At 31.3% G+C, this 70,364-nt stretch overlaps 4 protein-coding genes and 2 pseudogenes across 4 annotated transcripts; 1 reads left to right on the top strand and 5 right to left on the bottom strand.

The window, feature by feature from the left end:
• Positions 1-629: 629 nt before the first annotated feature.
• On the bottom strand, positions 630-1,860 carry LOC114711055 (ethylene-responsive transcription factor 1-like). The gene is made up of 2 exons (XM_028895407.1): positions 1,788-1,860; positions 630-907 (listed from the first exon to the last, which is right to left on the bottom strand). The coding sequence occupies exons 1-2, from the start codon at positions 1,858-1,860 to the stop codon at positions 630-632; spliced, it is 351 nt and encodes a 116-aa protein (XP_028751240.1).
• Positions 1,861-9,639: 7,779 nt separating this feature from the next.
• On the bottom strand, positions 9,640-19,172 carry LOC114711054 (ethylene-responsive transcription factor 1-like). Its single transcript, XM_028895406.1, has 3 exons — positions 18,649-19,172; positions 15,500-15,502; positions 9,640-9,778 (listed from the first exon to the last, which is right to left on the bottom strand). Exons 1-3 carry the CDS (start codon positions 19,170-19,172, stop codon positions 9,640-9,642), a joined length of 666 nt encoding a protein of 221 aa, XP_028751239.1.
• Positions 19,173-24,783: 5,611 nt separating this feature from the next.
• Positions 24,784-26,766, bottom strand: LOC114711053 (ethylene-responsive transcription factor 5-like; annotated as a pseudogene).
• Positions 26,767-37,461: 10,695 nt separating this feature from the next.
• On the bottom strand, positions 37,462-38,119 carry LOC114711052 (ethylene-responsive transcription factor 1-like). The gene is made up of 2 exons (XM_028895405.1): positions 37,951-38,119; positions 37,462-37,862 (listed from the first exon to the last, which is right to left on the bottom strand). The coding sequence occupies exons 1-2, from the start codon at positions 38,117-38,119 to the stop codon at positions 37,462-37,464; spliced, it is 570 nt and encodes a 189-aa protein (XP_028751238.1).
• A 559-nt stretch (positions 38,120-38,678) lies between these two features.
• On the top strand, positions 38,679-39,176 carry LOC114711051 (50S ribosomal protein L18, chloroplastic-like). The gene is made up of 2 exons (XM_028895404.1): positions 38,679-38,694; positions 38,878-39,176. Exons 1-2 carry the CDS (start codon positions 38,679-38,681, stop codon positions 39,174-39,176), a joined length of 315 nt encoding a protein of 104 aa, XP_028751237.1.
• A 16,187-nt stretch (positions 39,177-55,363) lies between these two features.
• Positions 55,364-56,028, bottom strand: LOC114711050 (ethylene-responsive transcription factor 1-like; annotated as a pseudogene).
• Positions 56,029-70,364: the final 14,336 nt, after the last annotated feature.

The raw sequence follows: 70,364 nt of genomic DNA, 5'->3' as shown, positions 1-70,364 counted from the left end.
AAATCCATTTATTACAAATAACCAACTTAACTAATTTCTTTAATGTACTCAATTAGTAAACTTAGTTCTTATATTAAGAACCGGGGTAGTATTTATTAGTGAACAATGGTAATTAGCTCGAATAAGAGAAAATGATTATTAACAGATTAGAATAATTTGATGATCAATGATTTGTTTGGGTAAAATCTTAGTAGTTAGTGCACCCCAAATTATTTTTATGGCAATTTCAAAACTGCAGCTAGACTTTTGAAAACCAAACAAAAATCCATAATTAGACACCAACATACAAAATTGAAATTACATGAAAATTATGTTTTGGAGAAAAAGCGCGTAGGAGAAGAGAAATAATAGATCATGATCAGCATTAATGCATAATTATTTCAAGCTTCTGATTTGGCTTCTATTTGTGCTAATTTATTCAATAGAGTAGTCAGCCTCTTCTTCTTCTACTTGACCCTTGAGATCCACCGTTATCTCAGATGCACACCCTGACGGCGATGAAGATTCCGGCCAGTGGCACTGCAGCTTCGTCTCGCTGACTACTCTTTCCGGCAGCTCTGGCGGCGATTTCCGACCCAATGAGATGTGGAAAATTGAGCTTGGCTTTTCTACCCCTCATCTTAAAGCAGCTATATATAAGCCAATGCTCCATCCTCTTCCTTCTTATATGTCCCTAACCACGTTCTTGCTCCGTTCCTCTTCGGGTCCTGGATCTCAGCCGCAAACTTCCCCCACGGCCTACGCCTCACACCCCTATAATTCCTCCATCTAGGCGGCGCGTTCCTTTCACGCGCCACAGAATCTGCATTACTACTAACATTATTATCGGCTCTATCACCACCTGCTGATGGTTTCACGGTGTCTTCGTGCTCACCGGAAAACACCGCGCCATGGAGTTGCTCAGAGACTGCTCAAGCGAAGCAGTACTGTCGCAGTTAGGGTTTGAAGTAGTAGAGCTGACGTGAAGGAGAAAAATTATCGTCATGAGAGAAGTGAAAGATGAAGGATCACGATGATCGTTTTGCTGAACTGATTCGAAAGAAGAAAGATTGTTAGGGATCATTTTTAGAAGCTAAGTTTATGCTGTGAGAAACAGAAGCACAGATGTGACCAATACTGAAACAGGACTTATTATATGTATAAATAATGACGTTCGTTTGAAGGGATTGGTGATATATTATTTTATTCTTGAGTTTTTGTGTTTTGACCGTAATATTCTTGAATTTGCTGTTTCCATGAAAACTTCAAGTATAAGTGGTTGTCCTCGTGCGTGTGATTAGTTTGCATACAAAGAATTATATATATAATAGGTAATACTATATATGTGTATATGATATGATATGATAGTTTCTTTTCTATAACATTTATTTAAGAGCTCTTTGATCATTTGCTTTCATTTTCTTTTCTTTTCTTCTATCTCTCTCTCTCTCTCTTTTTTTTTTTTTTTGCCTTGTTTTCTGCGAACTATTTTTGCTTTTGTTTAAGTATGGTTTATTTTGCTTCGTTTAAACTATGGTATATATGCAAAGGCAAATCCAGAGTCAAAATGTTAAATATTTTAACAAAAGTAATTGATAAAAACTTTATTATTATTCAAACTGGAAAATTAATCTTTTAAACCTTCAATTTTTAACTCACTTATAATTCAATCTTTAACTATGATTAGCACAACTTAATTCCCGAATTTTTAACTTGTCTGTGACTCAACTCTTTATTTTTTTCTCATTTTTATATGATTATCCTTATCATCTATAACTCATCTTATGTGGCAAAGATTTGTTTCCAACCCAGCTCCACGTGGCGTTGCTGTGTCATCTTTCTTGGAAACGCATCCAGTTCACCTCTTCTGATGCCCCCCATTTGGCGTTTTTCCGTTCAACTTTTCTTCAACTTTGCCGCCCAACCGACACCGTCTTCCAGTCAGCAATAGTCATCGAATTTGTTGATATAGTGTTATTTTGTAGCTTCTTCACTATTTGGGTGACCCTGATAGTGTAACTCACACGGATTCCCTTTAACTTGAAACCATCATAAAACGCCAAAGGAGAACAGGAAAACGATGAAGAAGCTATCACTTTTGTTTTTTTTGTTGTTTTTCTTTTCCCATTAGATTTCCCAATAGAAGCAGTTAGGCTCTTTTTCTTACTCGATCCTTGGGTTCCATTAGTGTTTGACTGCAATGAAGGTTCCGGCGAGCGGTGCTGCTTCTGTCCAGCCAGCACTCTCGCCGGCTCCGGTAATGGTTCCGATCCGATGAGGTGTGGAAATTTGAGCTTGGCTTTTCTACCCCTCGACTTGCTTGAAAGCAGCTCTATCATAAGCCAAAGCCGCATCTTCTTCCTTCTCATAAGTTCCCAACCATGTCCTCGCACCGTTTCTCTTCGGGCGCCGGATCTCAGCAGCAAACTTCCCCCACGGCCGCCGCCTCATGCCTCAGTAATTCCTCCATCTTGGCTGCACGTTGCCCTCACGCGCCACAGATCCTGCGTCGTTATTACCTATTTACTCTGTCATCACCACCACCGGTTTCACAGCGTTGTCATTCTCGCTGTGCCAGTGGGCTAATAACACCCCGCTCCGGCGAAGCCATGTCACAGTTAAGATTCAAAGTAGGGTCATTGCCGGTGAAGAAGCCATTCGTGAGAGCTTGTTGAACTGATTGAAAAGGAGAATGATTTGGGATCATTTTGGGAAGCTAAGTCTGGTGATAGTGCAGAAGCACAGGATCTGTGAAAAACATGGCTTATCTATATATATATATATATATATATATATATAGATGTATGTATGTACGCATGCATGCGTGCATGTATGTAGGTATGTACGTACGTACGTACGTATGTATGTATAATGACTTTTGTTTAAAGTGATGATATTATTTAATTGTGTTTGTTGTCTCCATGAAACTTCACTTGTTATTTTGAGTTGTTGTCGTCGCGTGTGATTGGCTAATTCAAACAAATATATTTATTTTTGAATATAAAAGGCTTAATTATGAGGATGCTATAAATGGCTTCTTTATGTAAATGATGTTAAATATATTAATAATTAAACTGCTGGCTGATAAGTTGTTTTGCTGTGTAAGCGGTATGACAGAAGCAACACTAGTCAAAGGTTGAAAACCTCGTTAGATAAACTATTGATGTCTTTTTTTTTTTCTAAGCCAAAAAATTAGATAAATTTGACTTCGAGGACAGCACAAACCTCAAAGTTAATCTTTGAAAAATAAAATTAGCAACGCATTTTAATATACATCTCAAATTTTAGTCTTTTTATATTGCTCTCATCGATCTAGCAATTTTTTTTTTTACTAATCACCATTTTTCTGTCGGTTTGGATGCATCGGTGAGCAAAACTGATATACTCCTCCGGTCCTTAATATATAACCTAATTGTTGAGTTAGTTTTGATCCTAAATATAAGACTCATTTCTCATATTTATCAATTTTCCCTAAATTACCCATATGGATACTCTCTCAATTATAATCAAATAGAAGAGGAAGAGGGGTATTAAGAAAGATGATTATGGTATTTTAGAAAAAACGTGTCATATTTCTTATAATTAAATAACTTACCTAACTTTCTTAATTTAATTAAATTAGTTAAATGGATCTTATATTAAGGACCGGAGGAGTAGTATAAAATCATCTGAAAAAAGGAAAGAGAAAAGTTAAAGAGAACATTCAATAAAATTATTAAACAAAATCTTTTGATTAAAATTATATCATTAGATTTCGTAGTTGATAGACCTTAATAATATCATGTGATTCCTATCTCGCGGGATAAGGTTTTGTTATTATTTGTTTAATGTCCGTTTAAGAGTTTTGAATAAAGTAACGTGTTGACAATGTTTTTATAGCCAAGTAGTACAAGAACTCTCCAATAAGGACGAAGAAATTGTGAATTCGCTCTCAAATTGTGAATTCACTCTCATATGTAACCTCAAGCTTGCATATCCCTCTAATTAAAAGCAATGAAGCCGCAACTTTTTAATATATATTCCTCTTGTCATTAATATAAGACATAATTAACTAATTTAAGTAGATTAAAGATCTTAATTAAATTAGTTAATATGATTTTTTTAAATACTCTAATCATCTTTTTTTAATTTTCTCTCTCCCTCTCTTACTTGATTATTGTTAAAAGAATATCAATAAGATTAGTTTGAAAAAAAATTGATAAATATACGAAATAAGTCTTACACTAACATGAACTTTCAAATTAACTCTCACATTAAGAACATGATGAGTAGTATATTTTGACAATGAATATACTATATTTTAATCCCTAACATAACAAGATAGAGTTGGGCCAAAAAAAAAAAGATAAAGACATGAACATATTAACTTTAAAATATAGGATATTTATAAGAAATATTAATAACAACATGCCTGAGACAAAAATAGTATATGACCTCCAATACTGAATTAATAATATAGACGATGACGCTCTAATTTTAATGAATATCAGCATGTGGTCAAAATCTTCAGCTTAACTTCTGGGAACCTAGGGGTCAGCAAAAAGTACTGTTTCTAATTTTAAATTTATGATTTTTTTAATTGATTACACTAAAACATGTTGTAAGGTTTTTAAATCTATTATAGAATGTTATGTTTAAGGGGAAAATATCATCAGAATTAGTTTATATATATAACATTTTATCTAAAGTACTACCTTTAGTTTTTAATATAAGATCTAGTTGACTAATTTAGAAAGACTAAAGATGTTAGTTGGGTTGTTTATTTATAATAAATAAATATTATTTTTTCTAAAATACCCTTATTAATTATGTGTGTTTGAGTTACCTATTGATCGTAACTCCTCAATATATATAACTACTATAATGATTTCTTGGGGATAAAATAGATAAATATTACAGACAAAATAAATTAGGTTCTTATATTAAATGTCAAACTAGCTTTTATATTAAGAACAAAATGTAGTATTAGTTTTTTATGTCTTTTTTTGTATTTTTTAATCAACTGAACAACCTTCCAGGTTCCAACCAATTAAAAAACATCCTCTAATTATAATAAATTTTATGGAGAATAATTTCGAAGTCTTGAAAGTATTAATTAATTTTAACTAATTTAAGTAAAGTTGATCATGAATCTAAGGTAAATATTGCTCTTTGTAAATCAAAGTAGATTGGAATATTATATTTAAACTAAATTGAAAGTCAAATCAGTTCTAATATTAAGGGCAAGAGGTAGTAGTTTCAAGATTTACGAATAATGCAATATAATGATACTCATTATTTTATATTTTTCACTCTTCACTCAGGGCGAGTTAAGCATATATAGAAAAATCCAAATCAACTTATGATATATAATTTAAAACAACAAATTTTATTTTCAAGTCAGTGTAGAGAAATACATCTAAAGATACATAAAACCAGTGAAGAGGAGGAATCCCTTGACTTCAAAGTTGAATAAAGCCTCACTTTGTAGACCAATGTGAACTTAGCTAAAGCTCTCACATACTGTGTAAAAGAAAGCTATTTAATTTTTTCTACAATATTCATTATCTTAAGTTTTATAACAAACTAAATTACCAGAAAATTATAAATAATGCGGCCTATCAAAAAATCTCATGCAACATTAAAATATAAATACAAAATTACTTTTAACATTTATTTTTAGTCACTTTTTTTTTCATTTTCTATGCGAAACACTGATGAGATTATTTTAATAATGAATAAATAACATATGAATTATTTAAAAATGAAGACGTTTTAAATTAATTACATCTTTAACATAAAAACGGAAACTAAAAAAAATTAAGGATTATCAAATTTTCCCACAAACGTACGCAGCGAATCATAATTCGAAATTCAAATTGATAAAACTATTTTATTCCACCCCCAAAAAATAAAAATAAAATGGATTGTCCTCAAAATTTAGGCATTAAATATTCCTTATATTTTAGGATCATTAATCACCTAGCAACATTTTTCTAAATAATTTTCTAATTATTAAACAACTTACATATTCTGGCCCAAAAAAAAACTTATATACAATATCATCCCCTTGTCTTTGATTACGTTTTGTTGACAACAATCATATTTTAATGCAATGTTCACCATATTTTCAAGTACACATACTACACATAAGTAATTAACTTGTATTATAGGGTTATTAATCTTTATTTTTCAATTTTACCCCTATTTAATTTTTGTTGGGAAGAGAGAAAATGAAGAAAGAGGTGAAAATGATTAATAAATTTAAATAAAAAATTAATAAGGACAAATTTAAAAAATTATATCAATTTAATACTTCATTGGTATGTGAGGTAAGTTACATAATATGTCAAACTGGTATAAAAGCAAAACACACGATTTTATTCAGATGTTCGACCAAACATAAAGCATCGATCCCCTTCCATGGCTCGTGATGGGCATTCATGTTATTCCTCTGGTTCTAAATATATGACCGATTTTGTAGTGTAATTTACATTACAAAATGGATTTTATATTTAGGACCAGAAGAGTATATTAATTTGGAAACTGTTTTACTAAACATTATATGGTGCGCTTGTATTGTGTTGAATCTTCAAGAACGAACTTACATAAGATAACAAAGAGAAAAAAAAGTCTAGCTTGGTTCTTTTTTCTGTTTTTAGAACATTTTTATAAAACTGTTTTTTTAAAACAAGTTTTGGGATTAAAATAAATCTGTTTGGATTATTTTTCTAAAAAAAAACTATATTTGTAAAAAAAAAAAACCATAAAATTTGTATGATACAATTGTTTTTAAAATCGACTTGGAGAGTTGAGAGAAGTTGAGAAATAGAGTGGAGAGTACAGCTATCACAGATGGAGAGTTGGAGGAGTGAGAGACAACGTAGGCAAAAACAAACAACCCAAAAGGCAAGCGCGAGAGAGCGTGGCTGTGACGAGGAAGAGAAATTAAGAAAAATAACAAAACCGAAAACAATAAAAAACATATAAACGTTGTTGATTTTTTTTCAATTTTGAAAGATTTCTAGTTTCTGTTTTATAAAACATTTAATTGAAATAATCAACCATCAAATAATTTTTTATTTTTAAAAACAAAAAATTATCTTCAAAACAAGAAATTAAACAAGGCGTGAAATATTAATAGCAAGCTTGGAATCACATTTCTGCTGACTATAGCTGCGATTTGACCGTTGTCGCTTTTAATGGGTAAATACTAAATATAATTTGGGGTGGACATGCTCTTGTAAGAATGTCTAAAGATAGATTTAAATAAAATTAAAAAGTCTCATCGAATAGAACTGAGTTTTATAATAAAATATACAAATGTGAAATAACTTATAAATTATTAAGCCTTGAGATTTTAAATTATAATATGTTGCGGATACCTCTAGCTAATTCTTTATCTATTTATATTATACGTTTCCCTCATTTATTACAGTGTTATTCTTGTTACTACACCAACCAAATCGGTGAAGATAAGTGATCCCGTGCCTTCAAAGTGTTGTTAAACATTACTTCAACTATTAAAAAAAAAAAGTATATGAAACAATGCTTTGAACGTAGACCAATGTGAACTTAATTACTACTTCAAATTTTTAATATAAGAACTAGTTGAGAATTCTATGCAAAAAAAATTTGTCCAAAAACTTTTTTCCGATAACAACCAAAAAAATAAAGATATGGTATAGACTATGGAGGAATTTTTTTTTTATATAAGTATCCTCCTATTAAAAAAAAGGCAGTTAAATGGCCTTTGATCTCTTAATCTTGTAAAGTATTTTTTTTTTTTTAGTTACATAGGTAAATTGAAGCTTGAGAAAAATACAACTAGGATAAAATCCTAGCTTCCAACTTAACAAAGGTTAAAAAAACAAAAAAACTACGAGCAGTTTTGGAGATCCTCCAAAAATATTCCTCACCTAGGCCACCCATGGGATGAAAGTATCAGGAACCTATAGTTCAGCCTATATAAAGTTTAGCCTAGTCTATTTAGTAAATACGTCAAGTTTATAGTCAGATCTATTTACAGGCTTATTTAGGCAAATAGGCTTGGCCTATTTAGTTTTTTTTTAATATAAATTAATTTTATAAATTGTTTATAAAATTATAAACTCTAGTTTGATCATGAGTTTCACATCACAATACTCCTACGTAAGATCATGAGTCTCCCTTCATTTATCAATCATTCCCCTCTACCTCTCATCTTTTCAATTGCTCATAGCTTACTTCCTCTCCCCTTATCTGTGTTTTTCACTGAACTTTTAAGATATAATGTAAGTTTTTACATAGATTTGAAGGCTTATATATGAATTTGTAAACATATATTTTTAAGCCTATCTAAAGGCCCATATTTTAAATGGGCCTTTAAACATGCTTCAAGTCTTGTTAGGCCCTTTGAAGGCTCAAGCTTAAGCCTAAAAAGAGCCCATATGTGGGCTCATGCTCAAGCTTGAGTTCTAGATATTTATTGTAAGCACAGGTCTATTTAGCTAAAGTCTAGCTTAACCTAGCCGATTTTCATTCCTACCCAGTACAGTTTGGGAGGAATCATTGGACCTTTCTCCTTTCTTTTTTCATACTCTCTCTTTTTCTTTTTGGGCCTTCATGATCAAATATGTAAATAAATTAACAAGCATAATGGACATACATTAATAGATTTAATAATCCTTAAATTAAATAAAGGTTTTGAATTTAAATTTTGTCAATAAAAAATTATACCGGTCAATATTTTTCATTTGAAATCAATTCAATTTAAATTTTGATAGTAGATAATATTACCTCCAGTTCTAATTATAAGACCTCATTTATAGAGTCCTAATTATAAGATCATATTTATATTCTATAAATGAAGTCTTGTAATTAGAATCGGAAGTAGTATAATATAGTATAAGAGCTAAAAAAAATTAAGGAGCATGATTAAGATGTTTTTATTTGTCGGCCAAAAAAAATTAAGATGCTTTTATTTGAAAATCGAGACAGAACTATGTCCTGCATCCCAGCCTTGTACAGTTGTCTGTTTTATTTTGTTGAAGAGCTATATTGAATAATTGAAGTCTTTTGTATAGCAACTCGTGGATGTGTATGATCATTTCTGTTTTCTCTGAAGCTAACTTCTAAAAGAGTTTCTTTGCTGATGGAAAAAAAGAAAGAAAGAAAGACTCATGTTTAATGTACAGTTTCTTAAACAGGATTATTTTAATAGGAAGATATTTGTGAGTAGGAAAAAATTGTTTGTTAATTTAATTATATGTGTATGCGCATTAATTCATTTATTCCCAATCATGTGCTTTTTTGGCCTTGCAATATCAACGTTGGATCAATCACATTGAGAGAAGCATTCTCGATTAGACATAATAATGTTAGGGTTTATGGCAATGATACTCATGTGGCTCAATTTACATCAAGAAAAATATCAAATTTTATTAATCCAATTTTTAATGATTTTTTATTTTACCCATATCTTTTTAAAAGAATTTACATTATAAAAATATAATCATACATTCATATGAAAAATTTAATAACGTCCTTTTTCTACCTTATAAGTAATACCATAGAAGGACCATACAAATAAGTTAAAAAAAGAATAATATAAATTATAAATGAATTCATCTTTTGAAGTTTTCTTCAGAACTACATGATGAAAGGGCAAGCACAGAGCAGGATAGCGTTCCTTTAAATGAATCATATCAACCCAATCTGACATGGCTTTCTATTTGCTGCTAACTTGTTCAATAGTTCAGTCAGGCTCTTCTTCTTGCTTGACCCTTGAGATCCATCATCCTCAGATGTCTTGTTTGACGGCGACGAAGGTTCCGGCGAGCTGTGCCGTTTCTGTCCAGCCACCACTCTTGCCGCCGGCTCCGGCGGTGGCTGCGACGCAATGAGGTGAGGAAAATTGAGCTTGGCTTTTCTACCATGCATCTTGAAAGCGCTCTATCATAAGCCAGAGCTGCATCCTCTTCCTTCTCATAAGTTCCCAGCCATATCCTTGCACCGTTTCTATTCGGTCCGGATCTCAGCAGCGAACTTCCCCCAAGGCCGCCGCCTCACACCTCGGTATTTCCTCCATCCTGGTGGCGCGTTCCCTTCACGCGCCACAGATCCCGCGTCACTACCGTTCACTCTGTCATCATCACCTGGTTTCATAGGTAGTCATTCTCGCCGGAAAACACTGTGCCAGTGGAGCTGCTAACACCCTGCTCCGGCGAAGCCATGTCACAGTCCAGATTCGAAGTACTGTTGCTGCCAGTGAAGAAGCCATTCATAATAGCCATGGAGGAGGAAGGATCGTCTTCTTCGATCAGGTATTGTTGAAATGATGATTCGAAGGGAGAATGATTAGAGTTCATTTTTGAGAAGCTGATTAAGTTTTGGTGGTAGTATAGAAACACAGGATTAGTAAAACTTGGCTTGGGTATTTATATACTCCTCTAGTCCTAAATATAAGATTTTTATACTAATATGTATAAGGGTCTTATATTTAGGATACGAGGAATATGTATGTATAATGATTTTTTTTCAAAGTGACTGTGCCATTTAATTATTGTGTTCGTTGTTTCCATGAAACTTCAATTGTTAATTTGGAGTTGTCGTCGTCGCGTTTGATTGGTGAAGGCTCTGTTTGTCAAAGCGTTTACATGCTTCCATCACGTGGTTGAATGACTAAACGTGCTGTGTGAATAAAATGTGATGTTTGGATTCATGATTTGGCAATTTAACTTTTGTATAAATTATGGCTTTTGGCTTTTAAAAAGTAGGGGGAGAAAGTTAAAAAAGAGTTGCATCCCGCCTTTAAAAAATTTACTACTCTCTCTGATTCTTGTTATAAGTTTCAATTAATTAATTGGTAAATAACAAAAAATTAGTTAAAATTAATTAAAAGTAGTAAATGTGTTATAAATATATTTCATCTGGTTCATAATATAAGTCATTTTAACTAATTCGTCAAGTGACTTATATTGTGGATAAGATAGAGTACTTTTGATTTTAAATATGCTTTTATAATAAATAACATATGGGATAAAAGAAAATATGAAGAAATGTAACTAAAGATTATAGCATAAGAGAGAGAATATGATATATATTATTTAATGAAATTTATGTTTTTTTTTGTTATTTTATGACTAAACTTACTTTTTAATAATAATCCAAATAATTTTATTTTTATAAATTGACTTATTTATAAAAATCAACCCAAACACAAATCACATTACCCAATCTAACTTTTACCTAATTTCACTTTTGTAAAAGTCAAATTAAAAATAAGTTAGTTTTTCTTTCACTAATCCAAACAGGCCTTAATTCAAACAATATTTATTTGCGAGCATAAAGGCATCATTTATATGTGATATTAATTATATTAATAATTTCCATCCAAAATACAGGAGCTAGCTAGGAAGAGAATTACTTTTTGTGCTCATCACAAAATCTGGACCGTCTAGATTTAATATGAATGATCCATATTTAATTTTTTTATATTTTTGCTTTTTAAAAACTTTTTTTTCAATGAATATTTGGATGATGTAGATCTCATTGTAGCAGCGAGCACCATAGTGCTCATAACTGCAATAAGCGCTAAAACTAGTTTGTTTAGAAAACTGACTTTAATCTTAAATATAGTATCTTAATTCATTTTATCTCTTATATTTTTTATTTTTAAAAAATTAATTAATTTAATTATAAGATGATATATACAATAATATATTATATAAGAATATTTTAAAGAAATATTTGGTTTGATTGGTTAAGCAGTAGGACAGAAGCATCATCACCAGACAAAGGTTTCAAAAACCTCATTATTCAAACATTGAACACATTAATTTGGATGCCCTGCTTTTAAGCAAACGAAAAAAGGACGTCATATCTTGGAAAAGTGCGGAATGCATCTGACCGTTTGTTATTATTTAATATTTACTCACTCACGCCCTCTGTGTATAAATGGCAATTAAGCAAATTAAGATTATTAAAATCAGTTTAAAATAATAAATATATAAGAGATGTAATTTTTTTTCTCAAATATATTATTAGTTATGAAGATAACGAGCAAAAAAGAAGACGACAAGGAAAAGAAATGAGTAAAACATATATTCTTCTGGTCCTATTTATAAGTCATTTCCAACATATTTCACATAGATTAAGGAAAACCTTAAATTTCATTAATTCTCATTTAAAATTCAACAAGTTTTTAACTTTATCCCTATTTAACATACATGCAAATAAAATCAACACAATAATAAATTAAGGGTAAAATTGTACATCTATACAAAAATTTTTTCTCAATACCCTATAAATGGGATCAAAAAATATCTTCTCTCTCAGTCTTATAAATAGAACTAGAGGAGTAACTAGTAATTAGGTAAAAATGAAAAAAAGGGATTAAATTTTTAGACAAATATAAAATGTTGCTTATATATAAGACCAATCCCATGTGAGAAAATATTACTTACATAAAGAATAGGAGAAAGTAATATTTTTATTTCTATTTTTATCTGAACTCTTTTTATTGGAAGAGAATGAGGTTTGCTGAAATTATTTTAACTTCTAATTATATCATGATTAAAAAAAGAATGTTGAAGGTGATGAAAAATAGTACAATTATTCGGATTTGTGTCCCGAGATCTGGAAAGGTTAAAGAAAAATAATTTATTTCTATTTTTGCTTAATCCCATTTTTTGTGTGTTTTTAATAGTTTTGGATAAAATCATCCGTCATCACGCGTAAAGAGAGAAAATTATTTATGAAGATAAAGATATGAGAATATTTAGTTATCATGAACTTTTGTGTCCCGAGATCTGGAAAGGTTAAAGAATATTTAGTTTTGGATAAAAACATCTCTTAAAATCATGAACTTATTTTGAAATCTTAAGGGACCTTTTTCCAATAAATTTTATTTGTTTAGTTATCAAATTGCCTTTTTTCTTTTGAAATTTGCATTGACAACTGAAAGAACAATGGTTGACAACTTATGATGTAAGGATTGACAATTATCGCAGCAAGTATTGATAACACATTTTCTTAGCACATCACAAAATCTAATGCATGAGTTGTCAATACCTGCTGTGATAATTGTCAATCCTTGCATCTTAAGTTGTTAACTGTTGTTCTTTTAGTTATCAATACAAACTAAAAAAAAAGAAGGTAATTTGATAATTAAACAAATAAAATTTATTGCAATAAGGTACTTTGGGGCTTCAGAATAATTTTATGATTTTAAAAGATCTTTTTGTATTTAATTTTCTTGGGTGAGATCTAATTGTAATTTTCCCAGCATAATTTTCTAACATCACGTGGTCAAAATTTTCACCTAGACAGCGAAACTTCTCGGAACCTTCGGAGTTCGGACCAGCAAAGAGTGTTTTACGTTAAGTTTTATTATTCCTATGGGATATTAGATATAAAATTTAAATAACTAATTTATAAAAGATTAGGAAAATTAATTTAATTATTTTAAAAAAGTGCGTTATTGTTTTTCAAAATACCCTTTAATTATTTATATTTAAATTACTGATGGAAACTCTCCTTAATAAGTGAGATTGATATTTGAGGAAAAAATTATAAATTTGAGAAATAAAGTGAATTGTAATTTTATATTTAGAATCAAAACAAAATTTTTAGTAACTTTAATATTTAGGACCAATGAGAGTATTAATTTTTTTTTTTAAAAATTCCTTCAGCCCTTCTTTTTCCTTTTAAAAAAGCAACTTTTGTTATCAAAATTCAAATTCAAATATGTATTTTTAACATATTACTTTTCAAGCCAAAGAGGACTAATTAGGGATTTCAAAATTTTGTTAAATGACCACATTGCTTCTCAATTTCATCTCATTTTTTTTCCTGAAGCCACCTCTGCCAATAGCAGTCGCAATTGGCGCTCCGGTGACTATCTCACTTGCAGCCGATCATCGATCAATAGCGGTGGTTTTGGGGAAAGAAAAAGAGATTGCTTCAAAAAGACAATGAAAAGTAACGTGGTCATTTAACTAGATTATGAAATCTCTAGTCAATGATCTTATTATGAATTTATTAAAAATATAAGCATCAATTTGAATTTTAGTATTTCTGATAGATTTAATGGCGATTTTCCCAATAAAATTTAATTATGATAAAAATGTACCCTATTAACAGTTCATAAATAGGGTAACTGGATTTTCTTCTATAAATAAAAACTTATTTTTGGATATTTTAATATTTGAATGTCTTAAATGTTATTAATTATTTATTTTGAAACATTTTGAATAATATTTTAAAGTATGAATATAAGGTCTCAATTCATTTCTGAAATGTTTAGTCTATTCAAGAAGAATCATTCGACTTAATCATCTTCATATCATAATCATGGGATAAATTAAACAAAAATGAATTAAGATAAATTTAAAAAACTTGCTATTATATTTAAAATTGTAAGTTATATAATTTAATCAATTATATGTATTAATTCAAGGAATTTGCCAAGATACTTGGTGAAACTTATAGGCTTCAAGCTAAAAATCCTTACCAAAACAAGCTGTAATTTCTTCCACTTTAATAATGTCATTGCATAAAATCTTATGACATTTACTAATTCTTTTTTCTGATTTTCATTTTATGCATTATTTTTAGATAGCATTTCATATATTCTTTTTGAACTTTGATGCTCCTATTTTATAAAACTGGGGTTTATTTTGTTTTTATCTTATTAATTCTAATTTATTACTTGATTTGTATCAGGAAAAATCTGGGTGTCTGTGTTCTTTACTGCTGCTAGTCAGAGGTTCTAGATGGACCCCTGAATGTAGACACGATATACACATGTAGAGAGAGGGGGGACACGGATATATGACTTCATTGTGTTTAGTCTAGCTATGTTGTTGAGGAGATGAACTGTTGTTAGTGAGAGAGAGACCAATAAAATGAGAACTCATGTGAGCTTCTCTCTGTCATCAAAGAGAGGAGAAAATTGGGACACTACGTTGAAATATGTAATGCTCACTTATCTGTGTCCCCGCAGATTCTCTCCATTTATCCTCTATAACATCATAAAATCAACTCAACAAGGGATCCTTTGTCAAGAACATTACTTGAGAATATGGGTTGATATATAAACATTTTGAAGTTCAAAATTTTGGTACTAATAGTTGAATATAGGTTTTTTAGTTCAATGTTTATCAGGTTTAGTTGAACTATGGATTGCTTAAGTTGTTGATTATTAGGTTTAGTTGAATAAGGATTGAAAATTTTAGTTGCTTAAGTTGTTGATTATTAGGTTTAGTTGAATAAGGATTGAAAATTTTAGTTATCTTAGTGTTAAATTTGAGTTTTAGCATTGAATTTATTGAATTTTAATTGGATTTTAGTTTAAAGGAAATTGTGTTTTAACTTTAAATTAGTTTTACATTCTGCCGGTCTGTTTTGCTGGCTGGAATTAGTTTGTTTGGTTTGGTATTACAAAAAAATTGTACACAAATTAAGAAAAGATTTATATAAAAAAAAAAAGAAACATTTCACGGTGGTTAAATATATAACTCCGGTGAATGTGAGCCCATAAACACTGTTTATTGAATACTTTCTGCGGCAATTATTTCATAGAAACTACAATAAAAAGTTAATTTTTTACCGTGGTTAGTAATCACCGTGAAAGTTATTCTTTTTACATTGACAGTATTTACTACACATCTAAAACTATCGTGAAAAGTCATTTTTAACTGCCGTAAAAGATTTTTTGTAGTAGTGGCAGAAAATTGTCATTAGTTCAGCATTTTTTCATACATTTGTTAAAGTTGTGTCTTTATCTTCTTCTTTTTTAAGGATTTTTAACAATCCTATTTGTACTTTAACTTGTTGCTGTGTAAAACTTTTGACTTCTTAATCGAGTATCATTTTGTCTTATTTCCCAAAAAAAAAAAAAGTGATGCGCACATTTAGAGAGTAACAAATTAATGTGCGGATTACATGGCGAAATATGCTCAACATGTTGGATATATCGCCTCTTCATAATTAATTATGCTCCTCTACTTGCACACACATATATAGTTTTCCCGATCTCATATATAAGATACAAGTAATGAAATTATCTATATATAAGATCAGAGGGAGTATATTTTAACAGTGGGAGGAAAAGTTGCAAGGAAAGCAAACATGGGGAGAAATTATAACATGGAGAATTAGAGTTTTTTTCTTATTTAAATGAGAGAAAAAAAGTTTTAGTAGAAAACTGAGTAGCGTGACCCACTACATTCCCTCCAACAATTTTCTCTCCAAATATGAAGAGATTTTGAAAATAAGAAAATTCTCCTTCCTAAAATCCGAACTCGTGCAATTACACTACTCATAGAAGGGAATCAGTTCCAAATTATATTTGAATGGTCATGATTTGATTTTTTTTTATTTGTTCAAAATAATTATTTTAATATGGATGAAATTTAAAATAAAGATAATCTCTTAATTATCATTTTTTTTAAAAATAATTTTTTTCTATTTAAAAAAATTAATTAAAGATTTTAAATTTGAACCATTCAAATCAGATAGAAACAGTTCAGATTTGATGAGTTTAAAGTGTTTATCAAAATGATAAGCACCGAAACTGATTCCCTCATAGAGGGGGAAACATGAAAGAAATTAGAACGGGGAGAATTAGTCTTTTCAAAGTAACACTAATATAATCATGCAAAATAAAAAACCGTATTATCATCACTAAGGACCCCAGCTTCGTGATGATGACAATGAAAGGAGTAAAAAGATCGTGCTTGGCTATCAGTGAAAAAAAATAAAGTTTCGCTTTTAGCAATAATTATCCAGGGTCACTGTTAAAAGTTAGATTTTTAACAGTAGCTGTTGCCGTTCAAAGTCTCTTTTAGTTGCGACTTTCAATGTCACTGATCGAAGTATCACTTTTGGTAATAACTTTCAAAAATTACTGCTAAAAATCTAATTAAAAGTTTGATTTCGTCGAGCTTTATTTCTATGGCAATTGAAAGTCACTACTGTAAGATTGAGTATGGTTTGCAACATGACTATCTAGTGAGTTGCTGCTACACTACACAAAATTTGACTTTTTATCATTGTTAAAAGTTAAAAAGTTGCCGTTAAAGGTTTTTAGCGGCGACAAGTAACAATTATTGCTGATACTAATAGGCGGCGATATTAAAGGGTGCCTTCAGCTAATTAATATTATATCTTATATTTTAATATATATATATATTGATAAAATATTTATAATATTCTTCTTAAATGAATTAAAGTATTTATATAGTGAATGAAATATAACACATTCAATAAATTTTTTATTTATATTCAGTTTATAATATTATTAAATATATTAATTAAAAATAAAAATTATTGTATAAAAATAAAAAAAGTCATTACAGATTACGCATGTATTTTTTCATTGCTTGAAAAATTTATTTTTCATCTAAATTAATTGTATAATTTTTTAAAAATTTGTTGGTAAATTTTTACGTATATTTTCAGCTTTTATTATTTTTATATATTAATTATTAATTTATTATAAATTATAGAATAAATGTATGATTTATTAATATTTTAAAATAATATTAAATAATTATATAATATCATATAAATATATTTAATATATCTTTTTTAGACAAAAATGTGATTATATCTAATCTATCTATAAGGATATCTTGATTAAGGTGCGAAGAAAAAATATCCCATATGGCTTGAGGATAAATTTATTAAACTTTTATGGGCTTAATTATATGATTTATATTTATTATCCATTTTTTCACCTCCCCAACACACCAAACATAATATAAATATCATATATCTCTTGTGCACATCCCCTCTCATCCTCTCTCTCTCTCACTCTACATCATCTCTCTAACAAAAATAATCCAACAACATCACATTATTTCTCAAACTCTCTCACTCTAAAAACCGATATGTGAAAATACTTTATTTATTGATAATATATTACGTTCATGAATAAAATTATTGCAAAAAATATGATGATTTTTTGGGAGGAAAAAAAATTAGCGGCAACTTTCAAAACTTTTGACAGCAACACAAAAAGTCGCCATCAAAAACCGTCGCTGAAGCCTGAAAGTCATATTTTTAATAGTGAGGGTTTTCTTCTGGCTCGTTGGTAACTTTAACAATGTGTAATCTAAATTTAATTTGCATGAATTAACGTATAAACATTTTCTCTCCCCGAATCAAATTTTATACCCTCCATTTATTAAAAACTCCTATCATATTTATTTTTATTTTTTCTGGGTAAAATGTGAATTTCCTTTCATGATTCATCAATGGAATCTATATACCAGTACCAATGCTCAATAATCATAATTCCATATCATATTCCCTGATTAATATAATCACTAACATTTACACTCCATTTATTTCCGAATAGGCCCTTGAACCAAGGCACACTTTAACAAGATATAACCAACTATCTTATTTAATTAAAATATATTGCACAGAATTTATTGATTCACAACATATTGAACCTTGATTTTTTTTTCGTATTCAAATTGTGCCATGTATCTTTCTTGGCATGCAGGAAAGAAAGAAAGAAAGGAGCAGAAAAGAAACATAATAATGATAACAGAGAGGAGGAGAGAAATAAAACAGACCTAAGAATATTCATTCACACGATTTCAAGCTTCTAACATGGCTTCTACACACACACACACACACGTTTCTATAACTTATTCCGTAGACCAGCCTGCCGGCTTTCCTTGCAGAAGGCGGCGCCGCTTCTGTCCGGCGACTACTCTTGCCAGCTTCGGCAGTGTTTCTGACCCAATGAGGTGTGGAAAATTGAGCTTAGCTTTCCTACCCTTCATCTTGAAAGCAGCTCTATCATAAGCCAAAGCTGCATCCTCCTCCCTCTCATAAGTTCCCAGCCATGTCCTTGCACCATTCCTGCTCGGGTCCCGAATCTCCGCCGCAAACTTCCCCCATGGCCGCCGCCTCACGCCTCGGTAATTCCTCCATCTAGGTGGCGCGTTCTTTTCACCCGCCACAGATCCTGGGTTACTACCACCAGCCCTATCATAACCACCTGGCCGATTCATAACGTTGTCATCATTAACCCCGCCAGAAAACACCGTGCCACTGGTGTTACTAACACCCTGCAGCTCCGGCAAAGCAGCGCCATAGCTCAGATTCCGAGTAGAGTTGTCCATGAAGAGGCCATTCAAGAGAGCCATGAGGGAAGGGTCATCTTCAATAAGGTATTGTTGAACAGATTCAACAGGAGAAAAATTAGGGTTCATTTTGGGAAGGTATAATAATTAAAATTTGGTGTTAGCACAGAGAAGCACAAGATCAGTGAACTCGGATTATGTATATATATGTACAATGACTTTAGTTTAAAGCGATTGATGATATTATTTTATTCTTGAGTTTTATTTGTTGTTTCTGTGAAACTTCACTTGTTAATTAATTTGGAGTGGTTGTCATCGAGCGTGATTGGTTAATTTATTCAAACAAATATTATTTATTTGCGAGCATAAAGGCTTAGTTATTATATTCCATGACGGCTACTTTATGTAAAATATTAAAAATTATTCATTAATTAAACTTCTCACTGATCTACCAGTTATTGCTTTGTTGGGAGCAGTATGCCAGAAGCAACCCCAGTCAAAAATTTAAAAGGTCATTATTCTCTCATCCCAAAAAAAATCATTATTCAAAGACTTATGCCACGTTTGACAAATAAAATGACAAGTCAGGTCAAAAAATAAAAAGAACTCGTTCTAATGCATTATTTGAAATCGGAGTCTTTTTATATTATAGTAGAAATTTTGATGTTGTTGGGTAAATGAATCATAATGTTAGGGGTGTGTCTTATTTCTTGGAGAAGTCAGGAATAATTAAATTTCAAATATTTTTTCCTATTATTTAATCCCATTTTTGCCTGGGTCTCTTTTTAACCTGTGTGTCGGAAATTAAAAAAAAGGGGCGTAAATCCTTTCTTAAATGTGGCCACGCGTAGGAGACCAACTGAAAAAGATGATGACATGAGAATGTTTAGCATATATAAAATATATATCAGCCAAAAAACAAAAACAAAAACAAGAACACTCTAACACCCAGCTACAAAATTTAAAAATTAAATGGTGATTATCACATTGTGGTCAAAAAATGATGATTAACATTTAATAATAGATCATGACGCTTCACACCCTGAAAAGGGCAACATTTAAGCTTATTTTTAATGGGAATAATTGCAACAACTGTTCTAGATCTTCAACTTGTAGGCTCTGGCCCCCTCTGCTCTGGAGCTCCAATTATTTAAGAAAATGAGAAATTTCTTCTACTTTTTTTCCTTTTGTTATTATTAGGGTTGTTAAAGGCATATTTTCCCCAAAATTCCTTAAACTCAGTTTTTTTTTTAACATAAACATAAACCGCTGTTAGTGAAATCATCAGACTGTCTCTCTAAAGTTACCGACATAGGGTATGTTTAGATTGGCGTTGGGTAAAACTGACTTCTAACCCAATTGACTTTTGTAACTGAAGTTAGAGTAAAAGTCAGTTAGGATATGTTTGGATAGGTACTTTTAAAAGTCAGTTAAAAAAGTTAAAAGTTGTTTGGATGATTAATGAAAAAGTGAGTTTAGTTATAAAATGACTGAAAAGGACATGGACTTTATTGAATGGTAATGTTTGATATTTTATGTTTTTATTATGATAATTATTAAAAAAATATCTAGAATTATTATGACAAAATAAAAATAGTTTATTTGTGAAATTATAAAATATTGATTTATTTTGTTCTCAAGTAATCCCTGTAATGATTATACATATTAAAGAATTTTTATTAATGGGTAGTTTTAATACACATGATTAACAAAAATATTTTAGACAAGATAACATCAATTTATTATAAATAAATAGCTTAATTAATTTTATTAATATCTTCAAATTAGTTATATGATTCTTATATTAAAAATATGTAGTATCAAATTATTGGGTTTGTTAGGGGTAATTTTGTCTTTTTTCATCATCATCTTTTCTCTCTCCACGTTTGTGACGGAAAAAGCTCAAAAAATTAGCTTCAGCGTTAGGCGACTTTTTACCCAGAAGTTCATCTACAAAAACGCTCACCCAAACATTTGGTTGAGCATTTCTCTGCTAGTAAACGTTAGTTTTGCGCCATTCCAATGCACGTTTCCGTTGAAAACGTTGATCCAAACATGCTGATAGTCATTAGCAAGGTTGGATCTAGTCATAACGTGGCAAACTAAGGTTTAAATCTCTATTGGGAGAAGTTTCCACATTTACTATCCAACAATGTCTCAAATATAATTGTTTTCAATAGAAGAATATCTATGTATAACTTTAAAAACAAAAAACAAAAGTTACCAACATTGTGTTAGCTTTGGTGAAAGGAATTTTGATTGTCTACGCATGAACTCTGGAATTCGAATAAGTGTAAATACAAAAAATGCTTTTAAAAAAATTACTTCTAACTAGGCTCAATAATACTCGAATCTAACTCAGCCAGATAGTTATGTAAGAGAAAATGGTCGCTAAAGTTAATGGTGTATGGGTTAGTGTAAATAATACTTTTGACACTCCAGATACAACATTACTCAATGTGTATTTTGAGGTGAATAATGTTACTTGAAAAATATTTTAGATGCAAAATATTCTTTTTACCCTTTTCTTATTGGAGCTTTTGCAGTACTAAGCTATAATGCAAAACAAAATTTATTCAAACCAGTAAAAAGATAGGCAATTTGTTCAAATTTCGAACAGTTTGAACTTGATTGATATTTTTAAAATATTTTTGATAATGCTGGGAAAAAAAGATACGCAACCCTTTAATTTTCTTTTCAATTAAGTTAGAATAATATATTATAAAAATATAAATAATTGTATTGATTACAACTCATAAGTAAGAAAGCTTATTTTAAAATGAGACACACTGTAATTATATTCTCTTCTCTTGTTTGAGTGGGAAAAAAAGAAAAAGAACACTCATATTTTCAGTCATTTTCTAAAATTAGCATTCCTTTAAGTTTATTAAATTAGTGTAGTCTTATCTCTCTCTGCATAATTAAAAATACTAAAAAAACAAGTAATTATTACTACTTCTAGAAATGTACGAAGTCTCTTATATATTTAAAAAAAGACCAAAAAAATTTCTGAAAAGTCTCTTGAGGACCCTAATTCCCAAAGCCACACTGGCAATTCAGTGGCACCGTACCAACATAGTACTTCATATCAAAAACCATCGAAGTAATCAAACTTGACTTCAAAGTTCAATAAAGCATTGCTTATTAGACCAATGTGAACTTTAAATAAAAGCTCTCCCAAACCGTGTAGAAGAGTTCTGACCTCATCCACTTTATTTTATGTTATGCATTTAAGTTTAAGATTTTTGAGCGAATATTTAAGTTTAAGATTTGATTTAATAGTAAAAACAAAGGGGTCTTTTGAAGTTAATGAAGATAAAATTTTGTGTATCAGTGATCAACTTAGGTCAATATAATCTACAAGTTTATCCAATGAATAAGTCACTTTTGAATTATCCGAAAATGAGGAAGTTCTTCATCAATTTCATGCTTCACATGAAAAAACAAAGATAACCAAAAAAATCAAGGATAATCAATTTTCCTACTAATGTTTTAAATTAATGTTATCTTCCAGAATAATGAGCTATTTGTTGATTATTCTTTTGCTATTGATTATCATCAAAATTCAATATCATTACATATCTTCTTATATTTTAAAGACATTTGATCACATAATAACTCAATAACATATATTTTGTAAATAATTTTTATAATGACTAAATAGCTTCCACAAAAAAAAAATTACCTCCAGTCCTTAATATAAGATCTAATTGATTAATTTGGAGAATTAAAAAATTATTTAATAATAATATATGTTACATGATCTTTCTAAAATACTTATATGTAACGTTAGATTATATATCAATTTATAAGTAAAACAAATTAGTTTGAAAAAAATGATAAATTTAAATATTTTAAAATAATTTAGTAATTTTTTTTAACTTTTTTAATTAGTTATTGAGTCTTATATTAATTACTGGAGATAGTATATCTTATTATATACGCATCAAACGTCTTTTTTTAATCTGATCTTGCATTAAATGTTTTGTTGACCACAGCCCACAACTGCTATTCTAACGAAATGTTGAGGGCATTGATCTTAAAGTACATAAAGTGTATTGGCAAAAAAAAAAGTACATGAAGTGTGAAACATAAGATTTATTGAGATCTTTGACGAAATTCCAAAGCATCTACCGATGGTTCATTTATATATATTATATTATATAATTATATATTGAAAGTAAGTTGAACAATGACCATTCCTGTATAACTTTTCCATGGCTCGTGGGGGACATTCATACACACACACACACACACACACACACATATATATTATAATTAAATAGACCAAGATTGACGGCTTTTCAGTCTGAAAGCAAATTAAAATATGTAATTTGGAAATTAAACTGTTTTACCATTGTATTGTTCAACTAAGACCCACCTTGTAATTGACTAGATTAAAGTGTTTGAAAGCTAAAGGTGCACTAGTAAGTAGTAATTAGTGCTGGTAATTAGTGTTAAACAATGAACACACACAAATAACACAAAAAAAAAAATCTAAATATAAGAGTTAGAAAATCAAATATTAAAAAATCAGTTAAATTATATTTGTTACAAATGTGTGTTGATATCTTTAAAATACTACATTCAATCATTATTTTTCATATGTAAACTTTTAATATATATGATCAAAATGGATAGTTTAAAGAAAATTTATATTATAAATTTGGAAGACAAAATGGATTGAAATATTATATGTAGAATAAAAATAACCTCTTTAACTAGGTTTTATATTTCGAAGAATCTCAAAAAAATATTTTTAAAATTCTAAATTCTAAATCAGTCTTATTTACTATACTTTAATAATAATTGATAATATTTAAAAATCAAATAACAATACATTTTTATAGTCATTCCTGATTTGAGATTTAGAAATTTTAGAAGTATTTTTTTAATTTTCTATTTATATTTATTACTGGAGTGAGTAGTAATTAAGTAGATATTCAACGAGTTTTTTTCGAAAAGAATAAAATGTTGTTTAAGTCTTATAACCACGCGCTTCTAGGTAATCATATGCTTATTTGATCCTGAAATAATATGTATATAGACACAAACGCACACAGAGGTATTTTGGATGAAATATTTTTTTTTTTAAATGATTTTAGCATCAACCGTGTCTGTTTTTTTTTTTTTAACCACAAGCATCATCATCCATAACAAAAACTAATCTCTCTTCGCTTAACAGCCTGCCTCTAATTTTAGATATTACTACCTCCTGGTCTTTAATATAAGCTTGTTTGACTTTTGTTTTGATTCTAAATATAAAACCACAATCCATTTTATCTCTTTTTTTTTTTAAGGTAGTTCTTGTAATAATTATAGTTTTAGCTAATATACTAGATTAGCAAACATTTTAGGAAAGATAATATCTATTTATTACAAATAACCAACTTAACTAATTTCTTTAATGTATTCAATTAGTAAACTAGTTCTTATATTAAGAACCGGGGGTAGTATTTATTATGTGAACAATGGTAATTAGCTCAATAAGAGAAAATGATTATTAACAGATAGAATAATTTGATGATCAATGATTTGCTTTGGGTAAAATCTTAGTAGTAGTGCACCCCAAATATTATTTTATGGCAATTTCAAAACTGCAGCTAGACTTTTGAAAAACCAAACAAAATCATAATTAGACACCAACATACAAAATTGAAAATTACATGAAATTATGTTTTGGAAGAAAAAGCGCGTAGGAGAAGAGAAATAATAGATCATGATCAGCATTAATGCATAATTATTTCAAGCTTCTGACTTGGCTTCTATTTGTTGCTAATTTATTCAATAGACTAGTCAGCCTCTCTTCTTACTACTTGACCCTTGAGATCCACCGTTATCCTCAGATGCACACCCTGACGGCGATGAAGATTCCGGCCAGTGGCACTGCAGCTTCGTCTCGCTGACTACTCTTTCCGGCAGCTCTGGCGGCGATTCCGACCCAATGAGATGTGGAAAATTGAGCTTGGCTTTTCTACCCCTCATCTTAAAAGCAGCTCTATCATAAGCCAATGCTCCATCCTCTTCCTTCTTCATATGTCCCTAACCACGTTCTTGCTCCGTTCCTCTTCGGGCCCTGGATCTCAGCCGTAAACTTCCCCCACGGCCTACGCCTCACACCTCTATAATTCCTCCATCTAGGCGGCGCGTTCCTTTCACGCGCCACAGAATCTGCATTACTACTAACATTATTATCGGCTCTATCACCACCTGCTGATGGTTTCACGGTGTCTTCGTGCTCGCCGGAAAACACCGCGCCACTGGAGTTGCTCAGAGACTGCTCAAGCGAAGCAGTACTGTCGCAGTTAGGGTTTGAAGTAGCAGAGCTTGACGTGAAGGAGAAATTATTCGTCATGAGAGAAGTGAAAGATGAAGGATCACGATGAGCGTTTTGCTGAACTGATTCGAAAGAAGAAAGATTGTTAGGGATCATTTTTAGAAGCTAGGTTTATGCTGTGAGAGAACAGAAGCACAGATGTGACCAATACTGAAACATGAGTTATTTATATGTATAAATAATGACGTTCGTTTGAAGGGATTGATGATATATTATTTTATTCTTGAGTTTTTGTGTTTTGACCGTAATATTCTTGAATTTGTTGTTTCCATGAAACTTCAAGTATAAGCGGGTTTTAAGTTAATATACAGTGGTTGTCCTCGTGCGTGTGATTAGTTTGTATACAAAGAATTATATATATAATAGATATATACTATATATGTATATATGATATGGTATGATAGTTTCTTTTCTCTAACATTTATTTAAGAGCTCTTTGATCATTTGCTTTCGTTTTCTTTTCTTTTCTTCTATCTCTCTCTCTCTCTCTCTCTCTTTGCTTTTGTTTTTTGCGAACTATTTTTGTTTTTGTTTAAAGTATGGTTTATTTTGCTTCGTTTAAACTATGGTGTATATATGCAAAGGCAAATCCAGAGTCAAAATGTTAAATATTTTAACAAAAGTAATTGATAAAAACTTTATTATTATTCAAACGGAAAATTAATCTTTTAAACCTTCAATTTTTAACTCACTTATAATTCAATCTTTTAACTATGATTTAGCACAACTTAGTTCCCGAATTTTTAACTTGCCTGTTACTCAACTCCTTATTTTTTTCTCATTTTTATATGATTATCCTTATCATCTATAACTCATCTTATGTGGCAAAGATTTGTTTCCAACTCAGCTCCACGTGGCGTTGCTGTGTCATCTTTCTTGGAAACGCATGCCAGTTCACCTCTTCTGATGCCCCCCCATTTGGCGTTTTTCCGTTCAACTTTGCCGCCCAACCGACACCGTCTTCCAGTCAGCAATAGTAATAGAATTTGTTGATATAGTGTTATTTTGTAGCTTCTTCATATTTGGGTGACCCTGATAGTGTAACTCACACGGATTCCCTTTAACTTGAAACCGTCATAAAACGCCAAAGGAGAACAGGAAAACGATGAAGAAGCTATCACTTTTGTTTTGTTTTGTTTTTTTTTTCTTTTCTTTTCCCATTAGATTTCCCAATAGAACAGTTAGGCTCTTTTTCTTACTCGATCCTTGGGTTCCATTAGCGTTTGACTGCAATGAAGGTTCCGGCGAGCGGTGCTGCTTCTGTCCAGCCAGCCCTCTCGCCGGCTCCGGTAATGGCTCCGATCGGATGAGGTGTGGAAATTTGAGCTTCGCTTTTCTACCCCTCCACTTGCTTGAAAGCAGCTCTATCATAAGCCAAAGCCGCATCTTCTTCCTTCTCATAAGTTCCCAACCATGTCCTCGCACTGTTTCTCTTCGGGCTCCGGATCCCAGCAGCAAACTTCCCCCACGGTCGCCGCCTCATGCCTCAGTAATTCCTCCATCTTGGCTGCACGTTCCCCTCACGCGCCACAGATCCTGCATCGTTATTACCATTTACTCTGTCATCAGCACCACCTGGTTTCACAGCGTTGTCATTCTCGCTGTGCCAGTGAGCTACTAACACCCCGCTCCGGCGAAGCCATGTCACAGTCAAGATTCAAAGTAGGGTCATTGCCGGTGAAGAAGCCATTCGTGAGAGCTTGTTGAACTGGTTGAAAAGGAGAATGATTTGGGATCATTTTGGGAAGCTAAGTCTGGTGATAGTGCAGAAGCACAGGATCTGTGAAAAACATGGCTTATCTATATATATATATATATATATTTATATGTATGTATGTATGTATGTATGTATGTATGTATGTATGTATGTATGTATGTATAATGACTTTTGTTTAAAGTGATGATATTATTTAATTGTTGTGTTTGTTGTCTCCATGAAACTTCACTTGTTAATTTGGAGTTGTTGTCGTCGCATGTGATTGGCTAATTCAAACAAGTATTATTTATTTTTGAATATAAAAGGCTTAATTATGAGGATGCTATAAATGGCTTCTTTATGTATATGATGTTAAATATATTAATAATTAAACTGCTGGCTGATAAGTTGTTTTGCTGTGTAAGCAGTATGACAGAAGCAACACTAGTCAAAGGTTGAAAACCTCGTTAGATAAACTATTGATGTCTTTTTTTAAGCCAAAAAAAAGAAGATAAATTTGACTTCGAGGACAGTACAAACCTCAAAGTTAATCTTTGAAAAATAAAATTAGCAACTCATTTTAATATACATCTCAAATTTTAGTCTTTTTACATTGCTCTCATCGATCTAGCAATGTTTTTTTTTTTAATAATCACCATTTTTCGGTCGGTTTGGATGCATCGGTGAGCAAAACTGATATACTCCTCTGGTCCTTAATATAGGACTAATTGTTGAGTTGGTTTTGGTCCTAAATATAAGACTCATTTATCATATTTATCAATTTTCTCTAAATTACCCATATGGATACTCTCTCAATTATAATCAAATAGAAGAAGAAGAGGGGTATTAAGAAAGATGATTATGGTATTTTAGAAAAAACGTGTCATATTTCTTATAATTAACTAACTTACCTAACTTTCTTAATTTAATTAAATTAGTTAAATGGATCTTATATTAAGGACCGGAGGAGTAGTATAAAATCATCTGAAAAAAGGAAAGAGAAAAGTTAAAGAGAACATTCAATAAAATTATTAAACAAAATCTTTTGATTAAAATTATATCATTAGATTTCGTAGTTGATAGACCTTAATAATATCATGTGATTCCTATCTCGCAGGATAAGGTTTTGTTATTATTTGTTTAATGTCCGTTTAAGAGTTTTGAATAAAGTAACGTGTTGACAATGTTTTTATAGCCAAGTAGCACAAGAACTCTCCAATAAGGACGAAGAAATTGTGAATTAGCTCTCAAATTGTGAATTCACTCTCAAATTGTGAATTGACTCTCATATGTAACCTCAAGCTTGCATATCCCTCTAATTAAAAGCAATGAAGCCGCAACTTTTTAAAATATATTCCTCTTGTCATTAATATAAGACATAATTAACTAATTTAAGTAGATTAAGGATCTTAATTAAATTAGTTAATATGATTTTTTTAAATACTCTAATCATCTTTTTTTAATCTTCTCTCTCCCTTTCTTACTTGATTATTGTTAAAAGAATATCAATAAGATTATTTTGAAAAAAATTAATAAATATACGAAATAAGTCTTACACCAACATGAACTCTCAAATTAACTCTACATTAAGAACAGAGGAGTAGTATATTTTGACAATGAATATACTATATTTTAATCCCTAACATAACAAGATAAAGTTGGGCCAAAAAAAAAAAGATAAAGACATGAACATATTAACTTTAAAATATAGGGTATTTATAAGAAATATTAATAACAACATGCCTGAGACAAAAAGAGCATATGACCTCCAATACTGAATTAATAATATAGATGATGACGCTCTAATTTTAATGAATATTGTGGTCAAAATCTTCAGCTTGACTTCTGGGAACCTAGGGGTCAGCAAAAAGTACTGTTTCTAATTTTAAGTTTATGATTTTTTTAATTGATTACACTAAAACATGTTGTAAGGTTTTTAAATCTATTATAGAACGTTATGTTTAAGGGGAAAATATCATCAGAATTAGTTTATATATATAACATTTTATCTAAAGTACTACCTTTAGTTTTTAATATAAGATCTAGTTGACTAATTTAGAAAGACTAAGGATGTTAGTTGGGTTGTTTATTTATAATAAATAAATATTATTTTTTTAAAATACCCTTATTAATTATATGTGTTTGAATTACCTATTGATCGTAACTTTTCAATATATACAACTATTATAATGATTCCTTGGGGATAAAATAGATAAATATTACGGACAAAATAAATTAGGTTATCATATTTAGGATCAAATTAAATGTCAAACTAGCTTTTATATTAAGAACAAAAGGTAGTATTAGTTTTTTATGTCTTTTTTTGTATTTTTTTAATCAACTGAACAACCTTCCAGGTTCCAACCAATTAAACAACATCCTCTAATTATAATAAATTTTATGGAGAATAATTTCGAAGTCTTGAAAGTATTAATTAATTTTAACTAATTTAAGTAAAGTTGATCATGAATCTAAGGTAAATATTGCTCTTTATAAATCAAAATAGATTGGAATATTATATTTAAACTAAATTGAAAGTCAAACCAGCTCTAATATTAAGGGCAAGAGATAGTAGTTTCAAGATTTACGAATGATGCAATATAATGATACTCATTATTTTATATTTTTCACTATTCACTCAGGGCGAGTTAAGCATATATAGAAAAATCCAAATCAACTTATGATATATAATTTAAAACAACAAATTTTATTTTCAAGTCAGTGTAGAGAAATACATGTAAAGATATGCAAAACCAGTGAAGAGGAGGAATCCCTTGACTTCAAAGTTGAATAAAGCCTCACTTTGTAGACCAACGTGAACTTAGCTAAAGCTCTCACATACTGTGTAAAAGAAAGCTATTTAATTTTTTCTACAATATTCATTATCTTAAGTTTTATAACAAACTAAATTACTAGAAAATTATAAATAATGCGGCCTATCAAAAAATCTCATGCAACATTAAAATATAAATACAAAATTACTTTTAACATTTATTTTTAGTCACTTTTTTTTCATTTTCTATGCGAAACACTGATGAGATTATTTTAATAATGAATAAATAACATATGAATTATTTAAAAATGAAGACGTTTTAAATTAATTAAATCTTTAACATAAAAACGGAAACTAGAAAAAATTAAGGATTATCAAATTTTCCCACAAACGTACGCAGCGAATCATAATTCGAAATTTAAATTGATAAAACTATTTTATTCCACCCCCAAAAATAAAAATAAAATGGATTGTCCTCAAAATTTAGGCATTAAATATTCCTTATATTTTAGGATCATTAATCACCTAGCAACATTTTTCTAAATAATTTTCTAATTATTAAACAACTTACATATTCTGGCCCAAAAAAAAAAAACTTATATACAATATCATCCCCTTGTCTTTGATCTACGTTTTGTTGACAACAATCATATTTTAATGCAATGTTCACCATATTTTCAAGTACACATACTACTCATAAGTAATTAACTTGTAGGGTTATTAATCTTTATTTTTTAATTTTACCCCTATTTAATTTTTGTTGGGAAGAGAGAAAATGAAGAAAGAGGTGAAAATGGTTAATAAATTTGAATAAAAAATTAATGAGGACAAATTTAAAAAATTATATCAATTTAATACTTCATTGGTATGTGAGGTAAGTTACATAATAAGCATGTCAAACTGGTATAAAAGCAAAACACATGATTTTATTCAGATGTTCGACCAAACATAAAGCATCGATCACCTTCCATGGCTCATGATGGGCATTCATGTTATTCCTCTGGTTCTAAATATATGACCTATTTTGTAGTGATTTACACTATAAAATGGGTCCTATATTTAGGACCAGAGGAGTATATTGATTTGGAAACTGTTTTACTAAACATTATATGGTGCGCTTGTATTGTGTTGAATGTTCAACAACGAACTTACATAAGATAGCAAAGAGGAAAAAAAAGCCTAGCTTGGTTGTTTTTTCTGTTTTTAGAACAATTTTATAAAACTGTTTTTTTAAAACAAGTTTTGGAATTGAAAAAAAATCTGTTGGGATGATTGTTCTGAAAAAACTACATTTGGAAAAAAAGAAACATAAAATTTGTATGATACAGTTGTTTTTAAAATCGACTTGGAGAGTTGAGAGAAGTTGAGAAATAGAGTGGAGAGTACAGCAATCACAGATGGAGAGTTGTAGGAGTGAGAGAGAACGTCGACAAAAACAAACAACCCAAAAGGCAAGCGCAAGAGAGCGTGGCTGTGACTAGGAAGAGAAATTAAGAAAAATAACAAAACCGAAAACAATAAAAAACATATAAACGTTGTTGAGTTTTTTTCAATTTTGAAAACAGATATCTAGTTTCTGTTTTATAAAACATTTAATTGAAATAATCAACCATCAAATAAGTTTTTTATTTTTAAAAACAAAAAATTATCTTCAAAACAAGAAATTAAACAAGGCGTGAAATATTAATAGCAAGCTTGAAATCACGTTTCTGTTGACTTTAGCTGTGATTTGACCGTTGTCGCTTTTAATGGGTAAATACTAAATATAATTTGGGGTGGACATGCTCTTGTTAGAATGTCTAAAGATAGATTTAAATAAAATTAAAAAAGTCTCATCGAATAGAACTGAGTTTTATAATAAAATATACAAATGTGAAATAACTTATAAATTATTAAGCCTTGAGATTTTAAATTATAATATGTTGCGGATACAACTAGCTAATTCTTTATCTATTTATATTATACGTTTCCCTCATTTATTACAGTGTTATTCTTGTTACTACACCAACCAAATCGGCGAAGATAAGTGATCGCGTGCCTTCAAAGTTTTGTTAAACATTACCTCAACTATTAAAAAAAAAAGTATATGAAACAGTGCTTTGAACGTAGACCAATGTGAACGTAATTACTACTTCTAATTTTTTATATAAGAACTAGTTGAGAATTCTATGCAAAAAAATTTGTCCAAAAACTTTTTTTCCGATAACAACAAAAAAAAAGATATGGTATAGACTATGGAGGAAATTTTTTTTTAATATGTAAGTATCCTCCTATTAAAAAAAAAGGCAGTTAAATGGGCTTTGATCTCTTGATCTTATAAAGCTTTTTTTTTAAAGTTAACATAGGTAAATTGAAGCTTGAAAAAAAGACAACGAGGATAAAATCCTAGCTTCCAACTTAACAAAGGTTAAAAAAACAAAAAACTGCGAGCAGTTTTGGAGATCCTCCAAAAATATTCCTCACATAGGCCACCCATGGGATGAAAGTATCAGGAACCTATAGTTTAGCCTATATAAAGTTTAGCCTAGTCTATTTAGTAAATAGGTTAAGTTTATATTCAGATCTATTTACAGGCTTATTTAGGCAAATAGGCTTGGCATATTTAGTTTTTTTTAATATAAATTAATTTTATAAATTGTTTATAAAATTATAAACTCTAGTTTGATCATGAGTTTCACATCACAATACTCCTACGTAAGATCATTAGTCCCCCTTCATTTATCGGTCATTCCCCTCTACCTCTCGTCTTTTCAGTTGCTCATAGCTTACTTCCTCTCCCTTGGTCTGTGTTTTTCACTGAACTTTTAAGATATAACGTGTAAGTTTTTAAATAGATTTGAAGGCTTATATATGAATCTGGAAACATATATTTTTAAGCCTATCTAAAGGGGCATTTTAAATAGGCCTTTAAACATGCTTCAAGTCTTGTTAGGCCCTTTGAAGGCTCAAGCTTAAAGCCCCGTTTGGGGTGTGTTTGGGTGACACTCCAAACCATGGTTTGGGGAATAAATCACCCAAACACCCACCCAAAAACCAAAACCATGGTTTTGGAAAAAGCAAAAATTTTTTGCTTTTGGAGAAAAAAGAGAGAGTGTGAGAGCCTATAGGATATGTATCTTGTTATTTTTTTTATAAACATATTTTTTTATAAACATATGTAATCTTATATTTTATAAATATATATACATATTAATTATTTATTAATTATATTATCTTATGTATTATTAATTATGTTGGTAAAAAATATATTATTAACAATTTTATTCCTGCAAATTAAAATATATCATAAAATTTATTTTTTTTGTAATTATCATATTAACTTATGTCTTTCTTTTAGGAATTTGTATATATAAAAAGTGTTTCTGATAACAACTATCCAAACACTCTCACTTTTCAGAATCACTTTTTTACAAAATCATTCTTCACAGAATTTATTCACCCCAAAATCTATTTTCCAGAATCACTTTTCCAAACCACGGTTTGGTTTCATCCAAACACACCCTTGGATAGCAAGCCAAACCATGGTTTGGGAAAAAAACAACCCAAACAGGCACAATTTATCTGAAACCATGGTTTGGGTCAAAACCATGGTTTTGGAACCCAAAACCATGGTTTCTAAAGAAGTGAATCCATTCTACTTTTGACTCAAATTGAAGAGTATAATTGTGTCTATTAGAGTAAATTTTAACAATAATATGACTTTAACACTCCTTAATTAATTTTTTATAAACATATTTAATCTTATATCTTATAAATAAATATACACATATTAATTATTTATTAATTACATTATCTTATGTATTATTAATTATGTTGGTAAAAAATATATTATTAACAATTTTATGGGGAAATCACAAATAAAGACCCTTGAATTAGCAAAATCACTCTATGGTCACCTGAATATGCTAAATTACTATGAGGGACCTGGTCTCAAATTGTAATTATGAAATCATGGTCAAATTACCAAAATACCCCTCTTTAAATTTTTTTTTTAAAAAAGAAAGCCACTCCTCACCGGAATCCGGCCACCGGCGCCGGAGCTCCGGCGGCCGCTTCCGGCCACTGTCGGCGGCAGGACGCCGGAGTCCGGCCGCCGGAGCTCCGGCGCCGGCGGCCGCTTCCGGCGGTCTTCCTTTGTTTTTTTTTTTAAACTGTTTTTTTTTTAAATTGGGGGGAAGTGAGGTTGGGGGGATTTGATCCCCCAACCTAATGCTTCCCAAAATAAGGAATGACCATTGAGCCAACAAATTTTTGTTAACATTATGATGCAAAAAAAATATAAGTTAACTCATTTACTCTTGTTCCAGGTGATAACAACAATACATTTGGAAATAACAAGTTCTGATTGTAAAATAACACGTCTGGAATAAAAATTTAACAATATGTTTTTTTTATAACAATAAATTTTGTTGCAGGCAATAACAACAATACATTTAAAAATAACAAGTTCTGATTATAAAATAACAAGTTTGGGATTAAAATTTAACAACACGTTTTTTTTTATAACAACACACTTTATTTCAAGTGATAACAACAATACATTTAAAAATAACAAGTTCTGATTATAAAATAATAAGTTTGGGATTAAAATTTAACAACATGTTTTTTTATAACAACACACTTTGTTTCAAGTGATAACAACAATACATTTGGAAATAACAAGTTCTAATTATAAAATAACAAGTCTGGAATTAAAATTCAACAGCACCTTTTTTTTATAACAATTAATTATTTTATACTTTTGGAAAATAAATTATTTATAACTTATAAAAAGTACTTGCAATCTATTTAATTTGCTAAAAAAATAATTTTTATCTCCAATTTATAATCAGAACTTGACGTATAATTTTTTATAGATTAAAAATACTTTTTTATTGTTCAAATTTTTAAATAAAATTTAGGGAAAATGGCAACACACTTTTTTAATTTTTTAAAAAATTTTTTTAATCTATATATCTATACAACTTATTATAAATCAAACTACTTCTTATAAATTATAAATAGTACAATTTATTGTGGATTAAAAATACTTTTTGACTGCTTAAATTTATAAATGAAATTTATCTCTAATTTATAATTAAAAATACTATTTTATTCTTTAAATATAAAAACTATTTTTAATATTTAAAGAATGAAATGATATAAAATTTATACTATGATTAATAAATCAAAAATGCCTTATTATAAATACTTTATAATTTATAAGAAGTAGTTTGATTTATAATGAGTTGTATAGATATACAGATTAAAAAGTATTTTTTTAGAGAAATAAATATATTAAAAATATTTTTTATAAGTTATAAATAATTTATTTTTTAAAAGTATAAAATAATTAATTGTTATAAAAAAACGTGTTGTTAAATTTTAATCCTAGACTTATTATCTTATAATCAGAACTTGTTATTTTTAAATGTATTGTTGTTATCACTTGAAACAAAGTGTATTGTTATAAAAAAAACGTGTTATTAAATTTTAATCCCAAACTTGTTATTGTATAATCAGAACTTGTTATTTTTAAATGTACTGTTGTTATTACCTGCAACAAAATTTATTGTTATAAAAAAACATATTGTTAAATTTTTATTCCAGACATGTTATTTTACAATCAGAACTTGTTATTTCCAAATGTATTGTTGTTATCACTTGAAACAAAGTGTATTGTTATAAAAAAAACGTGTTATTAAATTTTAATCCCAAACTTGTTATTGTATAATCAGAACTTGTTATTTTTAAATGTATTGTTGTTATTGCCTGCAACAAAATTTATTGTTATAAAAAAAATATATTGTTAAATTTTTATTCCAGACGTGTTATTTTACAATCAGAACTTGTTATTTCCAAATGTATTGTTGTTATCACCTGGAACAAGAGTAAATGAGTTAACTTATATTTTTTTTTGCATCATAATGTTAACAAAAATTTGTTGGCTCAATGGTCATTCCTTATTTTGGGAAGCATTAGGTTGGGGGATCAAATCCCCCCAACCTCACTTCCCCCCAATTTAAAAAAAAAACAGTTTCAAAAAAAAAACAAAGGAAGACCGCCGGAAGCGGCGCCGGCGCCGGAGCTCCGGCGGCCGGACCCCAGCGTCCGGCCGCCGACAGTGGCCGGAAGCGGCCGCCGGAGCTCCGGCGCCGGTGGCCGGATTCCGGTGAGGAGTGGCTTTCTTTTTTAAAAAAAAAAAATTTAAAGAGGGGTATTTTGGTAATTTGACCATGATTTCATAATTACAATTTGAGACCAGGTCCCTCATAGTAATTTAGCATATTCAGGTGACCATAGAGTGATTTTGCTAATTCAAGGGTCTTTATTTGTGATTTCCCCCAATTTTATTCCTTCAAATTAAAATATATCATACAATCTATGTTTTATGTAATTATCATATTAACTTATATTTTTTTAATAATTTGTACATATAAAAAGTGTTTCTGATAACAACTATCCAAACACTCTCACTTCTCAGAATCACTTTTTCACAAAATCTATTTTTTCCAGAATCTATTCTCCAAAAACTATTTTCCAAACCATGATTTGATTTCATCCAAACACCTCCTAAGCCTAAAAAAAGCCTATATGTAGGTTCAGGCTCAGACTTGAGTTCTAGATATTTATTGTAAGCCCAGGCTTATTTAGCTAAAGTCTAGCTTAACCTAGCCCATTTTCATTCCTATCTAGTACAGTCTAGGAGGAATCATTGGGCCTTTCTCCTTTCTTTTTTCATGCTCTCTCTTTTTTTTTGGGCCTTCGTGATCACATATGTAAATAAATTAACAAGCATAACGGACATACATTAATAGATTTAATAATCGTTAAATTAAATAAAGGTTTTGAATTTAAATTTTGTCAATATTTTTTCATTTGAAATAAATTCAATTTAAATTCGGATGATGGATAATATTACCTCCAGCCCTAATTATAAGACCTCATTTATAGAGTCCTAATTATAAGATCCCGTTTATAGTCTATAAACGAGGTCTTATAAGTAGAATTGGAAGTAGTATAATATAGCACAAGAGCTAACAAAAAAAATTAAGGAGCATGATTAAAATGTTTTTATTTGTTGGAGAAAAAAAATTAAGATGCTTTTATTTGAAAATCGAGACAGAACGATGTCCTGCATTCCAGCGTTGTACAGTTGTCTGTTTTATTTTGTTGAAGAGCTATATTGAATAATTGAAGTCTTTTTGTATAGCAACACGTGGATGTGTAGGATCATTTCTGTTTTCTTGGCCTTGCAATATCCACGTTGGATCAATCACATTGACAGAAGCATTCTCGATTAGACATAATAATGTTAGAGTTTATGGCAATGATACTCATGTGGCTCAATTTACTTCAACAAAAATATCAAATTTATATAATCCAATTTTAATGATTTTTTATTTTACCCATATCTTTTTAAGAGAATTTCCATTATAAAAATAAAATCATATGAAAAATTTAATAACGTCCTTTTTCTACCTTATAAGTAATACCATAGAAGGACCATATAAATAAGTTAAAAAAAGAATAATATAAATTATAAATGAATTCATCTTTTGAAGTTTTCTTCAGAACTACATGATGAAAGAGCAAGGACAGAGCAGGATAGCGTTCCTTTAAATGAATCATATCAACCCAATCTGACATGGCTTCTATTTGCTGCTAACTTGTTCAATAGTTCAGTCAGGCTCTTCTTCTTGCTTGACCCTTGAGATCCATCATCCTCAGATGTCTTGTTTGACGGCGACGAAGGTTCCGGCGAGCTGTGCCGTTTCTGTCCAGCCACCACTCTTGCCGCCGGCTCCGGCGGTGGCTGCGGCGCAATGAGGTGAGGAAAATTGAGCTTGGCTTTTCTACCATGCATCTTGAAAGCGGCTCTATCATAAGCCAGAGCTGCATCCTCTTCCTTCTCATAAGTTCCCAGCCACGTCCTTGCACCGTTTCCATTCGGGTGCCGGATCTCAGCAGCGAACTTCCCCCAAGGCCGCCGCCTCACACCTCGGTAATTCCTCCATCTTGGTGGCGCGTTCCCTTCACACAGATCCCGCGTCACTACCGTTCACTCTGTCATCATCAACTGGTTTCATAGCGTTGTCATTCTCGCCGGAAAACACCGTGCCAGTGGAGCTGCTAACTCCCTGCTCCGGCAAAGCCATGTCACAGTCCAGATTCGAAGTACGGTTGCTGCCAGTGAAGAAGCCATTCATGAGAGTCATGGAGGAGGAAGGATCGTCTTCTTCGACCAGGTATTGTTGAAGTGATTCGAAAGGAGAATGATTAGAGTTCATTTTTGAGAAGCTAATTAAGCTTTCGCGGTAGTATAGAAACACAGGATTAGTGAAACTTGGCTTGGATATTTATATACTCTTCCCGTCCTAAATACTCCTGCGATCCTTAATATAAGATCCATTTAACTAATTTGATTAGATTAAGAAAGTTAGGTAAGTTAGTTAATTATAAGAAAAGTGACACATTTTTCTTAAAACACCATAATCATCTTTCTTAATACCCTCTCTCTCTCTTCTACTTGATTATGGTTGAGAGAGTATCTATAAGGGTAATTTAGAGAAAATTGATAAATATAAAAAATAGGTCTTATATTTAGGACTAAAACCAACTCAAAATTGGGTCATATATTAAGAACCGGAAGAGTATAAGACCTTTATACCAGTATATATAAGAGTGTTATATTTAGGATAGAGGAATATGTATGTATAATGATTTTTTTTCAAAGTGACTGTGCCATTTAATTATTGTGTTCGTTGTTTCCATGAAACTTCAATTGTTAATTTGGAGTTGTCGTCGTCGCGCTTGATTGGTGAAGGCTCTGTTTGTCAAAGCGTTTACATGCCTCCATCATGTGGTTGAATGACTAAACGTGCTGTGTGGATAAAATGTGATGTTTGGATTCATGATTTGGCAATTTAACTTTTGTATAAATTATGGCTTTTGGCTTTTAAAAAGTAGGGAGAGAAAGTTAAAAAAGAGTTGCGTCCCGCCTTCGGATAATTGTTATTCTGAAGAGTTTTTTTGTTTTGGTGTGCAGCTTTGATCAAGAATCGACTGGTTGTCGAAGCTAGGGCAAATGCTAGAAAAGAAAGTGCCAAAATCCGGAACAGAAGGATGCAGAAGAAGTTTGATGGAACACCTAGAAGACCAAGGCTTTCCGCATTTTGCTCAGAGAAGCAGTTGTATGCAATGCTGGTTGATGACCAAAACAAAAAGTGTCTGTTCTATGGAAGTACATTGCAGAATCTATCCGACAAGATCCCCCTTGTTCCAATATTGAAGCTCCTCAACGTGTTGGGGAGGAACTTGTCAAAGCCTGCGTTGAACTCAACATAAATGAAATATCGTCCTACGGTCGCAATGGTTTTTGCTCGCGGAGAAAGGATGCAAGCCTTTGAGAATGCAATCTCCAGTTTTGGATTCTTGTCAGGATAGATCTGCATGGAAGACTATTCTTTTTCGGTAACAAGAGAAGCAATCAAATGCAGAAAAGGATTTTACTTTGCTAGCGCAAGATTCTGAATTCCTGATCAACTAACGCACTGCTGTAAGACCAGTAATGGTATGTGGTAGTAAATGTTGGGTTTTAAAAGGATAACATAAACATAAAGTGGAGGTAGTTGAGATGATAATACTAAGATGGATGTACGGTCATACAAGAAAAAATAGGATTTGTAATGAACATATCCGTAAAAAAGTTAGAGTGGCTGCTATCGATGAGAAAATAGTAGAAAACCATTTGAGATTGTTTGGTTATGTGCAAAAAAGGTCTTTAGATGCGACAGTGAGAAAGGTTGATCAAACAGCGTGAAGTCCTCTACAAAGAGCTGAGGCCAAAGAGAATACTTCATAAAGTTATTAAGCGAAATCTTTCAATAAACAATATATTCAAAGATTTGGTCTTGGATAAAATTCAATAGAGTTGTTGTAGCTTTTATATTAAGGTTTTGTTGTTGTTGTTATTGTTGGGAATTCAAATGTATGGACTCAAATGAAATGATGCCAACCCTTAAGAAAACATTCATTCCATCCTCCCCTCACCAATTTGAGGCGCCCAAAAATTTTTTTTAAAATAAATAGCCGCTAGTGATTATTCTTGGCTTTTTCATTTCATTTCATTCCATTCTTGAAAATTTAAAAGAAAAAAAAAAAAGTCCCCAACAGTGCCTAAAGAAACATTGAGAATAGAAATATGCTTTGCTTAAGGATAGTGAAGAAAAATACAGACGAAATATGCTTTCCTTAAGAACAATGAAGAATATGTTCTTATTCCAATGAATTCTTATAATGCCTTTGTCGTTAAAGCACTCAATCAAACTAGGTCTTAATTAACTTGTAGTTTAGGATCAACCTAGGTCATTACTTCTAAGAAGCAAGTCATGGGTTTCTTTGGATAAAAATTTAGGTGACAAAAAAAATGCAATAAATTGGACTTAAACTAAAATGCAAAATTCTAATTCTAAATGCAAGATGCAAATGTCCTAAAATCTATATGAAAATTAAATTAAACTAAATGAATGCAATGCAATTTTGGAGGGTTTTTTTTAGGAAAAAAAATTAAATGATAATAAAGAAATTGACTAGAAAGCAAAGAAAATTAACAAGTAAAAATTGAGAAGTTTCTCTTCGGTAAGGTAGAGGGGACAACTTAGGATTTGCAAGGATTTAACCTTCATAACCTTAATCAGTTAATTAGACCAAAGGGAAGTGATAAGAGTGGAATTAATAAATTTAATTACCTACTTGAAACAAAGGAAACCCTCAATTTCAAAAAACCCCTAAACTATTAGAGAACTCATAACAGTATAAAGTTAGTTAATTAAGCTTATTAAAACCAATGAAGATAACTCAAATTAATTCTGAAAATTATGTTTGATATTATCTAATTAGACAATCAACCAACTTAATTAAACAATTAAGAGGTAAACTAAAAGAACCTAAATTTTGCAATTCAAACCACATTGATAATTAAATCCATAATGAAAACTCAATTATAAATTAAATTAATAATGTAAAGGTTCATAAACATAAAATTCCAGCAAGTGTCTCAACACAAATAAAATCCAAATATCAATTCAATCCAAGCATAAAGATGACAATCTAAAACTAAATTGTCTCACAAAAATATAACTCAAAATTATTTAAAACTAAATAATCTTAAGTCCTTGAATTAAAAAGATAAATGGAATATCACTCCCTTGTGATCTTTAAGTGCTAGCCCAAAGCTCAAGCTTTTTCCACGCTCTTTCCACGTTGTCTCCCTAGCAAGCTCAAGCTTCCATCAAATTGCCTTCTCCTCCAAAATTGTTAAATGCTACGGCCATGAATTGATGAAAGGTGATGATGATGTGGAGATGGGAACTGGATCGCGTCAAGGAAATAGATGAATGTGAGAGGAAGATGGTTATTCAATTGGTGATGGGTTGCGTGACGTGAATGAGGGAGTAGATGGGCACTGCAGGAATGGAGAAGTGAATAATTCTCTTGACCGAAGGGTGAATTGGGTATGAAGGAAGTGATTGACCGTGGATGATGCCCGTGGTTGTGAATGGAGAAGGAAAAGTGATGCTAGGGGTGAGTCCTTGCTCTCAAATAAGGAAAATATTTTAATGAGAGAAAAGGAAATTTTTTGTGGATCCAAAGCTCAATCCATTAGTAATTAATTGACTCACTTGATATTAGCTATTGGATTGGGCTTAAATTCCAAGAAACAATCTTTGCATCATTGGATTTCCTATATGCTCTTTCTTGACCTACAAGAATTTAAGTGTATCCATTAATGTAGATTATATCCAAATATAATCAAAAATTAAATATCAGATATGTATAAAAATTAGGCAAGAAATTGCAAAACTTTCTAAAAATAATCTTTCTAAAAATATGAAACTTGTTTCTAAAGAAATAGGAAAAATTAATTCCAAGTCAAAAATAGGAAATCACAAAATATTTATATTTATAATCCAAAATCTTAATTTTTATGAAAAATCCAAAAATCAACCAATTAATTCAATAATGCATAAAAATCCATTTAAACTCAAAATTACCATTTAAATCTTGAATTAATATGGGATAAAATGTATAAAAATTGGGCTCTAATTTTAATGAATATCAACATGTGGTCAAAATATTCACCTTGACTTCTGGGAACCCACGGGTCAGCAAAGAGTACTGTTTCCAATTTTAAATTTATGATTTTTTTTAATTGATTACACTAACACATGTTGTAAGGTTTTTAAATCTATTATGGAATTTTATGTTTAAAGGGGAAATATCATCAGAATTAGTTTATATATATATATAACATTTTGTCTAAAGTACTACCTCTAGTTCTTAATATAAAACCTAATTGACTAATTTAGAAAAACTAATGATGTTAGTTGAGTTAGATATTTGTAGTAATTAAATATTATCTTTTTTAAAATATCTTTATTAATTATGTGTGTTTGAATTACCTATTGATCGTAACTCCTGAATATATGCAACTACTATAATGATTCCCTGAGGGTAAAATAAATATTATAGAAAAAATAAATTAGGCTCTCATATTTAGGATCAAATTAAATATCAAACTAGCTTTTATATTAAGAATAAAAGTAGTATTAGTTTTTATGTCTTTTCTTATTTTTTTTAATCAACTGAACAACCTTCCAACCAATTAAACAACATCCTCTAATTATAATAAATTTTATGGAGAATAATTTCGAAGTCTTGAAAGTATTAATTAATTATAACTAATTTAAGTAAAGTTGATCATGAATCCAAGGTAAATATTGCTCTTTATAAATCAAAGTGAATTAGAATCTTATTTTAAAATTAAATTCAAAATCAAACTAGCTCTAATATTAAGGACAAGAGGACTAATGCAATATAATGGTACTCATTATTTTATATTTTTCACTCTTCGCTCAAGGCGAGTTAAGCATATATAGAAAAATCCAAATCAACTTATGATATATAATTTAAAACAATAAATTTTACTTTCAAGTCAGTGTAGAGAAATACATCTAAAGGTACATAAAACCAGTGAAGAGGGGGAATCCCTTGGGCCTTGGCTTCAAAGTTGAATAAAGCCTCACTTTGTAGACCAGTGTGAACTGAGCTACAGGTCTCACATACAGTGTAAAAGAAAGCTATTTAATTTTTTCTACAATATTCATTATCTTAAGTTTTATAACAAACTAAATTAGTAAAAAATTATAAATAATGCGGCCTGTCAAAAAATCTCATGCAACACATGAAAAAAATGTTCTTGTTATTAAATATAAATACAAAATTACTTTTGACATTTACTTTTAGTCACTTTTTTTCATTTTCTATGCAAAACACTGATGAGATTATTTTAATAATGAATAAATAACATATGAATTATTAAAAATGAAGACGTTTTAAATTAATTACATCTTTAACAAAAAAAAACGGAAACTAAAAAAATTAAGGATTATCAAATTTCCCTGCAAACGTAGGCAGCGAATCATAATTCGAAATTTAAATTGATAAAACTATTTTATTCCACCAAAAAAAAAAAAAACGGATTTTCCCAAAATTTATGCGTTTAATATTCCTGATATTTTAGGATCATTAATCACCCACCAACATTTTTCTAAAAAATTTTCTAATTATTGAACAACTTACATATTCTGCCCCCCCCCCCCCCAAAAAAAAACATGCATAGGATATCATCCCCTTGTCTTTGATCTACGTTTTGTTGGCAACATATTCTCAAGTGCACGTACTACACATAAGTAATTAACTTGTATTGTAGGGTTATTAATCTTTATTTTTCAATTTTATCCCTATTTAATTTTTGCTGGGAAGAGAGAATGCGAAGAAAGAGGTGAAAATGATTAATAAATTTTAAAAAGAAATTAATAAGGACAAATTTAAAAAATTATATCAATTTAATACTTCATTGGTATGTGACGTAAGTTACATAATAAGTATGTTAAACTGGTAGCAAAGCAAAACACCTGATTTTATTCAGATGTTCGACCAAACATACTCTCTCTCTCTCTCTCTCTATATATATATATATATATATAGCGAGTGAGCTGACCGGACATATCTTCCATGGCTCGTGATGGGCATTCATATTACAAATAGACTAAGATTGACTACTTTTTCAGTCTGTAAAGGAACAATGTGTTACATTAATTTGGAAACTGTTTTGCTAAACATTATATGGTGCACTTGTATTGGGTTGAATCTTCAACAACGAACTTACATAAGATAACAAAGAAAAAAGTAACAAGCCTAGCTTGATTCTGTTTTCTGCTTTTAGAACATTTTTATAAAACTGTTTTTTAAAAACAAGTTTTGGGATTAAAAAAATCTGTTTGGATGATTATTCTAAAAAACTACATTTGTAAACAAAAACATAAAATTTTTATGATTCAATTGTTTTAAAATCGAATTGGAGAGTTGAGAGAAGTAGAGAAATAGAGTGAAGGGTACAGCAATCACAGATGAAGAGTTGGAGGAGTGAGAGACAACGTAGACAAAAACAAACAACCCAGAAGGCAAGAGCAAGAGACAGAATGGAGAGCGTGGCTGTGACTAGGAAAGGAAATTTAAAAAAAAAAACAGAGAGAAAATTACACATAGGTCCCCAAGAGGAGAATTAATTCATATAAAGTCCCTGAAAATCCCTAAATTCTTCCTAAGTCCCCAGGGACCTATGTATAATAAATTGCAATTGTAAAAAGTTTGTTATGCCCTCATTGATTGAAAAAGAAGAAAAAGAAGGGAATGCCTTCTCCTAGTACGTTGGGTGCTCTATATGCATGAGAAGAAAAAGCTTAAAAAAGAAGGAACGAAGGTTTATAACAGGTGCCACTGTGTCCATTATTCCAGGCAAGCTGTTTTTTTTTTCATCTTCTTTGTAGGTGTCATCATTAAGAACATTATCTTCTTCGTCCACAACCATTGAAAATGCAATGTTGGTTTGAAAAGTTAATTTACTGTAGGTGTGTGGGTATTAAGGATGAAATGAACTCACTTGAACTATCAAGAGAAGTTCATTTTAATCATATGTGGTCTTAATCATCTTAGGTGTGGTTTTGTTATGTGTGGTTAGGGTTATATGGTGATGCTCTATTTTTCAGTGATTAATGCTCTGTTTTTCCTGTAATTGATGATGTGTTGTGGATGAAAATGAGAGGTTTTTATTGCTATAAGCCTTGTGATGCGATTGTTAAATGTTTTGTTAATGGTTACATTGAAGGTTATTAATATAACTGTATGACTTGTTATTAACAAGTGATTCTGACAGGTTGATATGAAAGATGACAACTTCAAGTGAGAAGCATTTGTTCTGTTACCTCCATATAGGAAGATAATTTATTAATAGTGTAGAAGATGAAATGTAATATGTTAGAGGTTGTTTGAAAACAATGATAAAGAAAGGCACACCAATCACTAAAAGACCCTCATGGATGCCAAAGAAAGAAGAATTGAATATCAATTTCAAAATAAAAATTTTTACCACTGTGGAAGATGTCATAAGCTAGGCCACACTGTAAAGACTTGCCATAACTCCAATCTAAGTTGAGTTTTGTTGGTGGCTTGTTTATATTTCTTTTTGTGAATGCTTGTGATATAATTGTTTTGTAAATATCATAACCCACACCTCAAGTTGTCTGTCGTTATCCACACATGCAACCTGTGTGCTTTTTTGAATGAGTTGTAAATTTGGTGTAGTTATATTGTACAGATATATCAAGTGGTAAATGACATCTGGTTGTAATATGATATAGTATCATATCTGTATTTTGACCTACTTGTCAATAGGCTGTAATGGATTTGTTATCAGACGCTGTGGAGGTTTTCATTAGTAGTCTGAATTATGTTACTGATATAAAGTGACAATTTCTCCTACTTGCAATGTTTAATGATTTCTTAACACATGATTGTTGAGTTAAAGTTGTAGCATGATATCATTTGGTTATAATTTGATGCTATGTTGAGGCTGTGATATCCCACAGCATGAGTTGTCAAGGGCACTGCCGAGGTTTTTAACCACTTTTCCTCAGGTTGTCAACAGCTGTCACTAAGGTTGTAAATGAATCTCTACAATAAAAATTTGTTGTAATCCTATTTGTTCGGTTACAGCTGTTAATGACTTCAAAATGCCTCACATTATATTATTAAGGTCGTTATTTGCTGATAATATAATTTTTTTAGAAGGTGTGGTATCCGATAGAGTGAGTTGTCAGGGGCATTGCTGAGGTTGCTAACCACTTCTCCTCAGGTTGTCAACAACCGCCGTTGAGGTTGTAAATGAATATCTATAATAAAAATGTGTTGTAATCCTACTGGGTTTACTTAAAGCTGTTAATGACTTCAAAATGCCTCCCATTATATTGTTAAGTTCATCATATGTGTTGATAATATAATTTTTTAAAAAGCCGTGGCATCCCATATAGTGAATTGTCAAGGATACTACTAAGGTTATTAAACACTTCCCCTCAGGTTGTCAATAGACGCCGTTGAAGTTGTAAATGGATCTGGCAGAGAGGACTATGATATATACCTATCATGTCATCATGGTTAGCATTTGTTTATCCACTTTTATTAAGTCTTCATTTCTAGACATGATTCGGGTTTGGAATAAGGAATTTTGTGGTTATCAAAACACATGAATGTCATCACAACAACTTCATAACTAGGAAACGATGCCAATCATATTAACATAACTTAACATTCAGCTATCATTATATGGTCAAATAAAAAAACAAAATCTGAACTTTCAGCTGTCATTATGTTGTCAAATGAAGAAATAAAATGTGATGTTTACATTCGGCTGTCATTATGCTATCAAATGAAAAAACTAAATACAATATATACTGGTTGTTTATTTCTTCCTCTTGCTTTGGGAGTTTCCTCATAGCAAAGACAGCACTTGATCACTATGCAGGTTGTTCCTATTAGTTACAACCCACCACAAGCATCCAACCTTCAAGTCATGTAACTTACTTGTCAATTTTGTTGTTTTTGTCAAATAGTGCTAGCTTCACTCCACAAAGAACTTGGCAGAAACAATCTCTCTGCAAAAAGGAAATAAAAAAAAAAAGGAACAACCTTGACAGTAGTGAATAACAAGTAATCAGCAGGCATTAACAACCTTGACAATAGTGAATGACAAGTAATCAGCAAGCATTAATTGACAGTTTATCAAAACCAATTCTTTTTAGCGTTTTCATCATATCATATGTGTTAAGAAATCATTGACCATTGCAAGTAGGAGAAATTGTCACTTTATATCAGTAACATAATTTAGATTGCTAAAGACAACCTCCACAACATCTAATAACAAGTCCATTACAGCCTATTAACAAGTACATCAAAATACAGATATGATATTATATCAAATTACAATCAGATGTCATTTACCACTTGATATATATGTACAATGGAACTACACCAAATTTACATTTTATCTATAAGGTCCACAAATGTACACTCATCAAAGGTTACTGTGAATTTGATAACCCTTCCATTGTTTTCTTTTCCCATAATTGATGCTACCATTGCTCTAAATTCTTTATATGATGTGCCTTTCTTTATCATTTTTGTTCTCACACCACCTCCAATATACTACATTTCACCTTTTACACCATCAATAAATTGTCTCCCTATATGGAGGTAACAAAACAAATGCTTCTCATTTGAAGTTGTCATCCTTCATATTAACCTGTCACAATCACTCGTTAATAACAAGTCATACAATTATATTACCAACCTTCGATGTGCCCATTAGCAAGACATTTAACCATCGCATTACAGGGGGTTATAACAGTAAAAATCTATCATTTTCATTCTTTTACATCAATAATACAGCATCAGTCACCGACAAATAGAGCATCATTCACCCAAAAACATAACATTGCTTCATAACCCTATAGCTACACATAACAAAACCACATCTAAGATGATTAAAACCATATATGACTAAAATGAGCTTTCCTTGATAGTTTAAGTGAGTTAAATGACATCCTTAATACCTACACACCCACAGCCAATCAACTTTTCAAACCAACATTAAACTTGAGATTGGTTGTATACGAAAGAAAAGAAATCTTGTAACTGATGAAACCTACAAAGAAGATGAAGGAAAAATGTAACTTGCCTGGAATAATGGAGCACCAGCACAGACCTCTGTTCCTGCTTTCAGAAGCTCCTCTTCCTCAAACATGCAGCACCGGCACACAAACTGAAGCTTTCCCTCGGTTTTTTCTTTTTTCAATCAATAAGGGCATGACAGACTTTTTACAATTGCAATTTATTACACACAGGTCCCTGGGGACTTGGGAAGAATTTGGAGATTTCCAAGGACTTTATCTGAATTAATTCTTCTCTATGAGACCTGTGTGTAGTTTTCCCAAAAAAAAAAAACAAGACCGAAAGCAATTAAAAAAACATATAAACATTGTTGAGTTTTTCCAATTTTGAAAACAGATTTCTAGTTTTTGTTTTATATAAACACTTAATTGAAACAATCAACCATCAAATAAGTTTTTTTATTTTGGAAAAGAAAAAATTATCTTCAAAACAAGAAATTAAACAGGGCGTGAAGTATTAATAGCGAGCTTAAATCAAATTTCTGTTGACTTTAGATGCGATTTGACCGTTGTCGCTTTTGATGGGTAAATACTAAATATAAGTTGGGGTGGACATGCTCTTGTTAGAATGTCTAAAGATAGGTTTAAATAATATTAAAAAAAAAAAGGTCTCATCGAATAGAACTGAGTTTCATAATATAATATACAAATGTGAAATAACTTATAAATAATTAAGCTTTGAGATTTTAAATTATAATATGGTGCGGATACCACTAATTCTTTATCTATTTATATTATACGTTTCCCTCGTTTATTACAGTGTTATTCTTGTTACTACACCAACCAAATCGGTGAAGATAAGTGATCGCGTGCCTTCAAAGTTTTGTTAAACATTACTTCAACTATTAAAAAAATTATATGAAACATTGCTTTGAAGGTAGACTAATGTGAATGTAATTACTACTTCTAGTTCTCAATATAAAAGCTAGTTGGAAATTCTATACAAAAAAATTTGTCCAAAAACGTTTTTTCCGATAACAACGAAAAAAAATAAAGATATGGTATAGATTATGAAGGAAATTTTTTTCTCTATGTATAAGTATCCTCCTATTAAAAAAAATAGACAATTAAATGGCCTTTGATCTCTTAATCTTATAAAGTTTTTTTTAGTTACATAGGTAAATTGGAGCTTGAGAAAAATACAACTAGGATAAAATCCTAGCTAGCTTCCAACTTAACAAAGGTTAAAAACCAAAAAACTACGAGCAGTTTTGGAGATCCTCTAAAAATATTCCTCACCTAGGCTACCCAAGGAATGAAAGCATCAGGAACCTGTAGTTTAGCCTATATAAAGTTTAGTCTAACGCATTTAGTAAATAGGTCAAGCTTATATCTTGATCTATTTATAGGGCTTATTTAGGCAAACAGGCTTGGCCTATTTAGGTTTTTTTTTAACATAAATTAATTTTATAAATTATTTACAAAATTATAAACTCTAGTTTGATCATGAGTTTCACATCACAATACTCCTACATAAGATCAATCTGCTTCATTTATCAATCATGCACCTCTACCTCTCGTATTTTTTATTGCTCATAGCGTACTTCCTCTTCCCTGACCCGTGTTCTTTGCTGAACCCTTATATTGCAAGTGAGAATATATTCTAGACTTTTAAGATATGACGTAAGTTTTTAAATAGATTTGAAGTCATATATATGAATTCGGAGACATATATTTTTTAAGCCTATCTAAAGGCCCACATTTTAAGTAGGTCTTTAATCATGCTTCAAATCTTGTTGGGCCCTTTGACAGCTCAGACTTAAGCCTAAAAGAAACATATATATAGGCTCAAGCTCAAGCTCAGGCTTGAGTTTTAGATATTTATTGCAAGTTCAAATCTATTTAGTTAAAGTCTAGTTTAACCTGGTCTATTTTCATTCCTATCTAGTATAGTCTAAGAGGAATCATTGGGCCTTTCTCCTTTCTTTTTTCATGCTCTCTCTTTTTTTTCCCCCTTGCCTTCGTGATCAGATAAGTAAATAAATTAACAAGTATAATGGGCATACATTAAGAGATTTAATAATCCTTAAATTGAATAAAGGTTTTGAATTTAAATTTTGTCAATAAAAAATTATATTGGTCAGTATTTATTTCATTTGAAATCAATTCAATTTAAATTCGGATAGTAGATAATATTATCTCTGATCCTAATTATAAGACATTATTTATAAAGTCTTAATTATGAGACCTTGTTTATAAATCTCTAAATAAGATCTTATAATTAGAAACGGAGGTAATATAATATAGCATAAGAGCTAACAAAAAAATTAAGGAGCATGATTGAGATGTTTTTATTTGTTGGCAAAAAAAAATTAAGATGCTTTTATTTGAAAATCGATGTCCTGCATCCCAGCGTTGTACAGCTGTACTCTGCCGCCATAATGGTTACGTTAAACAATGTTTTTGTCCCTGCGGTTACATCACATGTAAAATTTGCCTATGTATTATCTTGGAAAAAAGACAGAAAAATACTATTTAAATTTCATAATCCTTAAATGGTATGTTAAATTTGAAAAATCCCAATTTGGTCTCAAGACACCAAATTGAGATTATTATGTGAAAGGAAAAGACCAAATTGCCCTTCATTTTAAATATTATTTTTAAAACATCACAGTCTCTACCGGCCGGTCGGTCATTGGAGCTTCAGTGACCAGCTGACAATTGGTCACCGGAGCTCTGTCGATCGGAAAACTTTTAAAATTTTTTTTTTTACAAATTCAATATAACGGTTAACAACTTTTGTAACGCTATTAACAACTTCAATATAGCAATTAACAACAGGTTTTCTGGGAAATTCAACAAACTCCGGCGACTGAAAACAATTTTTTTGAAAATTTTTACAACTTCAATATAACCATTAACAACTTTTGTAAAACAATTTTTTGAAAATTTTTACAACTTCAATATAACCGTTAACAACTTTTGTAACGCTATTAATAACTTCAATATAGCAATTAACAACAGGTTTTCTGGGAAATTCAACAAACTCAAGTGACTGAAAACAATTTTTTTGAAAATTTTTACAACTTCAATATAACCGTTAATAACTTTTGTAACGCTATTAACAACTTCAATATAGCAATTAACAACAGGTTTTTTGGGAAATTCAACAAACTCCGATGACTGGAAACAATTTTTTTGAAAAATTTTACAACTTCAATATAACCGTTAACAACTTTTGTAACGCTATTAACAACTTTAGTATATCAGTTAACAACAGATTTTTTGGAAAATTCAACAATTGGTCGCCGAAGCTCCGGTGGAGGAAAACAATTTTTTTTGAAAATTTTTACAACTTTAGTATAACAGTTAACAACTTTTGTAACTCTATTAACAACTTCAGTATAACAATTAACAACAGGTTTTCTGGAAAATTCAACAAACTCCGATGACCGGAAACAAGTTTTTTGAAATTTTTTACAACTTCAATGTAACCGTTAACAACTTTTGTAACGCTATTAACAACTTTATTATATCAGTTAACAACAAATTTTTTTGAAAAATTCAACAATTGGTCGTCGGAGCTCCGGCGAAGGAAAACAATTTTTTTGAAAATTTTTACAACTTCAGTATAACAGTTGACAACTTTTATAACCTTATTAACAATTTCAGTATAGTGGTTAACAACAGGTTTTTGAGTTTGTTAAAAGCATTACTGAAGTTATAAAAATGCCACTTTTTAAATTGTTTTGAAAAACCTATTATTAACTGCTATACTGAAGTTGTAAAAATTTTCAAAAAAAATTATTTCCGATCGCCAAAGCTTGTTGAATTTTCCAGAAAACCTGTTATTAATTGCTATATTGAAGTTGTTAATAGCATTATAAAAGTTGTTAACCGTTATACTAAAATTGTAAAAATTTTCAACTTCAATATAACGTTAACAATTACGTTTTTTTTGAAAATTTTTACAACTCCACTATAACGGTTAACAACTTCGATATAGCAGTTAACAACAAGTTTTTTGAAAAGTTCAAAAAGTGGCATTTTTATAACTTTAGTAATGCCTTTAACAAACTCAAAAACCTGTTGTTAACCGCTATATTGAAGTTGTTAATAGGGTTACAAAAGTTGTTAACCGTTACACTGAAGTTGTAAAAATTTTCAAAAAAATTGTTTTCCTCCGCCGGAGCTTTGGCGACCAATTGTTGAATTTTTCAAAAAATATGTTGTTAATTGATATAATAAAGTTGTTAATAGCATTACAAAAGTTGTTAACAGTTATATTGAAGTTGTAAAAATTTTCAAAAAAATTGTTTCCAGTCGTCGGAATTTGTTGAATTTCCCAGAAAACCTGTTATTAATTGCTATATTGAAGTTGTTGATAGAGTTACAAAAGTTGTTAACCGTTATACTGAAGTTGTAAATATTTTTTTAAAAAAATTGTTTTCCTTCACCGGAGCTCTGACAACCAATTGTTGAATTTTCTGAAAAATCTGTTGTTAACTGATATACTATAGTTGTTAACGGTTATATTGAAGTTGTAAAAATTTTCAAAATAATTGTTTCTGGTCGTCGGAATTTGTTGAATTTCCCAGAAAACCTGTTGTTAATTGCTATACTGAAGTTGTTAATAACGTTACAAAAGTTATTAACGGTTATATTGAAGTTGTAAAAATTTTCAAAAAAATTGTTTCCAGTCACCGGAGTTTGTTGAATTTCCCAGAAAACCTGTTGTTAATTGCTATATTCAAGTTGTTAATAGCATTACAAAAGTTGTTAACCGTTATATTAAAGTTGTAAAAATTTTTAAAAAAAAAAATTTCCGACCGACGGAGCTCCGGTAACCAATTATCGGCTGATCGTCGAAACTCCGATGACCGTCGCCGCCGGAGCTCCGGTGACCGCCGCCGCCAGAGCTCCGGTGACCGGCCGGCCAGTAGGGGCTGTGATATTTTTAAAATAATATTTAAAATAAAGGACAATTTGGTCTTTTTCTTTCACATAATAATCACAATTTGGTCTCTTAAGACCAAATTGGGATTTTTCAAATTTAACATACTATTTGGGGATTATGAAGTTTAAGTAGCATTTTTCTATCTTTTTCCCTATTATCTTCATTATCTAGCATCCGACATAACAAAGGTTAAAAAAAAAAAACTAGGAGCGATCCTCCAAAAATATTCCTCATCTAGGCCACCCATGGGATGAAAGTAGACTAAACCCATGTCATGAACCTATAGCTTAGCCCATATAACGCTTAGCCTATCCTATTTGGTAAATAGGTCAAGCTTATATTCAGATCTATTTATAGGTTTATTTAGGCAAACAAACATAAGGCCTGGCCTATTTAGTTTTTTTTATAATATAAATTAATTTTATAAATTATTTAGAAAATTATAAACTCTAGTTTGATCATGAGTTTCACATCACAATGCTCCTACATAAGATCAACCACTTTCATTTAGTAGTCATTCACCTCTACCTCTAGTCTTTTCAATTGCTCATAGCTTACTTTCTCTCCCCTAATCTATGTGTTTTTGTTGAACTCTTATATTACAAATGAGAATAGATTCTAGACTTTTAAAATTTAACATGAGTTTTTAGATATATTTGAAGGCTTACATATGAATTTTGAGACATATTTTTAGGCCTATCTAAACTCTAAAGGCTCACATTTTAAATAGGCTTTTAAATATGCTTCAAGTCTTGTTAGGTCTTTTGAAGGTCCAGGCTCAGGCTCAAGCCTAAAAGGAATGATTGGGTCTTTCTCCTTTCTTTTTTCATGCTTTTTTTTTTTTTTTTTTTTTTGCCTTCATGATCAAATAGGCAAATAAATTAACAAGGATAATGGACATACATTAAGAGATTTAATAATCCTTAAATTAAATAAAGGTTTTGAATTTAAATTCTGTCAATAAAATATTATGCCGGTCACCATTTTTTCATTTGAAATCAATTCAATTTAAATTCAGATTAGTGAATAATACTACATCCACTTCTAATTATAAGACCTTATCTATAGAGTCCTAATTATAATTAGGACTAGAGGGAGTACTTCTCTGGTCCCGAATATAAGACTCTTTTCATTGTGTAATTTATACTACAAAAAGGGTCTTATATTTACACTATAAAAGGGGTTTTATATTTAAGATTGAAAAAGTATAATATAACATAAGAACTAACAAAAAAAAATTAAGGAGGATGTGAGGAATGAAATCTAATTTCTCCTATCTTGGTCGACCTACGAATAATTAAGATGCTTTTATTTGTTGGCAAAAAAAATTAAGATGCTCTTATTTGAAATCGAGACAGGGCGATGTCCTCCATCCCGGCGTTGTGCAGTTGTCTGCTGCTGTATTGATCATATTCCTCCGGTCCTTAATATAGAACATAATTGTTGAGTTAATTTTAATCATAAATATAAAGCCTATTGTTTATATTTACCAGTTTTTTCTAAATTACCTCTATGGATACTCCTTCAACTATAATTAAGCAGAAGAGGGAGGAAGGATATTAAGAAATATGATTATGGTAGTTTAAAAAAAAAAAAGGTCATATTTCTTATAATTAACTAACTTACCTAACTTCTTTAATCTAATAAATTAGTTAAATAGGTCTTATATTAAGGATTGGAGGAGTATTAAACAATGTTTTTGTCCCTGCAGTTACATCAAATGTAAAATGTGCCTATGTATTATTTTTTATTATTTGTCTTTTTTATTTTGTTGAAGAGCTGTATTGAATAATTGAGGTCTCTTGTATAGCAACACGTGGATGTGTACGGTCATTTCCGTTTTCTCTGAAGCTAACTTCTAACAGTTGCTTTGCAGATGGAAAAAAAAAAAAAAAAAAGGAAAGAAAGGCTCAGGTCCCACGTTCAACGGTATCTTAAATATGATTGTTTTAATAGGACGATATTTGTGAGTAGAAAAAAAATTCTTTGTTAATTTAATTATACATGTATGACCATTAGTTCATTTATTCCCAATCATGTGCTTTTTTTGGCCTTGCATCGCAATATCCACGTTGGATCAATCACATTGAGAGAAGCATTTTCAATTAGACATAATAATGTTAGAGTTTATGGCAATGATGCTCATGTGGCTCAATTTACATCAAGAAAAATATTAAATTTTATTAATCCAATTTTTAATGATTTTTCATTTTACCCATATCTTTTTAGAAAAATTTACATTATAAAAATAAAATCATACACTCACATGAAAAATTTAATAACGTAAATTATGAATAAGACCCGAAAAATCCTTTTTCTACTACCTTATGAGTAATACCATTCGTATTTTCATTTTCCCAAATATCAAAAAAAAAAAAACCATAGAAGGACCATATAAATAAGTTAAAAAAAAAAAGAATAACATAAATCATAAATGAATTCATCTTTTGACGTTTTCTTCAGAACTAAATGATGAAGAACAAGCATAGAACTGGATAGAGTTCCTCATATCAACCCAATCTGACATGGCTTCTATTGGCTGCTAACTTGTTCAATAGTTTGGTCAGGCTCTTCTTCTTGCTTGACCCTTGAGATCCATCATCCTCAGATGTCTTGTTTGACGGCGACGAAGGTTCCGGCGAGCTGTGCCGTTTCTGTCCAGCCACGACTCTTGCTGCCGGCTCCGGCGGTGGCTCCGACCCAATGAGGTAAGAAAATTGAGCTTGGCTTTTCTACCATGCATCTTGAAAGCGGCTCTATCATAAGCCAGAGCTGCATCCTCTTCCTTCTCATAAGTTCCCAGCCACGTCCTTGCACCGTTTCTATTCGGGTCCCGGATCTCAGCAGCGAACTTCCCCCACGGCCGCCGCCTCACACCTCGGTATTTCCTCCATCCTGGTGGCGCGTTCCCTTCACGCGCCACAGATCCCGCTTCACTACCGTTCACTCGGTCATCATCACCTGGTTTCGTAGTGTTGTCATTCTCGCCGGAAAACACTGTGCCAGTGGAGCTGCTAACACCCTGCTCCGGCGAAGCCATGTCACAGTCCAGATTCGAAGTACTGTTGCTGCCAGTGAAGAAGCCATTCATGAGAGCCATGGAGGAGGAAGGATCGTCTTCTTCGATCAGGTATTGTTGAACTGATGATTCCAAAGGAGAATAATTAGAGTTCATTTTTGAGAAGCTAATTAAGCTTTCGCGGTAGTATAGAAACACAGGATTAGTGAAACTTGGCTTGGATATTTATATATGTATGCATAGTGAATTTTTTTAAAAAGTGATTATGCCATTTAACTGTTGTGTTCGTTGTTTCCATGAAACTTCAATTGTTAATTTGGAGTTGTCGTCGACGCGTCTGATTGGGGAATTCAAACACTATTTATTTGTGGGCATAAAGGCTTTATTATTTCTTTATTTGTGATATTAATTATATTAATAATTCTGATGCAAAATATAGAAGCTAGTTAGGGATGGAAGTACTTTTGGTGCTCATCACAAAATTTGTACAATATGAATGATCTGGATTTAATTTTTTTTATACTTTTACTTTTTTAAAAAAAAATTAATGGATATTTAGATGACGTAGATCTCACTATAATGATGAGCATGATAATACTCATAACTGTAATGAGTGCCAAAACTAGTTTGTTTAGAAAGTTGGTTTTAGTTTTGAATATAATATCTTAATTCATTTTATTTCTTATATTTAAATAATATATTATATAAGAATATTTTAAAGAAATATTTGGTTTTATTGGTTAATCAGTACTCCTTCCATCCCTTATTATAAGATCCAATTTTTTGAATGGATTTGACCTTCTTATAAGATCTTCTTTGAGTTTGTCTGAACATTTTAATGCAATATTACCTATTTTACTCTTGATTTAATGTATTTAATACATTTTCTTTCTTTATTTATTTTATTATTACTCTTTCACATTTATCCATTTATATATAAAAGGATATTTAAAAAAAATTATATTTGCTACAAATTAATTATTTGTAGCTTATTTTAACTATTTTTTTAAACTGTTCAATTTAATTTTAAAAAATCTTATACGACAAAAACATCAAATGACCAGTCAAAGGTTTTGAAAGCCTCATTATTCAAACATTAAATACAGCGTCACGACACACCTCTTCAGTGATGTCATTTCTTGGAAAAGTCCGGAATCCATCTGACCCTTTTTTTGACCAGCAGACCGTTAAATAGCAATTAAGTAAATTACAATATTTAAAATATTTATTAAAATTAGTTAAAAGTAATAAATATGTAAAAGATGTAATTTTTCCTTAAATCTACCATTATTCATGAAGATGACGAGTAAGAGAGAAGATGAGAAGGAAAAGAAATGAGTAAAACATACATTTTTTAATCTTATTTATAAGTCATTTCTAATATGTTTCATATAGACAACAAAAAACTTTAAATTTTATTAACTTTTACTTAAAATTCAAATAGCACATAACCTCCGCAACAGAAACAACACCATTATTTTCTAACATCACGTGGTCAACATTTTCACTTAAACAGCCAAACTTCCCGGCACCTTCGGATCAGCAAAGAGTGTTTTAAGTTGAGTTTTATTATTCCTTTGGGTTATTGGATATAAAATTTAAATAACTAATTTATAAAAGATTGGGAAAATTAATTTAGTTATTCAAGAAAAGCGTGTTATTGTTTTTCAAAATATCCCTTTAATTATTTATGTTTAAATTACTCATGAAAAATCTCCTTAATATGCGAATTGATATTTAAGAAAAAATTATAAATTTGAGAAATAAAGTAGATTATAATTTTATATTTAAAATCAAAACAAACTTTTCAGTAGCTTTAATACTTAGGACTAATGCGAGTATTAATTTTTTTTTAATTCCTTCAGCTCTCTGTTTTCCTTTTAAAAAAGCAACTTTTGTTATCGAAATTCAAATTCAAATATGTATTTTTAACATATTCTTTTTCATGCCAAAGAGGACTGATTAGGGATTTCAAAATTTTGTTAAATGACCACATTGCTTCTCAATTTCATCTCATTTATTTCCTGAAGCCACCTTTGCCGACAGCAGTCGGCAATTGGCGCTCCGGTGACTATCCCACTTGCGGCCAATCATCGATTTATAGCGGTGGTTTTGGGGAAAGAAAAAGAGATGGCTTCAAAAAGACAATGAAAAGTAATGTGGTCATTCAACTAGATTATGAAATCTCTAGTTAATGATATTATTATGAATTTATTAAAAATGTAAGCATCAATTTGAATTTTAGTATTTCTGATAGATTTAATGGCGATTTTCCCAATAAAATTTAATTATGATAAAAATGTACCCTATTAACAGTTCATAAATAGTGTAACTGGATTTTCTTCTATAAATAAAAACTTATTTTTGGATATTTCGATATTTGAATGTCTTAAATGTTATTAATTATTTATTTTGAAACATTTTGAATAATATTTTAAAGTAAAAATATTAAGTCTCAATTCATTTCTGAAATGTTTAGGCTATTCAAGGAGAATTATTCGACTTAATTATCTTCATATCATAATCAAACTAAAAACATTGTAGTTAGGTTGAGATTCGAAATCGATATGTCCCACTACACATAGTGGTCTAGATTGGGACTGAAATGTGAGAAATTAGAAAATGCCAAAATTGATGAGAGAGGAGAGAGAGGCTGAATAGGAAGTAAACAAATGAAAGAATAAAAGTGGAGCCACCACAGGTCTCCTCCACGTAAGGAGGTATTTTAAAGGGATTAAAATTTCATTCATGGATTACTAAAGCAATTTTGATATCGATGCCTAATAGTTCTGAAATTTCAATTTAGTATCTAAGAATAAAAATAAAATTATAATTTTGTAAAATGATCAAAATGCCTTTGATGTTATTTTTTTAAAAGAAAGGAAATCAACTCCAATGCTGACGGCTAGCCTTAGAATTTTTTCTTTTGGAAGAAGGTAGTCAGGGGTTTGAACTCATAAATTCTTCACACTCCAAAAAGGATGATGCAACCAAGCCATTAAATCCTTGTAATCTTGTGGTGCAAACGTAGCATATGTAACAAACTTATGTTCCTAATTTATATCCTGCTAATGTATTGTTAATGTATTGTTATTACTTCCCTTATATGACTTGTTAATTTGCTAATTGTAGTTGTTTATATACGTATGTTCATTGGTAAACTTTTAGGAATCCGAAAAATGGGATAGTTGTTAATTTCCTTATGTGCTTTTGTTAAACATGAGATAAATCACTATAAAAAATTGACTTTCAACGACAACAAAAATCGCCGTTGAAAGTTTTCAGCGGCGACAAAAAGTCACCACCAAGTTGTTGCCGTAACAGCTATCGCTAATACTTATCAGGAATGACAAAAAAAATCACTGCTGAAAATATAATTCACTGCTAGAACAAAAAATTGTTGCCACTAAAAATTAAGTTGCCACCAAATATATACTTTTAGCGGCGACAATAAGTCGCGGCTAAATGCTACCTTCAGCGGCAAATGTTACCTTTAGCGGCGATTATTAAGTCGCCGCTGAAAGTAGTTTCTTTTAATATATAAATTATAAATTAAATTGTTAAATTTATTTTTAACAGTGACTATTAAAAGTTACCTTCAATGGTGACAATCTAGTCACTGTTGAAAGTAAAAAAATATTTTTAAAATATATAAATTAAATTGTTAAGTTTAAAATATACATTGTTTTAATAAATATTAAAAGAAAATAATGAATAACTAAATTAAAATCACTATACATGCCATATGAGAGAATTAACCATTAATATTAATAATATATCAAATACAATATTCACGTAATTTTTTACAATCATAAAAATAATTTAATTTCATTAAAGACAGTACAAAAATTATACAATCGAAAGATAAATACATCAATATAGATAGTCCCAACAAATGTTAAATCTCCTAAATTGTTAAACTATCTAGAACCATTGTTTGGGTTCACAAGTGGTTGGAGCTCAGGTCACAGCAAATTGAATGTCACTGTAGAGAAACAAATTAAGCCATAAATTAGCTAATGAATAAATAAAAATCACAAACATTATAATATATAAAATCCATACGAAATATACATGAAGCAATACTTAATGTTTCAATGGACAAGAATAAACTAACTACTTTTTCCCTTGAAAGCAATCTTCGAGAAATAAAATAACAAGCATAAATATCAACCTTATTCATAATTAACTTCTTTCCAAAACTGCTTATCCCCTTGTAAGCAGTACTCAAAAAAATAGAATAACAAGCAAAAATCAACCTTATTCATGGCTAACTATTTTGCAAAGTTAAAGTGCACCTGTGCAGAGATAAGCAATACTCATGAGCATTGAGAGAAAGAAATAGATAGAAATAGAAACAAAATAAGACACAAAATATCATATTTTTTACATCAATAGAAAAATTATAAAAATAAAATATATATAATTGCATCAACTTAACCTTCACCTATAAAACATTTTATTAAAATCCAATAGACCAAATTTTCATTAGTATCATAGTTTCCAATGCCCTTCTTATAAGATTTATGTACAATCCATTTCATTTTCCTCTTTATAAAGAAAAAACTAGTTTGGCAAAGTCTGATAGTTCAAAAACAATAGATTTTTAATTTAGCGTTCTCATCCTTTAAAACATACAAAAAATTCTGAGAAGTACCATTTTTTATACCGTTAATAATATGCTGAAGAACAGAGGCAGAATTTTTTACAGGTTCTATTCAATCCCATGTTTTTTATTTTCTCTAACATCATCCATTGTGCTTTTAAGTCAAAACAGAATGAACATCGTAATATAAAATAGAGGGCATGGGTTAAAGTTTATGTAAGCTATTTGAGTTGTTAGATTATTATACTTGAATGTCATTCATGAAACCTGATGCGCCAAATCAAAATAGTAAGAGAATAAAACAAATTAAACTACAATAAATTCACTCACCTATGAACCTCCAGGAACCCTTTTCAGCAATCCTGAAACCACTTGCTTCAACAGGCACCAAACATCAGCATCTTTCTTCGCCGTTGTCGGCAAAAATAATGAACAATAAAATATATACACTGATTAATTTTGATCCTAAAATTTACAGTTTTACACCAAAACCTATACATTTCTGAGCCTGTTAGTTCAAAAGCAAACATGCATTATGAACATAAACCCAGAAAAAAAAAAAAGGAGCAAACAGGAGCAAGAAAATGATTCAGAAAAATTGGATGTCAGCAATTGGAGCAAGTGTTGTCATTTTGATTTATAAATCAGAATCAAGTTCAAAAGTTGATTCGCCTATTTCAAGGTTAAAAATTTCCCTAATATTGCAATGAATAATTTAGGAAGAACAAAGATTCAAAATTGCGATTCAAAATTGCGATGTTCTATGCCAATTCGTCTTCTTCTCCATTTTCAGATTTCTGAGCACAAGTAATCGAATAGCAAATAATTTGGGTCCCAAAATAAAAAGAATAGCAGGTCATTGGTTTCTGAAATTCAATCAAGCATCCAAGGTGGAAAAATAGAATCAAACCTGAAGCTGTACAGCATATCCTTACTGTATCTCTTGCCTGGGATGTTGTTTCTTTGGCAAATGGCAGGGAAAGGGAATGTCGGTTCCTCCTGCTTCTACTATTTCCGTCCAACTTCTTCAGATGCAAAAGAGGAACGGATCATCAGGAAGCTAACAACTCAAATAAGAGAGTGAGAATTGGAGAGATCATACCACAAAGAGATCAGTAAATCTGAATGCCAATGTCTCGGTCTCCCCTGTTCTTCTTTCATCAACACAATATCCAAAGTTTCTTGAAGTCCAAACTCACCGGTTCCTTCCCCTCTCTTCATATTTTCCTTGAAGTCCAAACCTCACCGGTTCCTTCCCAGATCTCGTCCCTGCTTCCCAAATGTCCCTTCCATCCTCTAAACCCACGCACGCACAAACCAACACACCCACCAATACAAGACGCAAACCTGAACCTTGTTCACACCAGGGAAAAGACGCTTCCATCGCGCCGCTCCTCGCCTCGGAGATCTCTCACCTAAGAGAGAAGGGAAACTTATAAAAGCTCCCCGGCCGAGCCTCTCTCGGCAAATAAATTATTCGCCCTCACCGGAGGTAGTTGTTGCGTCGCACCGTCGGTGGAGAGGAAAAACGCTGGCAGAGGGTTTTTGCCCCGGGTCCTATACTCATCACTGATAACAACCGGAGAAAAGGCCCTAAAGCGAGGGATTGAAATTTGTGGAGGGAAAATACAATTTACCTTTGTAAATGGAGGGAACATGCGAATGTTCTGGAGGGATATGATGTTTCACACACATCTAAATATAAAATTAAACATTTACTTTAATGAAAAAATTAGAATTTTAATTAATTTAATTTGTCAGCATATGTCAAAAATAAATAATGAACAAAACTGTTGTTGTAAAAAATCATCCTTAGCATTAAAATGATAAATTATATAATCAAATTTCAAATCAACTTAATTACGGCCATATAATATATAAAATAAAATTCAGCAAAAATATATATAAAATAAAATAAAAATCTAAATTTTAAATCGTTGGCAAAAATAATATATAAATACATAATCTATGGTTAAATGAGATATATTTGAGATATAGTAGTATTTTACTTCTTCTAATCCTTAATATAAGAGCTAGTTGACTAATTTGAGTACATTAAGAAAATTAGTTAAATTAGTTATCTATAATAAATATATGTCATCTTTCATCAAATATCCTTGCTAATTAAATGTATTAACTAGAACTACCATCATTATAGGAACTATTTTGAAAAAAAAAAAGAATAAATATATATAAAAGACCAAGTGAATTGGGGTCTTATATTTAGGATCAAAATAAAAATTAAATGAACTCTTATATTAAGGACCAAATGTAGTATTTTACTAAGATTAGAAAAGGTGAAATTTGTATTATGTATTTGATAATTTTTTATTAAGTAGCTGCGTCGAGTTTAGTTACTAAGAGTTAATCACCATCAATAAACAAGTCATAATATTTGAAGGAGCAAAATGAATAGTTTGTTCGAATTCATTTATATATTTATACTATATTGGTTCATATATCTAAGCTATAATATTTTTTTATTACCTTTTCAAATTATTTTAAGTGGGATCACGTGATCATGATCCCTTAATAACGACAAGAAATCAAGTTTAAATTTGTTCATTTGAAATTTGTACTCATCTAATTATATTATCCCCTTTGATTATATTATTTTCCACTCATCTTTCTCATGCACATCTTCATCATCAAATATTATCACTCATTTAAGTATACTCACACTAATTTAACTATAATAATCTCTCCCTCATAAACTTAACTATGCTATCCCTTTCAATTATAATGCATTTCTCTCACACACATCATCTCACTTTCAATTATATTTTAATTACAGATTACATATCTCTCTCACACACTTTATCTCTCTCTACCTTCCCATTTTTCCTTATCTCTCAAACGTACATTTCTCTCGTGTATGCTTACACCTCATTCCTCACATACATCCATAATTCTATCTTACATATATAATTATAACACCTCTATCTCATACACACCCCACCCATTCTACCTCTTCTTTTCTCTCTCACTCACCATATTATCTCTCTCTAACTCTTCCCCTAACACAATAATACATAAAAAAAAATTTAGTTATTTAGAGTTAATTATATCAATAAAAATAATTATGATATGAATATAATAACCTTTAATAAAAAAAAATTTGAAAAACACTTTTAGCGGCGACTAAAATGTTGCCGCTGAAAGTATGTTTCAATGTCGCCACTAAAAGTACTTTCAATGGCGACTATCTTGTGTCACCGCTAAAGGTATTTTTTGCGGCGACAAATAATGTCGCCGCAGAATGTTGTATCTTTTAGCGACGACCACATGCAGTTGTTGTAGAAAGTTTGAAGTTGAACTGCCCTTAATTGTCGCTTTGGGGTTACTCCAAAAATTAACCGAATTAATGCAATATAGTGCAAAACTCGGGTCGTTTCACTTTGAGGAGCCGAAAACGAAATTAAACCCTAGTAAATAAATGCAAGTAACCTAAACTATAAAAAGAGATTTTTGATTTTGAAAAGCTGTTAATTAAATACTACGAATCAAATTGAAATTAAAATACTTTTTTTTTGTTTTTATATAAAAGTGATTAAAATGAATGGGAATTAAAGAAATGAAAATGAGACACACAAATAACACTGATAAAAATCAATCCTCCAATTCAACAATGCAGGCAATCATCACTCTAAAAGATGTGGGAGTTAAAAACAATGAATTAAGAATTATAATTAAGCTTTTGATCCAACAACCGAGCCACCTCGAGTTGCCACAAAATATTTTCCTAAAATCCCAACTTACTAACTGCAACCAGAATAGTAAAATGGGATTAAGGATGCTAAAAACCAATGCTTAATTAGAACTCTTAAATCCAAAATAACAGAATTAAAGCTAGCAAGAGACTATATGATCCAAAATTCTAAGCCACCTTAGAAAATCACAATATATTAATTCCAAAATCAATACAAATGTCATAACCACAACATTATAATTGAGATCAAAACTATAAACAGCCCAATGTCAAATACTAAGCAATAATTCAGTCACAATAATCCCCAAATATAATCAGATTAAGCAATACAATTATCCCAACAATTAGAAAAACTATCCTAAGACCTAGGAATTGTTAAACAATTATTGAGTAGGAAATTAAAGCAACTAAAACTCCCCTTTGATGATCCAAGCTCCTGCCATTATTGTTGAATTAGAGAATTATAGAGTCTAGCACGGTTTGCCATAAAAATTGTCATATTCAGAATTTTGCTACGGTTTGCCATGGAGGGAATAATGGAACAGTGGATGATTTCTTTCTCCTGCGTTGCTGGCAGCAGTGAAGAAGAAGCAGACGATGCCGTCCGTGTTCGTTCTCCCCTACTTCGTGGCTTCCCTCCAGCCGCACCTCGCGTCTCTGCCCGCTCGTGTTCGGCGTCGGTCCTTTGCTTTTTTATTTCTCTCTGCCGCCCCAGCTCGCCTCTCGTTCCGTTCTGGCGTCTGCTAGCGTCTCCCGTGTTCAGCTCGTCGAGTGCCGTCCAGTGTGTGTGTGTTTCCCGTCGAGCGCCCCCTGCCACCAGGAAGGTTCAACGGAGAAGATGATGAGCGGTCCTTCGTGTTCCTCGGCTCTCTGGACCTCAGCGCCGGTCCCCTGTTTTTCTCCTCTGCGTGTGTGTTCGTTTTTCGTTCGGCCGCCTCCAGCTTGCTGTGTTTCGTCGTGTTCAGCCCTCTTCGTGCTCTGCTCTTTTTGAATTATATAATTAGGGGTGGGAGCAAAACGCAGCGTTTTGCTCCCCCTTTTATTATTTTTTTTCTTTTATTTTTATTTTTAAATCTTCCAAAAACCTGCAAGCAAAATTCAAGGATAAGGTAGCATTAATTGTCCTCAAAAATCAATTAGTCACAATTAAACCAAAATATGACAATTTTGCCCCTATAAAATAATAATTCAAAATAAAATAAATTAAATCAATTAAGGCAAAAAGGGACCAATTAAGCTGACAAAACTCATATAAAAGATACCAAAATATATAAAAATAATTGAGTTTGTCAACTCCCCCACACTTAGCCTTTTGCACTCCTGGGCAAAACATCATTAAAGAAGAATCCAATAGAGAGACTCAATGCAAGCAAACATAAAACTAACTAAGCATGAATGTGCAATTAACTCAAGCAACCTTTATTCTTAATTAATCAACAATCATAGAATACTTCAGTGCAAAGAAATTAACACAAGAAACATAGCAGGATAAAAGAAGAGAAACATAATAGAGCTCACATAGGGTACAAGTGTTTCACTCATCTCTCAAATGGGAAAAATTTCACTCAATCCACCTAGATTAGCACCTACCATAAGCTTGTAGAGATTCTAATATCTCCACTACTAACATACCTTAGACTCATGATCAAGGGGACTTGAAGGGTTGTAATGTTGGAAACAAGGCCAAATGAATGAAATGGACTAACAATGAAATGCATGAGTAATAAAGTATCAACTCAAAGTGAGCTAAAGTACAATCATAAAACAACACCAAAGTGCAGATTTTAACCTTTTGAGACAGAAATCATTGCTCTTCAAACCACCATGGAATGCCTTATTTCAAATTTATTCTTTTGTTGCAACTTATTTCTCTTTTTTTTTTAACTTTCTTTCTTTGGCTTTTTCTAAACATTTTCTTTTTTTTTGCCTTTTTCTATTTCTTTTTCTTCTTTTTTTTTTTTTTGGCATCCAAACCCAAGAAGGCAAAGATATAGACTTTAATGATGTACTTTTCAAAATGAAAAACCAAATGTAACTCATGCAAAACACTTGCTAAAAAAAATGAATGGAATGAAAGTGAAGGCTCAAAGGGGTGAACAAAGGTTAAATGAAGTGGTTTGTGTTTGGGTAAAGGTTTAGAAATGAATGCCCCTATCATCTTCACAAACCTAGGTATTAATGCAGCTTTGAAAAAGAATCTAGACAAGTTCTAGAGGTTAACCAAAACTAGGTGAAAATCACACAAGATGAGAAAATATATGGCTCAACAATCCTTCCATCAAGGCTTTCTCCAAGATGTTTCCTCCTTAAGTATCAAGCTATGAAACAAGGTTAATAACACTGCACCAAAGGCATTCTACTATGCTAATCAACTAAGAACAGAAATCACTTAAATCAAATGCAATCAAACTCAGCCGTGCAACATTCACAAGCATTGTGCAAAAAGATTTTAAAAGAGATGCCCAAGGATTACAAAAGTCAAGAGTCAGCAACAGAGAGAAACAGCAACTCGCCCATACAGCAGTGCAGAGCACTGAGGCGAATGAAAATAGGAGGACACAGAAACTAGCAGCAAAATTCCCAAGCAAGAATCACTCTCAAATCATGCGATGCAATTCAGAAATCAACCAATAGGCAGAGAAGAGAGCAATTATAGCAGCAATACTTAGGAAACAGGAGCAAATCCAAAGGCAAATTTTTTTTTTTTTCAAAAGAAAGCTCAACAACTCAACAACAATCCCTCCCCCACACTTGATCAATACATTGTCCTCAATGTTAAGATAATGTGAAATGAAAATAGACAAATATAAATCAAGTGATCAGAAGAGATGGCAGAATTAAGAGGAAACAAAACAAACAACTACTAAACAGAAATAAACAGCTACAACTACAGCTACTGGAAAAGTTCCCTCCCCCACACTTACTCCTAACTATCTCAGCAAACAGATATCACCAGCAATACAACATAAAGTAAAAGAGTAGGGTGGAAGGGAACAACCGGGTGATCAGGGAGGTTTGTGATTCTCATGGTAGTGCTTCAGTAGATGGCCGTTGACTTGTGAAGTTATACCGGTCTCCTCATCTACGAGCTCTACCGTGCCAAAGGGATATACTTTAGTAACTCTAAACGGACCTTCCCACTTGGTGACAAACTTCCCGGGCATCAGCTTCAACCGGGCTTTAAACTTTAGAACCTTGTCACCTTCATGAAACTGCTTCCTCAGAATCTGTTTGTCATGAATCATTTTCAGCTTGTCTTTGTAGATTCTGGCATTGTCGTAGGATTCAAGTCTCATCTCTTCAAGTTCCTGGAGTTGCATCTTCCGATTGATAAGTGAAGATTCGAGATCTGCATCACATGCCTTGATTGCCCAATAAGATTTGTGCTCGATCTCCATAGGTAGATGGCAAGCCTTGCCATAGAGCAACCGGAAGGGGGACATGCCTATAGGGGTCTTGTAGGCAGTCCTGTAAGCCCAAAGAGCTTCCTCAAGCCTTTCACTCCAGTCCTTACGGGATGGTTTCACGATCTTCTCAAGTATTCGTTTCACTTCCCGGTTAGAGACTTCAGCTAACCCATTCGTCTGAGGGTGATAAGGAGTGGCCAGCTTGTGATTGACTCCATGTTTAGCCAATAGAGACTTGATGGTCCTGTTGCAGAAGTGTGTTCCTTGGTCACTGATGATTGCTCTTGGAATGCCATACCTGCAAAAGATATGAGAACGTAAGAACTTGGCAACAGTAGAAGCATCATCTTTCCTAGTTGGCACTGCCTCTACCCATCGAGACACATAATCTACTGCAAGTAATATGTATGAAAATCCAAAAGACGAAGGGAAGGGACCCATAAAATCCATGCCCCACACATCAAAGATTTCACAAAAATGCATAGGTCTTAGAGGCATCTCATGCTTCCTACCCAAACTCCCAAACCTCTGACACTTATCACAAGACTTGCAGAAAGAATAAGCATCCTTAAATAGAGAAGGCCAATAAAAACCACACTCTAAAACCCTCCTAGCAGTCCTATTAGCACTAAAATGCCCCCCACAAGATAAAGAATGTGCAAAGGTAAGGATAGAGTGGATCTCATTATTTGGAACACAGCGTCTGATGATCTGGTCACTGCATTGCTTCCACAGGATTGGAGCATCCCAGATATAGTATCTTGCCTCCCTCTTCAGCTTATCAATCTGAAATTTAGACATAGAAGGAGGTATAAGGTCAGTGACAAGATAATTAACTATATTAGAGTACCAAGGCTCATGAACAGCCAAGGCAAAAAGTGCAGAATCAGGAAATGAGTCAATAACAAGATCAGAAGAGTCAACTCCCTGTGTGCCTTCAGGTAACCGACTAAGGTGGTCAGCTACATGATTCTCTGCTCCAGCTCGATCTCTAATCTCGATATCAAACTCCTGTAGCAGCAAAGCCCATCTCAGCAGTCTAGGTTTAGACTGAGGCTTCTTAAATAGGTACCTAACCGCTGCATGATCTGTAAAAACAACCACTCGAGAGTTTATAAGATACTGTCTAAACTTATCCAAAGCAAAAATAATAGCAAATAGTTCCTTCTCCGTAGTGGTATAATTCACTTGAGCGGAATCAAGCGTCTTGGAGGCATATGCGATGACTCTAGACTGTTTCTCCTCCTTCTGTCCAAGCATGGCACCTACTGCAAAGTTAGAAGCATCACAAGACAACTCAAAATGTAAATTCCAGTTAGGTGCAGTGAGAATAGGAGGTGAAACAAGCATAGATTTCAAAGTGTCAAAAGCATGTCTACACTTATCATCAAATTTAAATTCAGTATCTTTTTTCAATAAGGTAGAAAGAGGCAGAGCAACTTTACTAAAATCCTTAATAAAGCGCCGATAGAAACCTGCATGTCCTAAGAAAGACCTCAAATCCTTTAAACAAGTAGGATAAGGAAGGGATGAAATAACTTCAATTTTGGCCCTATCAACCTCAATCCCCTTTTGGGAGATGAGGTGACCTAGACTATCCCTCTATCAACCATGAAATGACACTTTTCAAAGTTTAAAACCAATTTCTTATCAATACACCTCTCAAGAGCCTGTTCTAGGCTATTCAAGCACTCATCAAAACTCTCACCATAAACAGTGAAGTCATCCATAAAAACTTCCATGTTTTGCTCTAGAAGATCACTAAATATCGCCATCATACACCTTTGAAAGGTGCCTGGAGCGTTACACAACCCAAATGGCATCCTTCGATAAGCAAAGGTACCAAAAGGGCATGTGAAGGTAGTCTTGTCCTGATCTTCAGGAGCGATAGGTACCTGAAAATAGCCAGAAAAACCGTCAAGAAAACAATAGTGAGACTTTCCTGAAATTCTTTCCAACATCTGATCTATAAAAGGTAATGGAAAGTGGTCCTTTCTCGTAGCATCATTCAACTTCCTATAGTCTATACACACTCTCCAAGCATTTTGAACCCTAGTTGGAATCAGTTCATCATTTTCATTTCTCACTACTGTGATACCGCTCTTCTTTGGTACTACTTGTACCGGACTTACCCACTCACTGTCTGATATGGGATAGATGATCCCAGCACTCAACAACTTTGAGACTTCCTTCTTAACCACATCCAGAATAAGAGGATTCAGTCTCCTCTGTGGTTGCCTAACTGGCTTGGACCCTTCATTCAAAAGGATCCTGTGTGTGCAAACTGAGGGATTAATCCCCGGAATATCCCCTAAAGACCATCCTATAGCCCCTTTATGACTCTTTAATACAGAAATCAATCTTTCTTCTTCAGAACTACTCAAAGAACTGGAAATAATAACAGGCAATTTAGAATCAGCAGCAAGAAAGACATATTTCAAATTAGAGGGGAGGGGTTTCAGTTCTAAATCAGGAGGTTGCACAACAGAAGGAACTAATTCCTTTATGTCAAGTGCATTCAATGCAAGTGGCATGTCCATATGGCTTGGGAAGGAGATATAAGCTCATCATGATGTGTATGTCCTCCACTTCCCAACTCAGTGCCATTCTTGGATGACCTACAAAAAGAAGGATCGGTATCAATTTTATCAACAGAAATATCAAGTAAATCACAAGAAAGAGTGGGATTAGAAGTGACTAAGTGAGTAGCAATCTTTTTGCTAGCCTCTTCTAATGTTCCAGCACCACTCAAAGGAGAAGCTATCGGTGT

This window comes from Neltuma alba, unplaced genomic scaffold (genome assembly GCF_004799145.2).
Source record: "Neltuma alba isolate B1F8T4 unplaced genomic scaffold, ASM479914v2 tig00011276_pilon, whole genome shotgun sequence".
NCBI lineage: Eukaryota > Viridiplantae > Streptophyta > Magnoliopsida > Fabales > Fabaceae > Neltuma > Neltuma alba.
Note: the sequence above shows the minus strand (reverse complement) of the source record. Positions and strands in the feature narration are given on the sequence as shown.

Excerpts from the sequence above, each read along its gene's own strand:
- LOC114711055 (XM_028895407.1), bottom strand. The coding sequence starts at position 1,860 with ATGGGGGGCATCAGAAGAGGTGAACTGGATGCGTTTCCAAGAAAGATG. Across the intron at positions 908-1,787 it reads GCAACGCCACGTGGAGCTGG|TCTCTGAGCAACTCCATGGC; the intron begins GTTGGAAACAAA and ends TCGCTTGAGCAG.
- LOC114711054 (XM_028895406.1), bottom strand. The coding sequence starts at position 19,172 with ATGAACCCTAATTTTTCTCCTGTTGAATCTGTTCAACAATACCTTATT.
- LOC114711052 (XM_028895405.1), bottom strand. The coding sequence starts at position 38,119 with ATGAACTCTAATCATTCTCCTTTCGAATCACTTCAACAATACCTGGTC. Across the intron at positions 37,863-37,950 it reads GGGAGTTAGCAGCTCCACTG|GGAACGCGCCACCAAGATGG; the intron begins GCACGGTGTTTT and ends ATCTGTGTGAAG.